General features: G+C 39.8%; 4 protein-coding genes and 1 pseudogene across 19 annotated transcripts; 3 read left to right on the forward strand and 2 right to left on the reverse strand.

The window, feature by feature from the left end:
* The first annotated feature begins 17766 nt into the window (after positions 1 to 17766).
* On the forward strand, positions 17767 to 19611 carry LOC109219359 (annotated as a pseudogene).
* A 4293-nt stretch (positions 19612 to 23904) lies between these two features.
* LOC109219362 (protein ROOT PRIMORDIUM DEFECTIVE 1) lies at positions 23905 to 35585 on the forward strand. Of its 13 annotated transcripts, none has more exons than XR_002066926.1 (8): positions 23905 to 24088; positions 24405 to 24642; positions 27998 to 28168; positions 30135 to 30229; positions 30781 to 32455; positions 32981 to 33247; positions 33595 to 33783; positions 35299 to 35585. XR_002066926.1 is itself a non-coding variant. In XM_019383803.1 (5 exons), exon 4 carries the CDS (start codon positions 31078 to 31080, stop codon positions 32416 to 32418), a length of 1341 nt encoding a protein of 446 aa, XP_019239348.1. In that variant the 5' UTR covers positions 23905 to 24088; positions 24405 to 24642; positions 27998 to 28168; positions 30781 to 31077; the 3' UTR covers positions 32419 to 32455; positions 32558 to 32974. The 13 variants fall into 13 exon arrangements, 1 of the variants encoding a protein (XP_019239348.1); XR_002066923.1 differs by lacking the exon at positions 30135 to 30229 and having other exon boundaries at positions 24405 to 24469; positions 24570 to 24642; XR_002066928.1 differs by lacking the exon at positions 30135 to 30229 and having other exon boundaries at positions 24405 to 24469; positions 24570 to 24642; positions 28078 to 28168.
* LOC109219363 lies at positions 34327 to 38603 on the reverse strand. 4 transcript variants are annotated; one of them, XM_019383805.1, is made up of 4 exons: positions 38259 to 38603; positions 36374 to 36519; positions 35831 to 36027; positions 34327 to 35099 (listed from the first exon to the last, which is right to left on the reverse strand). In XM_019383805.1, exons 3-4 carry the CDS (start codon positions 36023 to 36025, stop codon positions 34500 to 34502), a joined length of 795 nt encoding a protein of 264 aa, XP_019239350.1. In that variant the 5' UTR covers positions 36026 to 36027; positions 36374 to 36519; positions 38259 to 38603; the 3' UTR covers positions 34327 to 34499. The 4 variants fall into 4 exon arrangements, 3 of the variants coding, with proteins under 3 accessions (XP_019239350.1, XP_019239351.1, XP_019239349.1); XR_002066934.1 differs by lacking the exon at positions 36374 to 36519 and having other exon boundaries at positions 34327 to 35118; XM_019383806.1 differs by lacking the exon at positions 36374 to 36519 and having other exon boundaries at positions 35831 to 35961.
* Positions 38604 to 41429: 2826 nt separating this feature from the next.
* LOC109219360 (SPX domain-containing protein 2-like) lies at positions 41430 to 41932 on the reverse strand. Its single transcript, XM_019383801.1, has 2 exons — positions 41812 to 41932; positions 41430 to 41713 (listed from the first exon to the last, which is right to left on the reverse strand). The coding sequence occupies exons 1-2, from the start codon at positions 41930 to 41932 to the stop codon at positions 41430 to 41432; spliced, it is 405 nt and encodes a 134-aa protein (XP_019239346.1).
* Positions 41933 to 42130: 198 nt separating this feature from the next.
* Positions 42131 to 43924, forward strand: LOC109219361. Its single transcript, XM_019383802.1, has 5 exons — positions 42131 to 42154; positions 42251 to 42380; positions 42992 to 43008; positions 43306 to 43413; positions 43496 to 43924. Exons 1-5 carry the CDS (start codon positions 42131 to 42133, stop codon positions 43922 to 43924), a joined length of 708 nt encoding a protein of 235 aa, XP_019239347.1.
* Positions 43925 to 67423: the final 23499 nt, after the last annotated feature.

Below are 67423 nucleotides of genomic sequence, written 5' to 3' on the forward strand. Positions count from 1 at the left end.
ATAAAGACATTAAATAAAAGCAATAAAGAAGCAATAAAGTCACGAATAACATGTAATGGTAAAATCCTAAAGAAGTCCCCAGCAGAGTCGCCATGCTGTCGACGCCCCCTTTTTCTCGCGAAATTGGGTCTACGACATTTAAGAAGACAACTCTATTCCCGTGTGGGAATTGGGTTTTTGGAATTGAAGAGTCGCCACCTAATGATTAAGTGCATTAGGACACTGAGAGTTTTGAGTTTGAAAACAAGAGTTCGGGTAAGGGCTAGAAATTATCTCGAGGGGAAGGTGTTAGGCACCCCTCAAGATCCACTAGTGTGATTCCCGGTCATGCTATATTGTGACTTTAATGCAAATAAGTTATACAAATAACTTCACACATAAGGGTTACAAATAGATACGTAACAATTATGTTGGAATGAAGGTCTAGATGACCTACAATTTGTTTGAGGGAGGGTCTAAATGCTAAAAATTAATCAAGACATTGAATAAACAAGGAAGAAAAATTTAGGGGAAAAAGGAATAATGCAGTAAAATTAAAGAGGGGTTTTGGGTAGTTGAAAAGACAAAATTTTATTGATATTAAACAAAGTCACATAAAGGAAAGGGGGTCCTAGGTTTGTAAAACACATGGATCATCCACACAACACCGGTAATCAATCGTACGCATAGCGTTATCATGTGATCATCATCTCCATGTCTACCCTTCCCACCCTGTTAAGGTATTTAAGCGCGGAATGGTATCGTTACCTACTGCATGCTATTACCCGTCCCACCTATCAGTCCCGGAGGCGTTTAGGACTACTAATCCTAAAAGGGAGGGAGCTTGGCTTTTCAGGGGTTTTAAAAGGATAAAATTCTAGGGCGACAAACAAAACATATAAAGCAGTTAATGGGGAAATAAGAATAATTAAAGGCTCAAGTAGGCCTCCTCACTTAAAGAAATGAATTTTTTAGCATGTCTTACACATACTGTTTAGGTCATTAATTAAAATTAGCATAGGAAGAATTGATTTACCACATATTTCCCGGATAGGGAGTCCAAATTAGTCCTGCTTAGATGTAGTTGTCGAAAACTGATAGTTGATTAATTATCTAACTATTTGTATGTTAAACAGGGCCTATAGGCATGATATCTATTAATCCAGGGACGGAGGAATAACTGATTGCAAAAAGTCATTAGTTATAAGCTCTACGGGTGTTAAACAAATTGCCACTGATTTTAAGCTTAGGAACGAGTGGCGATTCTGATTAAGTTGATAGTTCCTATAGGCATGCTTTCTAGGTGTAACTGATTTTGAGCAGAGATCCTATAGGCAGGTTATCTATATGTAATGAGTTATTTTAACTCCTATCAGCAGGCTTGCCTAATGACAAATGTATATGCAAAGTGCAGGAAGTCCTATAGGTATATTATCTATACAATATGCAAAGCTTCATTATCGATTTATTGCCATGGTATTATTACAAAGTGCAGAAAACCTATGGGCATGGTATCTATGTGAAAAATGCAGGCTTTGAAAGTGATAACCCTATGAACATGGTTTCTTGGCGAGATGCAGAATTTTAAAGAGTAAATATCCTATAGACATGGTATCTACGTGAAAATGTAGAGTTTGAAAGTAATGATCCTATGAACATGATTTCTATGTGAGATGCAGAATTTTAAAGAGTAAATATCCTATAGACATGATTTCTATGTGAAAATGCAGAATTTTAAAGAGTAAATATCTTATAGACATGATTTCTACCCCTTTGGCATGCATTCAGTCCCATCCCCTTTCACTATACCCCAGTAGTTATTATAAAGTTATTTACAAAGCTTATTACAGACCAGAATCCGAAGGAATAAAAAAATTACATCAGTGATTACATCTACATCTAATCAGCCTAATGGAGACTCAAAGTCTAATAATATGAGATAAACCAACTTCCAGGATTTTCAAAGCCTGTCTCTTATTTGGGATGTGTCAAAGTTCCAAGGAACTTCAAGAATTCCAAGCAATGCTTACACCCCAAATATCATTGCAGAGTTAAGAACATAGTGCAGTGTGGAAGGGTCGGCCTCAAATGTCCATGTTCAGAGGGAACTCAAGGTCCCAAGGCAAGGCTCATAGGAGGGGGGCAGAACTTAGAGACTAGGAGTAAGTGTAAGTGCAATGAAAGGGAATTAGGGGGAGCCAAGGCAGGCTGGTGGACATGCCCAGCAACTGGAATGCTGGCACACCCCTGACCAGCCGGTCAGCTTAAAAATTAAAGAGTTAGGACCTTTTGAAGGTCAGGTTCAGCCCTGGACAGCAACTTGGATGCTGCCAGGCTATACCTTAACTCAATACACATAAGGGAATGGGGTATGGGAAATTGAAAGAGGCTAGGATCCAAAGGACCCAGTTTTAATCCATGACAATAACTTTGTATATTGCCATGTCTTAAACTACAGCCCAAGCACATAAAAGGGGGGTGGGGATAGGGATTCATTGCAGCAACAGATAGCAAGACATAAGTATTACTTTAAAGTTGAACTCTACAAAGCAGTAAAGTAGGCATGGGTATAAAAGCTTGTAAATAAACACATTGGAGTTGATGATAGAATCAAAAGTAGGACATACCAGTTTCAGAAAAATAAATGAAAAGCAGAAGCTTTGGTAAGCCAAATTGCGAGCAAGCAATGCAAAAGATCTCAGAAGAGAGTAAAGAGTGCAAGAGAGTTTGTGATTCGAAAATCAGTGAATGAGGATTGTTGAAAGTATAAAAGGGAAGGCCCTTTTTATAGTGCAGCAAGTAAGTAAGAAAAGGTAAGGAAAATAACCTTGAAAATCAATTTCCCTTCAATTAAGGGATTCTGATTTCCAACGGGTAAAGATAATTAAGGAAAGGGTCGATCAGAATATTTTCCCAAGCAGTATAATAAAGGGTAAATACATAAAATTATTTAAGGTAAAAGTCTAGTGGAACTTGATTTGTGAAAAACAAGGAAAGGGAATCAGTAAAACAGCCAGTAAAAGAACCAAGTTGAAAGCTTTGTTCGATTGAACCGAGTCAGAAAAGTGGTAAAGGAAAGTTTAATTTAGGGAAAAATCAGTAACAATCAAGTAAGCAACATTAAAGGGATTCAGAATCAATTAACAGTTGGCAAAACCTTTAAAAGAGAAGCTCTCATATATAAAACACATAGACATGTCAAGCAAGAAGGATGTCATGCTAATTACGAAAGACTAGCAAGAAAGTTTCAAAATCACAAACGCAGAAAAAGTTCAAATTCAGTTCATAAACTCGGAGTGAGTCTGAGAGTTCAAGGTTTCAAAGTAGAACCCCTGTCCAAACACAAAATCAAACTTGCCAAAGAAACCCCCAAATCTTAGGGTTTTTAAACTCGAATTCGACACAGAAATGAGAAGGAAAGCTATTGAAACAGACTCAGAGACCTCTTTCATAGTCTCATGAGAAAACATACAAGCACAATAGCAGGTCCAAGGCAAATAGAACATAGAAACTAATTTGAAGTACAGGGAACAAGTTTCAAGAAAAGCTTGGAATTTCAACGAGTTCAGGAGATAAAGGGGTAGTGTAAACTTAAGGAAATAGTAGATGAAACACATCTAGAAAGAACAAAGTCTGGTAAAGGCAAACAAAGGACTAAAACTCAGTAGGAAAACACAGTAAAGGAACACATAAGATAGGCATGTGAGAGCATGATATTGAAACCAGTAGGAGACAGAACGGAGCACAACAGAAAACTTCATAATACAGCAAATATAAGAACACACGAAAAAGCATGCGAGTCAGAAAAGAGCAAATAAGAACATAGCAGGGATCGATTCACACCAAGAAAAGAAGAAGAAGAAGAAGAAGAAGAAGAAGAGTCAGAAACATTTTCAAGAACCTTTTCCAGAAACCCTAATCGAAAAGAAGTAACTTTTTGAAAGAAAATCGGAGAAAACGTTTAAGAAACTTAAGCAATATTGCAAACATATAACAGATCTAAAAAAATCGGAGAGAACCTCGATAGTTAGGGTTTCAGATGAACCCTAGAATGAGAAAGGCTTCGAAAATGTCCGATCTAAGTCGGATGAGGGAGAATCAGGCTCTTGAGGATTAAATATGCCGGAGCAAAGGCCGGAGAGGCCATGGAACCAAAGATCTGAGAAGATCTGAAAGAGAACCATCGGAGTCATACTTTGAAACCTCGAACATCCAAGGTTTAATGGTGGAGGGGGTGAGTATAGACCATCCATGGCCTGAAAAGCCATGGATTCTGGTGGAGTGGTGGTTGGAAAGGGCGGGAGACGATTAGGGTTTCGACGAACCGTTGAGAGAGTTTGAGAGACGAAAGGATTTCAAAGACGGCTATCAGAATGAAATGAGGGATTAGGGTAGGTCGTTTGGGGTTAAAATGGTAAGGGGGAATTATGGCCGTTGATCAAAATGATCAACGGCCTGGATTAATAACAGGAACTGGGCGGATTTTTAAATTGGGTTCGGGCCGGGTAAAATGAAATTGGGTTGGTCTAATTAGGCCTGAGTTAATTAGGGTTAAAATTGAAATGCAAAGTAGGATACAATTGAAATGAAATGGGGCTAAATGTTAAATAGCCAGTTTTCCCTTTTTATCTATATTATATTAAAAGCACGAAGGCCCTTAGCGAAATGTCGTTTGCCTTTTTTACCCTTCATAAGTGTATTTAAAGTTGGCTAAAGTTGTAAATACAAGTGTACTTTTTTTTTGGAGAAAAAAATATCCGTATAACAAAAAAGGAAAAAGAAGAAGAGAACAAGTGGAGAACACCTTCTTCAATTAATATCTGCAACAAAGAGTAATTGTCTTAGGTTAAAAAAGGGAAGAAAAAGGAAGCATTAATAGGAGAATAAATAAGAAATATTTAATGTCCTTAAGAGAGGTCAAAATTTCGTTAGTTCAAAAGAAAAAAATAACAAGAGAATAAGTAAGAAACGTGTTATTAATTAATATCCCTATTAAAAAGAGCAAAATGTTGTTCGTCTTTTTTACACTCTTAAAATAGAGTTCACATTGGACAAAATAGTTATTTGAGTATTTTCTTAATATTTAGGACTTTAAAAATAGATAAAATATTTTTCATCAAATTATTCCTTATTTAAACTAGCTATAAAATCTCATAATATTTAGGACTTTAAAATCACGTAAACTTTTACCTTATATAAATTATAAGACAGAAAGAAAAAACATCCAACAACCCAAAATGAGCAACTAAACCCCAAAATCTATACCACTTTATTTTCCCCCATTCTTTCATTAATCAAGATACCGTACTCATTATTTTTCAATTTTAACACAATCCAATAGAATATTATTAATGAGTTAATGTTCAGCTATAATTAATAAAAGACTAGAATAAACTTTGGAAAATATTATTTGAAAACAGAAATATATTCTAACAAAAGAAAATGTAAACTGAGACTTAACGTTCTGAATTCTAATATCTTACACGTTAGTCTATATCCCTATGCAAATCCCATTAAATTTTAATTTGTTGTAAAATTTGAAATATATGCATTTGTTTTTAGATTCTTGTTTGCTTCTTTCGCGCGTAGAAAAAAAAGTTCACAAGGAAGTAAATAGCAGATTATGATTGGCAGAACACTGTTTATGAACTGAAATTATGCAATTTTATACGTGAAAAAATAGGCAAAAAAGTCTAAGAGTATGTGTAGACAATTAAATTTTACTAAATCTAAATCCATTAGAAATTTGGATTCACCGAGTTTTTTTTGTGAGACACTAGGGTTTAGTTCCCTGATTGGTTAATGAATTCATCAACCTAATATGTTTGTTGATAGACATCTTAAATACCAAAACCATAGAATAAAGAGGAGCTGAAACAATAATAAAATTTAGAATACCCAATCAAGATGTTTATTCAGAAGAACTTTTATCTCTTGCATGTTTATATTTTCTGGTGGCACTAGCATCCTTTGGTGGGAACCATTGAAAATATTATTATTTCTTTTAAGAGTTAAATTTCATGTCTTTTTACTTTGTGGTGCATTCGTTATTCATGGTCGATCCTTGCTTTAATCTGGAACGATTTTTGTTTTGAAGTATTCTTTTATGTTCTTTTTTACTCTGTCTTATCAATAGTTTGATATTTTGTTAGGGTTGGTGAAGTCTTAACCATTGATTGTTTTCAGTGTTTTTGCTTCTATTTATCATCTCTTTTTATTTTCTTAACTTGATATTGTTTGATCCATATGTTTTCTTTCTCCCAATTTTAGGTTGCGGATTCTAGATGATAGAAGCTTTTGGATGCTTTGAAACTAGCACAACAAAGTACATTGAGGTAAATTCTTTTTTTTTTTTAATGTTCCTCACCATCCACCTTTGTAATTATGTGGCTAATATTTAAGAATTTAAAGTGACATAAGATTTTATTTATATAAATCTTTTCGTTAGATTTTATATATATAATTTTTTTAACTATTTAAATTATATAAATAACAATATATCCTTAATCTAATTGCTGCACAATAATAAAAAGTAAATATTTATTTCTAATCTACTATTTATCAAGATACAATGAATAAATTGTATGAATTTTTTTAAATTAGCAAATAATTAAATAAAAATATATTAATTCTTACCCGAAGGAAAACTACCAAAAAAAAAATGAAAAATGGGAGTAAAACTAAAGCTGGTACTAAAAGTCCCGAATGGCTAAAGAGCACCTATAGAAGATCCAGTCAATTGCCCTCCGTATTCATTCTTACTCCTCTTTTGTGTAACACTCTTTCTTTTATTTTTATTTGGTCCTCCTATTTTAATGATATTTAGTGCTTTTAATTTATTATTATACAATTTACAAGATCAAATTAGCAATCACTCTCACAAAATTTTCTCATGAGTTCTATCTATTAATTATTTAGTAGTTTTTTGGTTCACCTTTGGACTATATGCAAATTGGAGGATGCAAAGCTTTGCATTAAAGTCAAATAGTGGTGTATATATTTGTTTGTACAGTTTTAAAAGTATATACTATTATGGTTTAAAATCATATGATAATTTAGTAATTTTACTGTAAAATTACTATAGACGTGCAACATTGACATCAAAAGCAAAGCATCCAACTGATTATTTTGTTTTTAGTACAAAGGTCTATGACTAAAATATGACAATGTTTTTCATTACATTGTCTTCTCGATTTCTCTGCTATTATTTTTATTATTTGCGTATGAATATGTTTAATATTTTATATCATAAAATTTGTGATTATTTATTTATTTATTTGTACAAATAGAAAAAAGACAATAACATATATAACACGTACGAAAAAAAAATGCATGAAACTATTAAAATTTCTCCCATTATGCGAATCTTTTTTTATAATTTAGTTTTGGTTACATATGTATACTAAACATGAGATTATGATTTAGAGAAAAATGCATGAAGCTATTAAAATTTCTCCCATTATGCGAATCTTTTTTTAAAATTTAGTTTTGGTTACATATGTATAACAAACATGAGATTATGATTTAGAGCGAAAAGTTAAAAACTTTGATCAACTAAACATCAAAAACCCAAAATAAAGATTAGAGTTAAAAATTATTTTTTATTATTTTTATGAACATTTATGTTATATTTTTAATTTTTATTTTATAACTCAAGTACATTACTATTACTTATGTTATTTTTAGAAAAATATATTTATAATATAGGGTACACGCGCAACGCGCGTAACCTAAGACTAGTTTATAAAAAATAGTAAAGATGATTTTAAAAGCAAATTAAAAGTACTGAGCCAGTAAATAATATATAAATATTAACTTAAAAATACTGAAACCAATTTTATAATTATGAAATGCTATCAATCTTAAAATAGGCTAAAATTGCAATTATAGGCAATTTAGTCTTTTAAATACCAAACAAATTTGCAAAAAATATACAAAAAATTACCTCAACTATATTTTGGTATAAATATGAGAATAAAATAAATTATTCACCAAAATTGATATTTTTTTTGGGAATAATTACTGATTTTTGTACTGCTAAAGTGGACAATAAATTGATTTTTAAAATCTTTAAAAATTAGGAAAAGTACCAAAATACTTGGGCATGCTTATATATGCATATACATGTTATTTTGAAAGTATTTTGTATATAAAAAATACATAGGGAAAAATTGGGTATCAACATTTCCAATATAAAAGTGCAGGGGGATCTCCCGGAATACAAATCCATAGTCCCAAGTAAACATACAGGGGATCTCCCGGGATACCGTCCCGTAGTCCCAAAGTAAATACACAGCAGCAACACGAAGAGTACTCAATTCAATTCAAATTTCATACCAAGGTAAAACAGGTATTTCTAATCTAGCATGTTGCACATAATGCATATAAGGCAGTTGAGCAAATATACAATTAAGTCAATTAGGCATGCTTCCTAAGCTAACAGCAGGCTTAAATTGCAAGTAGTATAAACAGGAAAGGGAACTCAATTTTGTTACTTAATGAAAATTGGATTTTCAACAATTAGCACAAGTACACACTCGTCACCTCGCGTACAAGGCATTTCTATTATCAACAATACCAAATCCTAAGGGGAGTTCCCCACACAAGGTTAGGCAAGCCACTTACCTCGAACCGGCTCAAAATTAGCCCGAAACCACGCTCTTGCCACGAGTACTCGACTCCAAATGGTCCAAATCTAGTCAATTCAATTGCATAATGTAAATATAAATTCAAGTAACAAATTCCACTAATTAAATTCTAAGCTAATACGCGAAATTAGGAAAAATGACCAAAACGCCCCCCGAGCCCACGTCTCGGAATCGGGTAAAATTTACAAATTCAGAATCCTCACACTCTCATGAGTTCATACATACCAAAATTATCCAAATCCGATGTCAAATCCTGAGTCAAAACTCGAAACATAGGCTTAAGAACTTTTCCAAAATTTTCTCCAATTTCTCACCCCAAATCCGAAACTAAATGATTAAACTAACAATAGATTAATGGAATACAACTAGAAGGGATAAGGAATTGTTACCCAATGATCTTCTCTTCAAGAACCCCACAGAATCGCCCTACCCCGGGCTCCAAGTTTGATTTTCCAAGTTATGAACTCAAACTCGAAATTTAATATTTCTGCCAGCGATTACCGCATCAGCGGTCATGGGAGCGCACCTGCGGAATAGGCATCGCAGGTGCGAAATTCACTGATCGGACTGGGTCCGATCTGCGGCGCTTGGCCACATCTGCGGCTCCGCATTTGCGATCACCCAGCCGCACCTGCGGTTCCTGAAGCCTTGGCCTAAACTCGCTTCTGCGATCACCAAGCCGTTTCTGCGACGCCGCACCTAGCGGTCCCACACACGCAGGTGCGGATATGACAGGTACAGCAACCTCAAATTCTTCCTAAGTCCAATTCAACTTCCGTTAAGCACCCGAAACTCACCCGAGGCCCCCGGGACCTCAACCAAACATGCCAACCAATCCTAAAATAACATTCAAACTTGTTCCAACCTTCGGAACGCTCAAAACAACATCAAAACACCAATTTAACATCGGATTCAAGCCTAAGAACTCCAAAAACTCTCAAATTACGCTTTCGATCAAAAAGTCTATCAAACCTTGTCCGAAGTACCTGAAATTTTGCAAGCACGTCACATTCAACACTACGGAGCTACTCCCACTTCCGGAATTCCATTCCGACCCTTAGATCAACATCTCACTATCGAACCGGAAACTTAAAAAATTCAACTTTCGGCATTTCAAGCCTAAATAAGCTTCGGACCTCCAAATCACAATCCGAATACGCTCCTAAACCCGAAATCACTCAACGGAGCTAACGGAACCAACTGAATTCCATTCCGAGGCCGTCTTCACGCTATTCCGACTACGGTCCAAATTCTAAAACTTAAACTCTCATTTAGGGACTAAGTGTCCCAAAACTCTCCGAAACTCCAAATAAATCCTCCTGCCAACTCACAATAGCAGAAATAAATACGGGGAATGCAGTTAATAGGGGATCGGGGCGTAAATTCTTAAAACGACCAGCCGGGTCGTTACATCCATCCACGGTTAAACATTCGTTCGTCCTCGAACGAGCATAGAGACAAACCTGTAGTAGTGAAAAGATGAGGGTAACGGCTACGCATATCCTGCTCGGTCTCCCAAGTCGCCTCCTCGACCGGCTGACCCCGCCACCGAACCTTCACTGATGCAATGTTCTTTGACCACAACTTTCGAATCTGCCTGTCCAATATTTCCACTGGCTCCTCAACATAAGATAGATCCTTGTCCAACTGGACTGAACTGAAATCCAACATGTGCGACGGATCACCGTGATACCTCCGGAGCATCAAACGTGAAATACCGGATGAACTCCTGCCAAGCTGGTAGGTAAGGCAAGCTCATAAGCAACCTCCCCAACACGCCTCAATATCTAAAAAGCGCCAATAAACCTTGGACTCAACTTCCCTTTCTTCCCAAATCTCATAATGCCCTTCATAGGCGAAACCCGAAGCAGAACGCGCTCTCCAACCATGTAGGAAACATCACGAACCTTCCGGTCCGCGTAACTCTTCTGTCTGGACTGGGCTGTGCGAAGTCTATCCTAAATCACCTTAACCCTCTCCAAAGCATCATGTACCAAGTCTATGCCCAATAATCTAGCCTCACCCAGCTCGAACCAACCCACCGGAGTTCTATACCGCTTACCTTATAAAGCTTCGTACGGTGCCATCTGAATGCTAGACTGATAACTGTTGTTGTAGGCAAACTCCGCCAATGGCAAGAACTGATCCCATGACCCTCCAAACTCAATCACATACGCACAGAGCATATCCTCAAGAATCTGAATAGTGCGCTCGGACTATCCGTCCGTCTGAGGATGAAATGTTGTACTCAACTCCACCCGAGTACCCAGCTCATGCTATACGGCTCTCCAGAACCGTGATGTGAACTGAGTACCTCTATCTGAAATGATTGAAACTGGAATACCATGCAGACGAACAATCTCCCGGATATAAATCTCTGCCAGCCGCTCCAAAGAATAGGTAGTACACATAGGAATGAAATGCGCGAACTTGATCAACCGATCCACAATCACCCAAATGGCATCGAACTTACTCAAAGTCCGTGGGAGCCCAATTACGAAGTCCATGGTGATCCGCTCCCACTTCCACTCCAGAATCTCTATCTGCTGAAGCAATCCACTCGGCCTCTGGTGCTCATACTTTACCTGCTGACAATTGAGGCACCGAGCTACAAACCCAACTATATCTTTCTTCATCCACCTCCACCAATAGTGCTGCCTCAAATCCTGATACATCTTCGTGGCACCCGGATGGATGGAATACCGCGAACTGTGGGCCTCCTCTAGAATCAACTCTCGAACCCCATCAACATTGGGTACACAAACTCGACCCTGCATCCTTAATACCCCGTCATCACCAATGGTCACATCTCTGGCATCGCCATGCAAAACCTTTTCCTTGAGGACAAGCAAATGAAAGTCATCAAACTGACGCTCTCGGATACGATCATCTCTGGCATCGCCATGCAAAACCTTTTCCTTGCTTCCACTTTCTTCGAATCCACCTGAATACCCTTACTCGATACCACGTGGCCTAAGAATGCCATGGAATCCAACAAAAACTCACGTTTGGAGAACTTTGCATATAACTGTTTTTCCCTCAAAGTCTGAAGCATTATCCTCAGGTGCTGCTCATGATCTTCTCGACTCCGGGAATATACCAGAATGTCGTCAATAAAGACAATGACGAATGAGTCAAGATATGGCCAGAATACACTGTGCACCAAATGCATGAAGGCTACTGGGGCATTGGTCAGCCCAAATGACATAACAAGGAACTCGTAATGACCACAGCGAGTCCTGAAGGCAGTCTTCGGGATATCTATCTCCCGAATCTTCAACTGATGATAGCCTGAATGCAAGTCAATCTTAGAAAACACACAAGCACCCTGTAACTGATCAAACAGGTCATCAATACGAGGCAAAGGATAGCGGTTCTTCACTGTAACCTTGTTCAACTGGCTATAATCAATACACATACGCAAAGAACCATCCTTTTTCTTCACAAACAAAATAGGAGCACCCCAAGGTGATACACTGGGCCGAATGAAACCCTTATCAAGCAATTCCTGTAACTGCTCCTTCAACTCCTTCAACTTAGGAGGAGCCATACGGTACGGAGGAATAGAAATGGGTTGAGTGCCGACAACAGATCAATGCCAAAATCAATATCTCTATCGGGCGACATGCCCGGATGGTCAGCTGGAAACACATCAGAGAAATCCCGTACTACTGGGACTGAATCAACTGTAGAGGTATCAATACTGACATCTCTCACATAAGCTATACACCTCTTCTCAACCATACGCTGAGCCTTAAGGAATGAAATAACTCTACTGGAAGTATGATCTAAGTACCCCTCCACTCACTCGCGGTACACCTGGCATAGCCAGCGTCACGGTTTTCACGTGACAATCAAGAATAGCATAATGGGGCAACAACCAGTCCATGCCCAGAATAACATCAAAGTCTGCCATGCTGAGCAATAACAAATCGGCTCTGGTCTCAAAACCACTAAGAGCAATCAAACATCACCGATAAATGCGGTCCACAATAAGATAATCTCCAACATGAGTAGAAACATAAACAGGAGAACTCAAAGAATCCCGAGATACGCCCAAATACGGGGCAAAATAGGAGGACACATAAGAATAAGTGGAGCCTGGATCGAATAGAACCGATGCATCTCTATGACAGACCAGGATAGTACGTATGATGACAGAATCGGAGGTGACAGCCTCAGTACGGGCAGGAAGGGCATAGTATCGGCCCGGCCTCCCCCTCGAGGTCGACCTCTACATCCCCGACCTCCACCTCTAGCTGGCTGAGCAGGTGGGGTAGCAACTGGTGCTGTGATCATAGCCTGAGAACTTTGGGGGGCACACTATGGCTGAGAAGTCCGTGGAGGTGCAGCCCTCCCAAGTCTGGGGCAATCCCTCACCATATGGCGTGTGTCACCACACTCAAAACAAGCTCTAGGAAGATGTGGCGGCTGTGACTGGCTCGGTCCAGGTCTGCTGGACTGACCACTGGAAGCACCCCGTGCAGGAGGCGCACTAGATACTAGAGGTGCATAACAAGGCTCCTAAGGTCTGGGAGGAGCTGGAATACCACTGGCTGCTGGAAGAGCTGAATGAACGGGGCGACTCATATAACCCCTACCATGACGAGCTGAAGCTGGGGCACGGGCACCAGAATAGTGACCCGACTCTCGAGACCTCTTGGCCTCCCTCTCCTCTCTGTCCCGAGCATGCATACCCTCTACTCTCCTAGCAATGCTCATCACCTGCTAATAAGAAATATCCATCTCCAACTCACGAGCCATACTAGACCTGATGCTGGGAATGAGCCCCTCAATAAACCGATGAAACTTCCCGCGAACAGTAGAAACCAAAGCTAGTGCATGTCTAGCCAAGTCGGTGAAACATACAGCATACTCCGAGACAGTCATAGTACCCTAGCGCAAATGCTCAAACTCTGCGCACCAAGCGTCCCTAAGACTCTGGGGAACATACTCTCTCATGAACATATCTGAAAACTAAGCCCAAGTTAGGGAAGCTGCCTCATCCGGACTGTCTAACTCATAAGCACGCCACCACTGATAGGCGGCTCCTCGAAGCTGGAAGGTAGTGAAGGAATCCCCACTCGATCCTGATATACCCATGGTACGGAGGATGCGGTAGCACTCCTCTAGAAATCCAAGAGCATCATCTTAGGCTAGTCCACTGAATGTAGGAGGCCGATACTTCTTGAACCTCTCAAGCCTCTTCTGCTCCTCCTCTGAAGCTACGGCCCTCTCTTCGAGATGAGCTGCGGCTACCGGCTGTACAGGAATAATCTCTAGGACCTGATCAACATGCAATCGTTGCTCAGGAGTGTGGGCAGCGGGAGTCTGTGCTCCTCCCCCGACCTGGGATGTAGCAGAAGCAAGGGAAAGCAACCCTACTTGAGCTAGAGTGGTGTACATAGTCATAAACTGCGCTAGAGTCACCTGGAGTGCTAGAGTGGTAGTAGTAGTGGGCATATCAGGTGTCTGGACTCTTGCTGGAACTGCTGGTGGCACCTCGGTGGAAGCTCGCGCGGGTGCTCTGACTGCACCACGTGCTCGTCCTCGGCCTCTACCCTGGCCCCGCCCTCTGACGGCTCCAGTAGGGGGCGCAGGTGCCTGATCATCTCGGGTAGCACGTGTCCTCACCATCTGTGAGAGAATAGAAGACAGAAGTTTAGAATTGTGATATCAAAATCTCGCACGACAAGGAAATCAAATGAAGTGGAATTTTCCTAACATTTACATAGCCTCTCGTAGATAAGTACAGACGTCTCCGTACTGATCCGCGAAACTCTAATAAACCGGCTTGTGATTGATGACTCCTATGAACCTAGAGCTTTGATACCAACTTGTCACGACCCCAGTTCGCCCTCCGTGAACTATCATGACGGCACCTAGTCTCTACGACTAGGTAAGCCTAACAAATTGCGGAAAAAGAAACAACAGAATAAAACAAATAAAAACTTGCGGAATAAACATAGTGAAGGTTTAAAGATGCCGCTCGGCATATACCAATACAAGATCTCAAAAACTGAATAATTCCCAACACCCGGAATCTCATGAAATCACAAGCTATGAATACTACATTGTGCTCTAACTCCAGAATGTCTAAACAAAAGTAAATACAGAAGGGCTATTACTATAAGAGAGAATGGAAAGAGACTCCTCGGTCTGCGGACGCGGCATATATACCTCGAAGTCTCTGGTGAATCACCTTGCCTCAAGAGTAGTAGGGCTGAGTCGGAATACCTGGATCTGCACATGAAAAACATGCGCAGAAAGGGCATGAGTACACCACAACGGAACTCAGTAAGTGCCAAGCCTAACCTCGGTCGAGCAGTGACGAGGAAGGTCAGGGCCCTACTGATTATAGCTGAAAAATGAGATAAAACAGTATAGAATACGACAATATAATTAAATGCTAGCAGTATGAACTAACACATGATAATAAGAATAACAACAACTAATATAGAGGCAGAAGTAATCACGGAAAGGACACAGCTCAGCATAGAGATAACAACCGGGAATCTCCCAGGATACCGTCCTGTAGTCCCAAATATAAATATCCAGTGGATCTCCCGGGATACTGTCCCGTAGTCCAACTCATAGTGCGGGGGATCTACCAGAATCCCTATCCGTAGTCCCAATGTAAATACCCAGTACTGGGGAAATCTACCGGGTGCAGTCCCGTAGTTCCAATATAAAAATGCAGGGGGATCTCCCGGAATACAAATCCGTAGTCCCAAAGTAAACATACAGGGGATCTCCCGGGATACCGTCCCGTAGTCCCGAAGTAAATACACAGCAGCAACACGAAGAGTACTCAATTCAATTCAAATTTCATACCAAGGTAAAACAGGTATTTGTAACCTAGCATGCTGCACATAATCCATATAAGGCAGTTGAGCAAATAAACATTTAAGTCAATTAGACATGCTTCCTAAGCTAACAGTAGGCTTAAATTGCAAGTAGTATAAATAGGAAAGGGAACAAAATTTTTGTTACTTAATGAAAACCAGATTTTCAACAATTAGCACAAGTACGCACTCATCACCTCACGTACAAGGCATTTCAATTATCAACAATACCAAATCCTATGGGGAGTTCCCCCACACAAGGTTAGGTAAGCCACTTACTTTGAACCGGCTCAAAATCAGCCCGAAACCACGCTCTTGCCAAGAGTACTCGACTTCAAATGGTCCAAATCTATTCAATTCAATTGCATAATGTAAATATAAATTCAAGTAACTGATTCCACTAATTAAATTCTAAGCTAATACGCGAAATTAGGAAAAATGACCAAAACGCTCCCCGGGCCCCGTCTCGGAATCGAGTAAAATTTACAAATTCAGAATCCTCACACTCTCACGAGTTCATACATACCAAAATTATCCAAATCCGATGTCAAATCCCCAGTCAAAACTCGAAACTTAGGCCTAAGAACTTTTCCAAAATTTTCTCCAATTTCTCACCCCAAATCCGAAATTAAATGATTAAACTAACAATAGATTAATGGAATATAACTAGAAAGGGATAAGGAATTGTTACCCAATGATCTTCTCTTCAAAAACCCCACAGAATCGCCCTACCCCGGGCTCCAAATTTGATTTTCCAAGTTATGAACTCAACCCTTGAAATTTCATATTTCTGCCCAGTGATTACTGCATCTGCGGTAATGGAAGCGCACCTGGTGTCCCGCACCTGCGGAAAAGACATCGCAGGTGCAAAATTCACTTAATGGGCTGGGTCCGCATCTGCGGTCGCTTGGCCGCATCTGCGGCTCCACATTTGCGGTCACCAGCCGCACCTGCAGTTCCTGGAGCCTTGGCCTAAACTCGCTTCTGCGATCACCAAGCCGTTTCTGCGGCGCCGCACTTGTCGTCCCACACATGCAGGTGCGATTATGACAGGTTCAGCAACCTCAAATTCTTCCTAATTCCAATTCAACTTCCGTTAAGCACCCGAAATTCACCCAAGGCCCCCGGTACCTCAACTAAACATGGAAACCAATCCTAAAACAACATTCAAACTTGTTCCAACCTTCGGAACGCTTAAAACAACATCAAAACACCAATTTAACATCGGATTCAAGTCTAAGAACTCCAAAAACTCTCAAATTACTCTTTCGATCAAAAAGTGTATCAAACCTCGTCCGAATTACCTGAAATTTTGCAAGCACATCACATTCAACACTACATAGCTACTCCAACTTTCGAAATTCCATTCCGACCCTTAGATCAAAATCTCACTATCGAAACGGAAACTTCAAAAATTCAACTTTCGGTATTTCAAGCCTAAATAAGCTGCGGACCTCCAAAACACAATCCGAACACGCTCCTAAACTCGAAATCACCCAACGGAGCTAACGGAATTCTATTTTGAGGCCGTCTTCACACTGTTCCGACTACGGTCCAAATTCTAAAACTTAAACTCTCATTTAGGGACTAAGTGTCCCAAAACTCTCCGAAACTCCAAATAAATTCTCCCGGCAACTCACAATAGCAGAAACAAATATGGGGAATGCAGTTAATAGGGGATCGGGGCGTAAATTTTTAAAACGACCGGCCGGGTCGTTACAACTTATATAAAATTAGAGTTCCATCCTAGTACAAACCAAGATACAGGACAAGGAAGGGAGAGATAGCAACTAATGTATTGGGAGTTTGTGATAGAAACCTCAATTTCACTTGTGTGTTACCTGGTTGGGAAGGTTCAGCTGCCGACAGCCGTGTATTACGAGATGCTGTAGCAAGAAGGAATGGTTTAAAAATCCACGAGGGTATGCCATGTCAATGCTTTCAAGTTACATAACAGAAAGAATTAGATATAAAAGTAACTAAATTGTATCTCTATATTATAGGTAATTATTATTTATGCGATGGAGGATATACGAACGGAAAAGGTTTTCTTTCACCTTATCGAGGATATAGATATTGGTTAAAGGATTGGCGAGGTGACAATCCATTGCCTCGATGTAAAGAAGAGTTTTTCAATATGAGGCATGCTTAGGGCTCGTAATGTTATTGAAAGGGCATATGGTCTGCTGAAAGGACGTTGGGAAATTCTTAGAAGCTCTTCGTGGTACTCAGTTAAGGTTCATAACAGGATCATTAGTGCTTGTTGCTTGATTCACAACTTTATCCGCAGAGAGATGGAAGTGGATCCCTTAGACATTGATATGGAAGAACAAATGGAGTATCAACACGAAAACATTGATGTTGTTGAATTGTCCCAGGAGTGGACCACTTGGAGGGATGAGTTGGCTCAATCAATGTGGAATTCAAGATCTAACAATTGATCAATTGTCACAAAAAAAATTATCTGTTTCAAATGGAAGTTGAGAGCATTGGGCATGTGCTACTTCACTGTATAGTGCTTATTGGTCTAAAATACAACCTGTTAGCTATATAAAACTTTTTCGACTTCATTAGCTCTTTTGAATTGGGCTAGTATAAATTGTATAGCTGCTAGACATGTCTAATTTTTATGAGCTTAACTGCACATCCTTATGTACTTTCTATATCTCTTGATGTTGTATGTATTAATCTATAATGAAGACTAGTTGAATCAGTTGATGTTTGTGAGCTTAATTGCTCATTCTTCTATCGTTGTAAAGTGTATTAGTATGAATTCATCTCCGATATATTGAAATCTTTCTAAAGCTATTATAATATTTTGTTCTTCTTCCTGATTTTCTTGGTAATGTATTTCACAAGATTTTACAGGCAAAATGAATAGTCAAACATCTTCAAAAAGGGTGTCAAAAAAATCAAGCAACTCAACACCTTCAACGCGAAGGATGTGGAATCCAGAAGAAGAACACACTCTTTTAGATGGGTTGAAAGAGTTGTGTGTTAAGGGTTGGAGAGCTGATAATGGAACCTTTAGGCCGGGGCACTTGATGGAGTTAGAGCGCTACATACGCAAACAACATCCTAAAAGCGGATTGAAAGGTGATCCACATATCAAAAATAAAATAAGATATTGGAAGAGATGTTATGGAAGTATAGCTTCGCTAAAAAATCGAAGTGGTTTGGGATTTCAATATAGTGATGGAGCTATAATAGTAGACGATCCAAAATTTTGGTATGACTTTATAAAGGTAACTAATACTTTGCTTTAAATTATTACAATTTTGTTACGTCATATATGTATTTTTCTAATATGACATTGCTATATTTTTTTAATTATTTTCTAGATTGATCCACTAGCCAAAAATATGATACCAAGAAATGGCCGATGTTTGAGGATTGGGAAGAAATTTTTGGCAAGGATAGAGCAACCGGAAAGTTCGCAGAAGGGCCGCTAGATGCTTCTGAGGAAATTCAAAAGAGTCAAGCTCCAAAAGTTTGTAATGATATGAGTTTGGGATTTCCTATCGATTTTTGTGAAGATGAAGAAGCTGACGCTTATCATAGCCCTAAAGTATTTACTGGAGAAGCTGAAAATGCCACTGGATATAGTGCATTTACTGAAGCTGAAAATGCCACTGAACCTAGTTCATTTCCTGGAGCTGAAAATGGCACTGGACCTAGCGCATTTACTAGAGCTGAAAATGCAACTGGACCTAGTGCCGGAGCATCTGAAAATGAATATCCTGGATCCCAACAAACTCATAAACAAGGTGCGTATGATAAAAGGTCCTCTTCTAATTTAAACGAAAAAGAGAAAAGCAAGAAAAGAAAAAAAAATAGTAGAGGATGATAATGAGACATTTCTCAAAGGTATGATGGAAATTATGAAAAACTTTACTGAAAGTCAAGACAAAAGAATGGGTGCCTTGATTGAAAAGATTGGGGATCATGATCGATCCAATGTTCGTGGCCAGATATATTCTATCCTTGAATCTCCCGTATTTGAGTTGTGCACTATAGAGCAACGTATCAATGCTTCAATGATTCTCTGTGATGATGACAAAAAGATGGAATTGTTTTTACGTATGGGGGAATTTGAGCGCCATACAATGATGTCGATGCTCGTCAATGATAAACTTTAAAAGTATGGTAAACTTGTGGATATAAGTGGTGGCACTAGTTTGATAGTTTTTTGCTTGGCTAACAACTTCAAAGTTTGACGATAGTACCATTTTTTGATACCTCTGGTTATTGGTGTGGGCAGGAGGATGCTAGATTTTTTGTGTAACTGATGTTTATAAATAGCTCAACTCCAGTGTAAATGTTAAATGCATATGTAATTATATAGCTGCTATGGTAGTTCTTCAAGCTCTTTGTAGTCGTTTAACTTTTGAAATTCTATGATGTAATTATGTAAAGCTGTTATGACAGTTCTTTAATTTCTTTTTTGTTTCTTTCCAATCTTACTTTTCATTGGTAACTTTCTATAATTTGATAAGTTGTTTGTGACGGAAGAAGTGATGAATTTCTCTCCACAACTTGGCCACCGCCAAGAATAATCACTGAAAACAACATGATTCTCAATTTGTTGATGCAGATTGCTCCATTTTAGAGCTATATATTCTTGTTTGCTTGAGGAGGTTGGAAGTCAAAGAGCAAGAGGCCACCAACTTCAATTCAGTAATGAAAAGTTTTACTATTACATGATCTGTGTAAATAATGGGAATTCCATGTGAAAGGCCATGTTATCGTTCCAAACAAGTGATTATTATGCACAAAATGTAGCCCAAGAGTGTGAAACATCTAATTTTGAATTAACGTCGCAACTTTACCTAAATTCACTTCATTGAGCAACATACTGTGAAAAGAGAGCATCAAAAGCAAACTTGTTATGTGGACATTTTGGAAGGAAGGGTGTTGCTATCAACTTTGTCACAAAGGATGACGAAAGGATGTTTTTTGACATTCAGAAGTTTTACAATGTTGTAATCGAGGAGTTGCCAGCCAATGTGGCCGATCTCCTTTTAGGTTGTTTTGGTTATGTGAGCTGAATTCTTCCTTACATGAAGTAATTTAATATCTTATTCTTAGGTTAGATAGAATGCTATCAGGCTTGGACTTGGGAAATGCAGGTGCCATGATTCACCATGGAACCTGTAAATCTTCAATTTTGGTTGGACTATCGACTATCAATTTTATCGACTTGCCTTTTGTAAAAAAAAAGAGTAAACTTGTTATAGCTTGATTCTTTGATAGTACTAATTTATTTTTTTTGGTACTGATCCATATAGGTTAATGGATCACTTGAAAGAGCCTCAACCTTTCTTGTTCTGTTATCTATAAAGTTAATTTTTATAGCTAAAGTTAAAAATTATGGAGGGTACTTTTGTAAACACCCAATTTTTAAAAAATTATGCAATAATTTAATACACCAAATCATATAGTGGTTAAAAAATAATCTCAGCATAACTAATGCCAGCATAATTAATGCCAACATTACTTATTCCAGCATTACTAATACACTCTATTCAGCACTATTCTTATACCTCCTACCAAACGACCCCTTAGACTCTTCTTGAGAAAGAGAGACGAAGTCTATAAAATTCAGGCTAACAAGGAATTGGGGTGCATTCAAGAGATTGATAGCCCCAATTAAAGGGGCTATCTCCATACCTAGAGATAGTAATACCCGACTTGAGCCAATTTTGCTTGCATTGTTTGAACACCCAATTGGGCTTGAGAAAGCCAATTAGGGCAAAGCCACTCAAACTACCGAGAGGTATGGAGTGAGTAATTATGTGCAATGGTTATATCATGATCCCAATTATAACAAGTTTGTCCTAAGTTTTAGACCCGTTAGATACTCACCTAGGTGTAAGTCACTTCCCTAGTGCTTTTTATTAATTAAGAAAACCCTTACAAAAGCATTGCATTTAGATTATTTACTGCATTCAGTAGTATTACAAGTAGATTAGAAACAAAACAAAGCATGGTTAGAAGTGCAATTAAGAACAACACGCATAGCTAGATTGGATAGAAACCCAAATCCCAACCAATATTCGCTCCTTGTGGATATCGATCTCGACCTTTCGGGTAAAAGCTGCACCGACCACTCTTTGCCATTTTATAGTGGTATAGGGTTGGAGCCGATCAACCACCCGAATCTAGCCAAATATCATTCAAACAATTCAAAATAAGCTTTAGAAACTACCCATGAATGAAAAAGATTCAATCTTTAGCTAAATTAAAAAAGTCAACAAAAGTCCCGGGCTCACTTGGTCAAAATTCGAGATTCGGATCAAAACCCGATTACCCATTCACCCGCGAGCCCGGATATATGATTTGTTTCGAAATTCGACCTTAAATCGAGGTCTAAATCTCAATTTAACAAAATCCGTAAATTCTATCCAAAACCCCTAATTTCTACCATGAAATTCCTAGATTTGATGTTAAAAACTCACGATAAATAGCGGGAATTAATTAAAAAGTCATTAGAGATGCTTACCAATGAATTTGGGAAGAAACAATTCTTCAAAAATCGCCTCTAGAGAGCTTAGGGTTGAAAAATAGTTTAAAATGAGCCAAGTCTCGATTTTTTCCTCTTTACCCAACTATAGGTATCATATTTGCGAACACTTGTTCATAAATGCGACACACTGATCGCATTCATCAGGCCTAGTGAAGTCGCAAATGCGACATTTTGTTCGCAAATATGGAATTCCCCCCATTGCAAATGCGCTTCAAAGCTTCGCAAATGCGAAGCTGACAAATGTTACCAGTGTTTGCAAAAGCGGAGAATTATTCGCAAATACGGACCTCACCCAATCCGCAAATGCGAAGTTCCCTTCGCAAATGCGATGCCCAATCCCCAGCTTCCATTTTGCCAATGTGATCATTTGACCGCAAATGCGAGCCTAACCTCGTAAATGCGAGATCTGCAATTGGGCACCAGCAGTTGCAAATCATCCCAAACTTATCCGTTACTTACCTGAAACTCATCCGAGCCCCTCGGGCTCCAAACCGAACATGCGCACAAGTGTAATAACATCCTACAAACTTGCTCGCTATCTCAAATCTTCAAAATAACATCAAATAACACGAATCGATCATCAAAACTCAAGAATTTCAATTTTAAAACTCATTTTCACAATGTTTCACATAACGTGTTGAAATGCGCTCGTGTCACCCCGGACCCCAATCAAACATGCGTACAAGTCCAAAATATCATACGAACTTATCGGAATCGTTAAAATACCGACTCAGAAAGGAGATTTTGTTGCACTGATTTTCGTTCATGTGGTTTGGATGAAAGAAAAAGAAAATTTAAAATGAGAAGCGTAACTCTTCTTTTCGTCCAATTCCCTTCTAACTTGTAATAAAGTCTTCCCTCTTCGGGAAGGTTTTAAATCTTTTTATTTTTCACGATTTTCTTGCAAACAAATACTCCCTTCGTTTCAATTTATGTGAACCCAATTGACTGGGCACACAGCTTAAGAAAAGAGAGAAGAACTTGTGATGTAAAATGAGGCACTTATATTTTGTGTGGCTATAAATCATTGCATAAAGATAAATTATTTTCAAATAAGGAAAGAGGTCATTCTTTTTGGCACAGACAAAAAATAAAATAGGTTCATATAAATTAAAACAAAGGGAGTATAACCTAATGTTTTCGGAAAAAAGAGTAAATTATTTTTGGAAAAATTAGAACATCTTCATTTTCATTCCTGACAATGAAAGTGACTAGTTACAATTTTAGCTCGATTTTAGAGTTCTTTTTATTCTCCTTGTAATTAAAACTTTTTTTGATACCAACTTAACGAACAACTTTCAAAAAGTAGCAGCTTGATAATCACCTTATTTATTTTCTAACTCTGCACGGACCCAATGTGACTGATAATACACGTACAATAAGTTGTTTTAGCAGTAGCATATGCAAGTGATATATGAAATATTTTCTCCAATACATGTGATGGGACCTTTGAGGATAAAGAGAGTGAATCTTTTTGTTTGGATACACAAAAAGGATCCCAGCTGAAATATTAGTAACTAACTAAGTCAACACATGTTCTCATCGATTTCTCTTAACCAAGAAAATCTTTGCACATTCAAGCAGAGGTGGACCTACCTTAGGGTTACGGGGGTCACCGGAACCCGTAAGCTTCGGGAAAAATACTCTAAATATATTTTATATATATTTACATATACACTGGGGACCCGTTAAATAATTTATCTGCCCCCCTTAGTAAACAAAAGTAAGGCAGACGTGTTGGTTTTGTAGCATGCTCAAGCACTTCAGTTACTCGAAGGATTCGGGTTCCAAACCTGCCTCCTGCTTTTTAAAATTATTTTAGTCAAGTGGTTTTTTATTTTATTTTTTTGAATTCTTTAATACTTGTACACAATAGTTAACCTAAAGTCTTTAACTTTTATCCTTTTCCAAACTAAAAAACAAAACCAACGCCTCCTCTCTTCTCCAAACTGACGCCTAAACTCTTTAGCTAATAAACAAAACCCTTATTTCAATTAACCCTTTTCCGCTTCTGCTCGAGCGCAAATCCGGCGACCGGCAGTCCGAATCGCCGGCGGCTACTGGATTGAAGCTCTACTGCAACTGATATTGTAAGTTTCTTCTTGATTTTACTTGAGTAGGTTTTTTCTTTCTTTCGAAAATATTAACTTAGCAAAGTAAGTTTGTATCAAAATTTTGCTTTTCCTTCCGAGGCGGACCTAACTTAGGGTTAGGAGGTCACCGGAACCCGTTAGCCTCGGGAAAAAGACGGACCTACCTTTGAAAATTTTGCATGTTTAAGACAATGGTGCCCCGTCATGCTCAAATCCTGGGTCCGCCTCTGCTTTCAAGTGTTTGTCTACCATCTCCTTAGCTTATTCCCTCTTCTAATATGGCTCCCACCTTGTCCATGTTTTTGTTTTGCAGCAACATAGCTCTGTAGTACAACATTCCTCAGCAATTTATATATTACCATGCTGCTCTTCAAACCTGTAATGCAATGCCTAAAAATTTTAAACCTGGTGCAACAATGAACATCACGTTAGACACATGACTAACTTCCTCTTATTCCAAATAACTTTCTGACTGCAGCAATAACATGTCACTATTGGGCATTCATGCGGGACTTTAGTCAAGAAACCGTAGATTCTTCCTCTTTGCCATGGTAAGCACTCATCTTTCTTCCAGATTAGAAAAAGACACCTACAGTGGAAGACAATGTTTTAGGCCAAATTCATACAGATATCCTATGCCTTGTAAAAATTATCAAGAATAAAAACTTCTAACATCACAACCAATCAGTTATTATTTTCCTAGAAATAGAAATAGAGTAGTAAGATCCTTAAGTTTTCTCTTAAGCAATGACAAATAAAGCCATACATGATCAAATGAGTCCTGCATCACATCCTCCAAAATTATCCCACACTTTTCAAAATTTTAAATTGAAAATTATCCTTGAAGGTTCGAGGAGACTCTAGATTTGAGCAGAGCAGCTTTGATGTAAGCATCATCATACACATGACAACACAAAATTGTTGGTTTAGGTAACCAAAATGCCTGGTCATCATTCTTCTTCTTCTTTCAATAGATTAAAGTATGTCAGTCATTCACACCCTTTGACATGGCCATCAATTTTCAACACAACATAGGCCACTATGTTGTTTTAATAAATAGTAAATATTGTAAGAGGTTGTCAAGAAGTGGGTGTTAGGTTATCTACTACCTAGCCTCAAGCAAATTCAGTTATAATATCTTTCAGCTTGGCTAATACCACCAGAAACAGTTATCTTAAGCGCCATTTGGAGCTTAAAATGACCTTACGTTGAAAGAAATTATTTAATTTGATACAAACACAGTTTATATGTGTATAACTATACACCTAAACCAAAAAATATTATACAATTAATGCATATAAATATACGAACACTGCTATGTGTCATTGTACTAAACTCAATGTCAATAGTACCATGTACTGGGCCATTTCATTAAATGAATACATGGTTATTTGTCGAGTTTTTGACCAATATTGTCCTTTATATTTGAGGGTAGGTCTATTTTGGTCCCTCAAATATAACCCTGAGCATATTTAGTCCCTTAAGTATGCTAAAGTGGAGCACCTTTAGTCTCACTGCTCACAATGTGTTCAAAAACTAACAGTGTTACCGAACTCTGATTCATGAAGCAAATCTTCTGCTGAAGCAAAACGTTTCCTCTCCTTTTATTGGATAACGTAAATTATCACTTTAATTCCTCATTTTTAGATAATGTCTACTAAAATTTTGACCTTGAAAATATCCCCTTCAGTGCCAGTTTTCAATAAGAAAATGACATTGTATAGCCGTTGTAAAAATAATAGCCCAAAAAAATGTATAAAATTTATATTTTTTTTGTATATATATACATTTTGTATGTTAATATACAAAAATTATACATAATTTATATATTTTTTCGGCTACCAGATGTAAATAGTTTATTGCACAGGCTAAAAGTGATAATACAACTGGTTATTCGTTTGCTTCAACAATATACCTAGAAGTGATCCTAGTAGCTCTATTTTTTTTTCTTTCAAATTTTAACGTCTCTTTTTGGAAAATCAACCGAAATTTTTAAATGTATATATATACAAAAAAATATCCATAAAGGCAAAATCGATCGTAGCTAGAAACCCAAAAGTATATTACCGTATACTCGAAAGAAAAGAGAAACCCAGGGGAAAGAAATGAAATAAGTAGATAAAAACTGAAATCTTGTCAAGGATGACAGAATTTCAAATAAGAAGTTCCTCTTCAAAATACATATTCATTTGTGTGTCAAAGTCCGATCATCTGGATTTGAGCTCTTTGTTTTTCTACACCTTAGCGCAATACTTTTAATATCAAATCTACCCAGTAAAATCAGTCATCTAAGTACTACTATCAGCTATTTTTTGGTTGAGTGAGATGTAAAACTCTATTTTGACTCATTCATACTTTACCTTTAGTTAAAACATCTAAGTTACAACTAAGAGACTACTTTGTGAAAAACTATTTGTTCGTTGTATACTCGTTAATTAGTTGCACCTTGTTAGGAATGGCCACTTTACTCTTCTTATTTTTTTTCCTGAGCATATTGTTGAATGCATAAAGAATAATGCAAGACGGTCATGCCTTTCCCCTTTTATTATTTTCTCTTATTTTTTCGAATAAAGCAAACAAAATAATCCATAACAGTAGAAAATAAGAAGGACAATCAGCATAAAAATCCAAAATTAGCACTAAAAATACATGATGCACATGCATGTGATATAAGAAATTAATCACATACCTATCTATATCTATGTATACTAGCGAAATGTCGTTCGTCTTTTTTACCCTTTAAAAAAAATTTTCATACTGGACAAAATTCATTTTAATTATCCCCCTAATATTTAGGAATAGACATTTAATTATTTTCTTAATTTAGGACTTCAAAATCAACTAGATTTTGTGTCCAAAAACCTTCCCTATTTAACATGTGTAATATAACAAATCTTCAAAAGGAAAAAATAATAACAAGTTTAAAAGAAAAGAAAGAGTAAGATAAGTTTCGTTTTTTGTTTCGCATTTTGGCTTTTTAATGTTTTTATAGATAAAAAGTTACTTCTTTTGTTCATTTTTTGCCACGTCATATTGATTGAGGTTTATGTTTTTTATTTGCTAAGACTTAATACTTTTACTAAATACTTTTAATTATAGAAATTTTATTTTCCTAATACCTATAATTTATAATGTATAAAATTATCAAACTGACATAATAAGATGGGAATTAAACAGTTTGACTTTCGTATTGAGAAGTTGATTGAAAAGTACAATAGATGTATTTCAACTTTGATCTATTTAATCAATATAAATTTCTAAATCTGCAGAGTCTTTTGATTTTGAACTATATCTATCTGAACTATTTTCAAATGTATTAGCTCAGTATTATTCATTTTAGAGACTTTGTATTAATCATTTTCATGAGCTCATTTTAATTTTATTTATATCTCAAACATATTATTTAAATTTTTTATCTAATTTTTATAATCTTATACTTATTATCATAGGTTCACGCGCAACACGCGGAACCTAATGCTAGTAAATCTAATATTGTGTAAGACTCCAAGAAAATTAAGGAAATAAATATACTGAAAATCAAACAAACAAAAAGAAGTAAAGAAACCCATGATAAACCAAATAACAATATCAATTAGATAACCGATGGAGCAGTATTTGTATCCTTCTTTAGTACAGTTTTCACAACTTTTTGTACAATGCATATAGCTATGTTGGTCCCCTAACTCCCACTTATATATATTACTCCTTCGTTCTAGTTTATGTGAATCTATTTTTTTTTGGTCCGTTAAAAAAAAATAATCCTTTTCTAAATTTGGAAATAATTTAGCTTAAACTTTCAATTCTACCCTTAATGAGAAGCTTTTATAACCATAATTTGGGCCACTTTTTGACTTGTTTAGGACCACAAATTCCAAATGTTTTATTTTTTCTTACACTCCATGCCAGTAAAATAGTTTTGCATAAATTGGAACGGAGGGAGTAGTAAAGTAACAGATATCGTATCCGTTCCAAACCTACCGCCCCAGGAACAAGTCTTACATGGTGACAAACCTGAATGCCCGAGAAGATCAAAACTCGATACTGATTTGCCTTGTTTTTTAGCAATCCAATAAAAAGGTACTTTTTTCTCTTCATTTGATTTTACTTACTAAATTTACAAGCATTTACTTGTCTATTTTTGGAGTATTTCAAGGATACCCACTGGTTTCATTATCTGCCTTCTAGGTGTTCGACCTTTTGCATCAATTGGATTTGCTCACTATGTTTCTTTCTTTTGTGGCATAACCTTTGTTTCTCATTCCATTTCACATATGTAAGAACTAAACAGAAGATTTTAGAATATTGTGCTCTTTTATTTGTTAGAAAAAAAGAGAGAGACTGACTATTTTTCCTTTAAGAAAATCGGAACTTCAATTAATAAAAGTAGATAGGAGACAGTTCCTATCGACTAATAGAATGATAAGTACAATAATAATGTTGTATCCAGTTTGTTTGCTTCTTTCTTTTATTTTTTTTATATTCTTTTGTGCTCAATATTTGTCATTTTTCATGTTTAGGTGTTGCTTGGTACTTAAGCGTTTTTTTTTTGTGGTTAGTTGGTACTTTCTGTGAAATTAGATTGATTTTCTGAAAACGCATTCCATTAGCATTAGAGTATTTGGTTACGTTTTTGCTTCCAGAAGTTTTTTAGGCAATAATTTCAACAACATAGCAACAACGACGACGACGACCCAGTAAAGTCCCACAAGTGGGGTCCGGGGAGGGTAGTGTGTATGGAGACCTTACCTCTACCCGGGGGAGAGGGGGTAGAGAGACTATTTCCAGTAGACCCTCGGCTCAAGAAGATGAAAAGAGACAATATATCAGTACCGTCAACATAAACCATAGAAATAATAACAATATCACAAGAACCGGTTAATAGATGGAAAGCAAACAATAACCAGTAAATAAGGCCCGATACTATGAAAATGGAAGAGTAGTGTGAAAACAACATTGACCACTAGCAGTCTAAGACAAAATCCTATCAGACTAGCCTCACACTGGTACGAGTTAGAAATGTGCTCAACTACCTCCTAACCTACAACCTTAATGCTCGGCCTCCACAACTTCCTATCGAGGGCCATGTCCTCGGAGATCTGAAGCCTCGCCGTATCCCGCATGATCACCTCTCCCCAATACTTCTTAAGCTGTCCTCTACCTCTCCTTATACCCATCAACGCCAACCGCTTGTACCTCCTTATCGGGGCATTTGGGCTTCTCCTCCGTACATGCCCGAAACATCTGAGCCTCGCTTCTCGCATCTTGTCATCCATGGGAGCCACATCCACCTTCTGCCGAATATATTCATTTCTAATCTTATCCATCCTAGTATGCCTGCACATCCACCTCAACATCCTCATTTTTTCTACTTTCATCTTCTGGATATGTAAGTTCTTAACTGGCCAACACTCAGCCCCATACAACATGACCGGTTTAACCACCGCTCTATAAAACTTACCTTTGAGTAGAGGTGGCACTTTTTTGTCACACAGGACTCCAGATGCTATCCTCCATTTCATCCACCCCACCCCTTTACGGTGTGTGACACTCTTGTCAATCTCCCCATCCCCTGGATAACCGACCCAAGGTACTTGAAACTGCCTCTCTTTGGAATGATCTGCGATCCAAGCCTCACGTCCATGCCCGCTTCCCTCGGCTCGGCACTGAACATAGAGTAAAATTTTGTTGTGTGTTGTTTACTCATTTTCATTTCCCACCAAGAATAATTAAAGAAAGTGAAATAATTGGTTTGGTTTTGTGGTAAACTAATTCCCAATACCCGATCTTTCAGTGTGTATAATTTTAAGAGTCTTCGGCATTTTCGTTTATCAGGCTCCATTTACCATAGAACTGTTTCATCTGACCTGTATCTTCTCCTGCTTTATTAAATCTAACCTCAAGAAACTTTTTGTTCTTTCTTTTGGTTTTGTTAGAGAGTGACACTAGTTTACACTCAAGATCTCTCTTTTACTTCCTTAATGGTTCAACTTTTGAACAGTTGCCCAATAGATACTGACACCTGGTAGCTTACTGTAATTGATAGGGTTTTCAGAGCTTGAAATTTCAACATCATGCTTTCTCAAAAAAAAAAAAGGTTTCAACTTCATCTGCTGTGTTTGTTGGTGTGAAATGGCATTGGTGAGCTTCAATTTCACGTGTTTTGCTTCCTGTAGTCTTCTTAACTTGAACCAATCACACTTCTAAATTATCTCATGATACATGTCGTTTTTAACAAAGTTAATCATCCATTTACCACTTGAGTCTGCAAAGTGTTTTGCACGCTTAGTCCACTTGACATCTAATGCTTATTATCAAAAAGAATAAATGTTAATTTTCCCTTTGTTTTCTCATCTAAGTTAATTCAAATTTTAAAGGAGTGAAAAAAGTTTGATGACGACTTGGCAAATACGCATTTAAGTTTCGCTGCAGGAGTTAGAAACCTTTTATTTCATAATCATGATAACTTACCTCAATGAATAATCTATTCTTGGTGTCATCTTATGGCAATAAGATCGACTTGCAATAGTTACTTGTGGTCGTTGGTATTTGGTAATTATTCTTCATTTGCTTTAATCAATATTATGTCTTGTCAGGCACTAGAGCAATGCCATTTAATTTACGTAATCAATATTATGTAATGTAGGTTTCACAACTACCAGTCTGTTAATTTTTTTTTACATTCCCTCAAGGTACTTTGCCTGAGAACTCACTGACCAAATTGGTTCCACTTGGGAGGCCTATTTTCACAAATCTTAGGCTTCCGCAATGGATTAAACTTGCCATGCCGCATCATGTTGTCTCTGGCCATTTTCAATTTGTGGCAAAGCATTGATCAGGGAACAGAAGGTGTATGATCAGGGAACAGTAGGTGCATGACAAGCGAGTACATCCATTACTCAGTGCTCTGTTTAGTATTTGGACTAAGAGCTGCAATACCCTCCGTGTCTTGAGGGAGAATCCCCTACTGATTATTTTGGTTTGGCACAATGCTCAACCTTATTGGTAGACGTGGATGTTTTTCTGCTGAACTAAATGCATCAATTGCATTCTTGTTCATAGATTCTTCATCAATCTTGCAATGGCACCGATCAATGACCACCAGTAAAAGAGTCCAAGACAGAAGCAAGAAGAAGAGGGTGCATGACCTTGAAATAGCCACAGAAAAGCACAAGATCCTCTCCAAAGTCCTATTAATATTTGAAGTCCTCAAACAGGAACCTCAAAAAATTATATCAATTAGGGAACTTGATCAGTATAGGAGGCAAATAAACCTCCCAAAGCCCCATAAAATCTCTGCTTTTCTGCGGAAGTCCCCCAAGCTCTTTGAACTGTACAAGGATCATAGAGGGATTTTATGGTGTGGTATGACCAAGGAGGCTGAAGATTTAGTCCAAGAAGAGGAGGCTATTATTGAACAGCAGAGTGATAAAGCTGCAGAGCTTGTAACTAGGATGCTGATGATGTCCGTGGACAAGCGCCTTGCCTTAGATAAGATTGTTCATTTCAGAAGAGATTTGGGGTTGCCAGTGGATTTTAGGAACCATTGGGTGCACAGATTTCCTGATTACTTTAGAGTTGTTTATCCATTTAAACCTTATGATGAAAGTGAGTATTTAGAGCTTGTGAATTGGAGATCGAGTTGGGCTATGACAGAGTTAGAAAGGAAGGCTCTGGGTGGTATGCAGGTCCCAGATGATCACGTAGCTGGTCTTCTTTCCTTGTCTTTCCCAATGAAATTCCCACCTGATTATAAACAAATTTTGTCTAGATATAAGGGGAAGATAGAGAATTTTCAGAAGCGGGAATACTTGTCGCCTTATGCAGATGCCAGGGAACTAAAGGCTGGAACACTGGAGTTCAATAAGAGGGCGGTTGCAGTGATGCATGAGCTGCTGAGCTTTACAATCGAAAAGAGGTTGGTGACAGATTATCTGACACATTTTAGGATGGAGTTCGTAATGCCTCAGAAGCTGATGAGGCTGTTGCTTAAACATTTTGGTATCTTTTATGTTTCAGAAAGGGGTAAGAGGTTTCATGTATTTCTTAATAGTGCTTATGAAGGTTCTGAGTTGATTGAGAAGCACCCTTTGACTGTTTGGAGAGAACAGGTTCTAAGCTTTGTTGGATACAGAAAGAAGAAGGAAACAATGGATACTATTGAAGATTTGCAGGAATTCGTGGATGATGATTTGCTTGAGAATGAGTCAGAAGATGAACGTGTTCAAGTGGAAAATAACGAGCATAATATGGGTAGTTTGGAGGGAGATCTTCTGGAAGATGAATCCGAGATGGAGATTGAAGATGTTTATAGTGCATACAGGGAATGAGAAGTTAGAAGTGCATACTAGCATGAAGAATTTTGAGGTCAGGAATCTTCTTTCATTGCATACAGTAGTCACAATTTGATTCTAATTGACATGTATTTATCTGCATTACATTGATTGCTTAACTTGTTAAGTGCTTTAGTTTCTTAAGGCAGATATTGTGAGTGGAAAGCGCAAACTCAGACAACCACTTTTTGGAATTTGGGTTTGAGAACCAGGAACTATCATTTTAAAAGATATGGGCCTCCACTACTCGATTGACCATGCTAAGCGGTCAGATAATCTTGTACTAGAAATGAATTTGCATTGATTTGTAAGAAAAATTTATTGTGAGTTGTATATGCTTTATGAATGATGGAGGTGTCTGTTTTGATTCATTTATTCGCTCTAGTGGGTTGGGTTTGTGTAAGTCTTCTATGAACGATTTCGTAGTAGTAGAGATTTGATATGCCCTAGTTTAGTTTAATTCAAAAGTTCGTTTTATTTTATGGGTAGAATTGATTCTGTGCTTGTACTTTTGACAATTTACTTATGAAGATGATTTCATTCTTCTTTTCTTTTGCAGTCTGGTTTATTCGTGAAAAATAAACTAGTAGTGTCAGGTATGATGTAGATTTTAACCCCAAAAGAGAGAGTTTCTGGCCCCCTATTTGGGTTGGTTACCAAGATGATGACCATATTGGTTTATATGAATGCTCTGAACTCTGAAGTTAATAGTTGCTCCTGTTGTCGTGCATTGTCCGTGGATGGTTCTACAACCGTTTAATCACACATTCTCACTAAAGTTATGGCTGAAGTTGATCTGCTAGCAGATTTCTTAGAACAAGTTTTGGTAGGTGTTCAATCATCTTTGGATCTTGAAAAAATCTGACTATTGGCAGCCAATTGAATGTCATATGATTTCAAAGTATTGTTATCGAATTATTTGAACTGCTTCATATAAAAGTTTAAACTATTAAAGAGGAAATATATTTTCTTTAAAGTCTTCAACATGCCCATGTTGTCTCAGCTGATACATTTTCTTTTACTGGACCTATAATGTGAAATATTTTGTTGATGCATAATGGTGAGAGTCAAGCCTAGGACCTCTAATTGCTCTAGTATCATGTAAAATTGTGTGGATTACCTCATCCTAAGGCTAAGCTATTAAAGAGATGACACTTCTATTCATGTTTTTAGGTCTTCAAGATGTTATCATCAAGGACATGATGAAGGTGAATGATGTGAAGCTATACAATTGAACTCATATGGAATTGCTTCTCCAGGAGAACAACAAAGCTGTTCGATATATCTTTGACAAGATGACAATAGACACATGACCTTAGAACAGTGCTGAATGAAAGATGTGGCACGGTGGAATCATGGCAGGTGAATTTTTAAAATGTTTTTAAGGTCAAAATGATTTGTTATGTTGTTCATAGTAGTGAAGATGGTAATTATGATGCCAACCTACCATGCAATCAACCATGCAAATATCCCAAATATTTCCTGCAAATCCTGTTGCTACTATGTTATGTTCTTCTGTCAATATTGATAATTGGAACAAGAGAGGGGACTATTTGCACAAGTAGGGACTCAAGAGCATGTATATTGTGAATTGTAGACATGCAAGCCACTGTTTAGTTGCTATTATAGACAGTCAAGGTGCACATATATGAAATGTGAGGAGGTTAGTATCTAACTAAATTTGGATCATCGTGTGGATACTTTTGACATGGATAATTTTAATGAAAATATTACTTAATAGCAGACTAACGAGATTCGCAACCAATTACTTATAGGGACTATGTCGTGGATCTTTTAGTGTCTTTTAAAAACCCCTCAAGGTAAAAGACCAGGTAGAAATGAAATCCTAGATATGGCAAAAGACCAGTCTAACGAGATTCGCAGACTATCTATTCTATGCATGTCTGTAAAAAGAGAATGCTTCTTTCCTCTATTCTATTCCTACGGGTTGTAGGTTGATAAAATATACAAGTATTAAAGAAAGCTAGTCAAGTACGCACATTGAAGCATTTAAAAGGAAACAACTAGGCTTCCATAAATTAATTACAAAGAATTAAAAAGAAGGAAGTTAATATAGGCTATCTTCTGTTTAAACTAAGATCTTGGAAAAACCAATAAGCTTGAGAGGCACTTTCTTGTTTGAATGTAGCACTTGAACTGCTCCTAGCTGGGCTACCATCAGCACACTCTTCTCCTCTTTCTAACTTGGCTGAAGTAGAAAATTTTATCTTCTTTTCTTTATGCGTATGGCTTTTTAACCTCTTTTTATTATTGCTGGGTCCAATACTTAGTGTTAGCTCCACATCTGCTTCCTCATCAATATTTCTCATCTTGGCATGGTCATAACTAGCACAAATAGTACTAGTTGAAGTTCCTTCTTGATGATCAGAAGGCAATTCAAGATTGAATCCTCTAACTGGCATTAATATTCTTGAGTTCTCCCCTGAGCAACTACCACTTCTTTCCCCTTGTTGATCATCTGTTAAACCATAAAGATGAACACTGTTAAACCCTATTTCTCTTGTAGGTTGTTGTTGCCAAGTGGACAAGTTTTGAGAGGTGGTGTTGATCATAGACTTGTCTAATAATAATCTTGGATCCTCTATCTTGGACATCTCATTCTTCAACTCTAGCATCAGTTTCCTTTGAAGATTGTATAGTCGGTGGAGCTCTTTTACCTGTTATTAGTTACATTTACTGACAGTATAAATACATAATCAAAGTTACTAAAAAGGCATGATAGCAGATAACTTCCTATAAAAAGCTGTAAATGGTGACGTGATGAAATTATATATAACCTGCTATAAGAAGTAAAATTACATTGATATAATGATAATGTGCAGATTCTTTATACTGTCAATCCTTTTTTTTCCGCAGGTCAACATCAGGTTCAAATACTGAGAAAGAAGACTTTTTTTTTTTTTTTTTTTTTTTTCTGATTAAAAAAAGAAGTGAAATTTAATAGTGTCATTGACGAAGCAGATTGTGAAGCATGTGATTCTGATCTGTGACAAACTGGATGATAATAAAATACTGTAAGCCACCATTTATCTCCTCAATTTTAGGGGTGCAAATGGGCCAATTAATTAGCATGTGGTTTTTTACTAGTGAATGATTATAAAAAAAAAGTACGCCAGTTTAAATAAAAGCATTTTTTCCATCTACCTTATTTCTAGTGTAACTGATCCGAAATTCCGAATAGCCTACTGTATCATAATGAAGTTAAACCCCAAAACCTCTGACTACTCGCCTTTTATTTTATATTATAAGAGAAAATTTGAAAGAAATTATTTTTGGATAAAATAGTTCTCAGAATAGGAAAAGTAATTACGGCAAGAAAAAAAGCTTTCAAAATACACAAAAGTTCAGAGATTATACCCTGCAAATATCAATTAAGATGGAAGAGTACCTGCTGTTTGAAAATGTTTTCATGCATGAGCATTGTCCTCTTGATGGATTCTATACTCTTCAATTCAGCAATCCTTTCCATTGAATATCCAACTTTGTATAAAGTATCCCACAAGTAGAACAATTGTTTCACTGCGAAATAGTAGTTTGGAGAATTAGCTATTGCATTTTTGGCATATAAGAGCTTTGTTCCCATTCCTGCAATATCGATGCAAAGATAGGAATGTCAATAGCGATATCCACCTTCCAAAGAGTTAAACAAAAGACTTGGCAACCATTTTGCATGCAGTAGCTCTAGCCTCTAAATTGTCAAAATAGAGAAGACGGATATTGGGATGCCTATTGAGTTTTCCTTCTAACATTATATTCTAACAAGGCTAAGAGCAGCGGATATGGATAGGAGATCAAGAGCGCTTATGTATAATCTCCTGCCGAAAAGCAAAAAAATCCCTTCTTCTATACGAGACCTAGCGGAAGGCGTTAATAAAAATATTCAAGTAAAATAGCCATCAAATGCGAATTGATGTTGAGATGGAGTCCTTACGGAGGTACTTCTATTATCAGATGAGGCAGAATCAGAACGTGGAGATCAACTCCAAGGACTGACTGCCGGAGCAAGGGTTGGATTTCTGACTGCATGACTTGATCCCTCTTCTTCCACAATACTAGCAGATATCTGAAACTATTCGTCTTTTCATTGCAAAATTGAAATATCATTAAAATCGAAACTATTCTCCAGGTAAATGAGTCGCTCTGATAGGTGAGAAACAAAACACACACAAAAAGAAAGGATAAAAAGATAATATTGCATTCCCCTAAACTCCTGTGACAATTTCTCATCGAAGACCCCAAGGTTCAGAGTCCTAATTCTCTCTACCCACACAAAAAGAGTGAGTGTCCAATTTTCGAGATAAGCTAGTCTTTAGTAATTGCTTAAGGGGTTGATTATGACTTAATTTTTAAGTATCTGTATGCTTTAACGCATGCAAATTATAATCTAATCACATGTTAAACGATAAATGTGATAGTATCGGCGGATGCTAGGCAAACAGAGGCGAAAGTAAGATTTAAAGTGGGTTTAATAAATGAAATCTTATAATATGTGTATGTATTTTAAATTTGTGATATATATATATATATATATATATATATATATATAGGTTCAGTTAAATCTACAGGACTTTCTAAGAGGCCTCTGATTATAAAGAGTGTTTTACCGTTAATATTGCGATGAGACATTCTATTTAGGACCAGTTATAATATATTGCTTGATCATTCCTTATATCTATCTAATAAGAAAAACTATCACGTATCTACTAGTTGTATCGCAACAATCCCATTGGGGCGAATATACATTGTTCCACCATTGTGAATTCTCATTTTTAATTATTGCAAATTGTTTACTTCCACTTCGACACTTACAAACAAAGATCCTTATCATGAAATTTATACCATAATAAGCGTTTCAGTCACTATTATTCAAAGATTAATTATGGTATATGTAAACTATATATGTCTTTCATAATGGAAAAGTCAAAAAATACTGCAAGGAATCTCATCTAAAGGAACACCAATTTGATGAAATTAATTGAATATTATTAATCATCTTTTTTCTAGTGCTAAGATGCCTATCGTATAATACTTGTTTTATCTTTGTCCCTTTTCCCTTAATTGGCATCAATCACGTTATAAACTTAAAATAAGGGACTATTGATATATACTCAAAGTTCTTAGCCACCCCCAAAAGTCAAAATAACGGCAATGGATAAAACTTACGTATGACGCAAAAGATACCAAAATATATTAAAAAGTTAAAAAAACCGTTTTCATAGAAAAAGAAAATGGAACAAAAGAACACATACACTCTGCCATCCCATCCAAAAGCAAAAAGTCTAGGTTTATTTTATTTTTAGCTTTAAGTTAAAAAAAGTTATAAGCCTTTAATCTTCATAGTAAAATTTGAATTGCATGATAATTATAATTATTTCAAATCAAACGCTAAAAAGTTTGTCTTCATTAACCTGTCACCCATATACATATTGAAAAAAAAAAAACAATGGCTTCAACTAGCTTGTTGCCAGTAATTAAACGGAATTGGAGTTTAAAATGCTCAACATATTGAAAATAAATTCACAAGGATTTTTTTTATTCACCAGGATTTACCCAACAGAATAAAATAAAAAAAGAAAGTAGAAACAAATAACAGTTCCCCCAAGAGAAAAAGAAAACCAAAATCATGAAACATAGAAATAATTGAGCTTAATTATACCGATGAAGATAGAACAAATTACGATTCTCATTGCAAGACTATATAGAGTTTAACGTCAAAAATAAAAATAGAAACTAAGACAGTTGTTATCATCTTAAGATCAAGATAATCTTCTGATATAGTACATGCATTCTCGGAAAAAAGAAGAAGAGGAAGTTACCTGAAAATTGAAGTAATGGGATACGAGGAAGAGGTTCATTGAGAGACCATTTTTCTTCTTAATTAATTGTTTCTGTGACAGAACGGAGAGGAGAATAGAAGAGAAGAGGAGGCAAACAAAGAATTGGGAAACAGCAAATCACCAGTTCACCATCTTAATATCATGAGAGATGACACCTTTTCCTTGGAGAAACAACAAAGCAATCTTCCACTAATTAATTACAAAAATTAATAATTCATCTTGACAGCCTGTACTGTGTATCTGCATGTGTGTGATTATATATGTGACACAAAGAAGGAGTACCACAAAATGTTAATTACTCTCTTTAAGGTTGCGAGATTAGAGGCTGACCTAGAATTTCAGCTCCAACTATTTATGTATGCATATAAATAAAATATACTACTTATTTCGAACTCATTGATTCCGAATTTTTAACTCACCTTTGTCTGACATGTCTATAAGTAATATAATGTTTGATCAAAGACGGATTCATAATTTGAAGGTTATGAGTCTGCAGTTTATTATATGTACATATTAATTCAGTGAATTTCTATATAGAGTTTAGACCAAAATTAATGAATTCTGCCGAGCTTTGTCCCTGTGTTTAATTCTCGTTGAGGTTGAGTTGCAAGTATTCTTCTCTTCAATTGATCTTAAAGAAAACGCAGGAAATTCAACCTGTGTAAACACGATTTTTAAAATATATATTCCAAAAACTTTCTGAACAAGTTTTTCAGAGAAAAATTCAAAATTCAAAAAAAAAATGTAAACTTATTGGACTATATCCTATTTAAGAAAATGTATATATCAGAAAAAGAATGGAGCCCACTGAGAATCAGATGAATAAAGAATGGTCTAAGATTAGAAACAGATCGATGTAGACATGATCCAACGTAGGACTGTTAACATTCCAGACAGCTCTTTGTTAAACACCTACATTTGTACAAATCTCCTACCAACTGGGAAAATTAGATTTTTGAGTCATTCAAAATCTTACATGTTAGACGTCCTTGTATTGTACACATTATTTTTACCCTCTAGTTTTAATATATCTAGCTATCAATTTGTGGAAAAGTAATTTAATCTTTTTGCAAGAAAAGTTTATAAAATTGAAGGATGCCATTGGTTCTCTCTCTAAAAGCTGGGATGGTGTCGGCATGGCGGATTCTACGGTTCTACTTACGGGTGATAAAATTCAATAACTTTGGCTTAAACCTTATAATAAAGAAGTTAAAACTCATAAACTAAGAATTTTAGTTCCGGCTTTAGATGTGAGCTGACCATGTCAATAGCGCGAGAAGGGAACGTAAAAGAAGTTAGAGTTGTTGGTGGAATCGAAACCTTACTCCGAAATGGAGTACAAATAAGTTATAATCTATCCATATAGAATAGGAGAAGCAATTCAATGTGCTGATGTCAAGTGTCACAACAAAAAATCAATAAGTGTCAAAATTTAGGACAAAGTTAGTTCGGTTAGTTAATAATTAGTTACTCTTTTTAAGTTTCAATTTAAAATATATATATATATATATATATATATATATATATATATATAAATATATATATATATATATGTTGACTAGAGTTACACTATTAAAAAAACAGCGTTTAACGACGGAATTTAGCGACAAACGATATTCCGTAGCTAAATAACGAAGGATTAGCGACGAAATTTGTATTTTGTCGCCAAATAAGCTAGAAGATAATTTGTACCAAATATAGCGACGGATTAGCGACAAAAACTTAAATTCCTCGCCAAAATTGGCGCTAAATATTAGCGCCTTTATTTTAGCTACAAAATTAGCGACAAATTCTGGGCGACAAAAAATATTGAAACTTAGCGACGGATTTAACGTCCAATAATCAATCGCAGAATTTATTTTACTTATCAAGGCATTCGAAAGTTATCGGCGACAAAATATTCCGTCACTAATTTCCTAAAATATAATTTCATTAATTACTATTAGCGACAGAATTTCGGTCCGTCGCTATTCCGTCGTTAAATTTTCGTCCCCAAAATTAAATTACCCTAGCTAGGTAAAAGACCTTCCCAAGGGCACAAACACCCTAATTTCTCCACTGTTCTTCCTATTTCTTCTCTTCCTCTTGAACGAAGGCACAAACGCAGACTTCAGTACCTCCATTTTTTCAGTCGACGGTCAGCAGCGTAGGTTTTCAGTCCTGTGATATGTTAAACTATGCTCTCTATGTATGTTAAACTATTTTATTTATTTTGGCAGATTGACTTCCTAAGACTTGCTGTGGTGTTCCATCAATCTAAGAATACTTTGACCACATCAATCTAACAAAGGCTGAGACCTCAGCAGCGTAGGTTTTCAGTCGACGGTTTCCTATTTTTGCAAAGGGGTTTTGTTCTCAGAGGTATGGGCTTGCTTTCTTCTGATATTTGACAAATTAAGTGTCAAATCTTTGACAATTTCGTTACTTTTCTTGTGTTAAAAAGTGATTTTTTTTATACCTATCTGAAAAATAGAAGAAAACCTTTGAAATTACAATTTTTTGCTGCGGATCTCTGAAATTTGAAGTCATGTGTTTGTAGAATTCTGAAACTCGAAGTTGTGCGTTGATTTTAGGGATTGCATGTCCTTGATAAGGTAAGCTTCTTTGTGCAGTACTTACTACCTTGTTCCTGTTCTTCTGTAAACCAAGCTGCCCGATGTTTGCATCCATAACCTCTTTTGAATTGTACATTGGTAGCCATTGTTGATTTTGTACTGCCTCGCTAAATGGTTTGGCATCAAGTGTAAGTTTTGATCTGAATTTTTTGTGTATTGATTACTTTTTCTATTCCTGTTGACATTTCCCGACCCCAAAATTTCTGAATCTGCTACTTATCTGTAGACTGTAGTTAAGGTTGTGGCTGAAGAGGCAACTATTAAAATTTGTTTGGTAGGGAGATAAATTACCTACATTTAGCAGAATTTAAGTCAATTTATTAAAAAGAGATGGTCTTGGAAAACAGACTCAGTTATATATAATTTCTGATGTTGAGTTTTTCTGTTGGTCAATTCCGGGATATCAAAAGATAGCAATTTTTGTTAACCTTACTTTTCAAGCAAAATATTAAGGCAAAGACATTAACAAAATTAGTGCTACTTGTTGGTCAAATAAATATGGATTAATTGTCCTTGAGAAAAAAGCTATAGATTGTTATTTCCAAGAGTGGAATTGAAAACTGCGATCTGCATATTCAAATTGGTTGCATACTTCTCCTACTACTGTTATAATTCCTTCTCCTTCTCCCCCTAATTGACTCACTGATTTTCCTTCATCACATGTTGGAAACACTGAATTTATGGTGCTTTCACACTCTTTGACAAGCTTTGAGATGAGATCAGTTATGTAGAATGGCTGTTGAAGCACCTTTTGTATATAGGGCAAGCGCAGTAATCCACCAGTTTTCTTGTCATACTTTTTCAATATCTTAGCCAAACCTATAAAATCGAATCATGTTTTTATTAAAAAGAGTACAAGTTCCTTATTAAGGGTATCAAATGGACGGATTGAGATAATAAATGGGCGAGTCATTGACCTGCCCAAAAATGTCGAACTTCTGCTGCCCTGTAACTAATGATGTATGTCCAGTTTGATCTGTTATTTCTTGAATTTGAGTTGATATCTCTTGAGTCACATGTTGTAAAATGTAATACCATGATACTTTCCAGAGTGCTGTACTGTTTGCTAGTAATATAAGAGTATCTTACTCAAAGATTTGCTAAGATTTGGGAGCTGTGGTTCTCTGTCCAGCTGATTTTGAGTTAGTTTCAAATTTTTCATAACCTTAAGAGTAAGGAAATGCTTAACAGGAATGCTGAAAAATTGAGAATATATATTTTTCCATGATAGAACCAATGCAGTTTTTTAAGGATTATCATGTATGTTATGAAAAAGTGTTGAAAAGGAAAGAAATATACTTCAAGTATTTTTAACTCTTTAACATTTAAGTGCCACAGTCATAGCAATTGCTGCAGTTGGATCCTGAATTGGCAGCAGTTGCTGCGGCAGTCATAGCAGCAGCAGCTGCACCTACTTTTATACCTCCTGCAGCTTTAACAAGCTTTAACAAGCTTTATACTGGTTCATCAACCAAGCTCTTTGCTTGTGAATGGATTTCTGCTATTTTTTCCTTTTTCTCCATTATGTTCTTTGCGATTTGAAGCTTGAAGAGGATTTCAAGTTCTAAAGCTCATGAATGCTTTCCTATGGACTATGCTATGACAGTAGAGATATTCCTCTCTTGTTGAGGAAGATATCAGTTTGGTAAAATATCTAACGTCTTGTTACAAAAGTCAATATTTCTTATTTTCAAGAACATTTCTTTGTTGTGGGCAAGTTATATTGAACTATATATGGTTTAATACTTTTCTTTCTTTTATGTATCCTTTTATTTGCACTATGGTATATTTCATGTCTGGACTGTTTAGTAGTTTGGCTAGGGAATTTACTGCCCTATTAATGTGCTTGAAGCTTCCCTATCCCCCTACAAAGTCTGCATGCTTTTGATGCTAGAGATCGATCAGGGCCAACCCAATATCAGTAATAGCCTTTCACAACTCAAAAGACGATGGACATTCAACAAACAAATGTTGGATTTCCCTATCCTGAACTATTTCCTTTTTTGGCAATTATATTGCTGGTTTTCTATTTTTGGTGTCAAATATCATGGACTTCGTTTCTGCTTTTCCTTTGTGCCCTTAATTCTTCCTTTTCAGGCAATCATAATTTNCAGGCAATCGATTTGTTTATTGAGTCATGCTCCTCTTTTTACTGTATCCAATTTCCAGGAAAGAATTCGGGCTGCTTTTGTGGCTGGTGGCATAGCCAGGAATTTATGCAACAGGATTCGAAAAAATACTAGAAAGTCACACTAGGGGATTTGAACCCCCTATGATACTATATTTCATTGTAGATACTGACTTTAGTCTAAATTGGAAAATAGAACTAAGAGTTTGAATAATTGAATATATAGATACTGACTTTAGTTTCTATGTTTCTCTATCTTCTTAATTGAATAATTTTTGTATAGGCTGTTAAAAAGGGTCGAGATCCAACACCAAATGAGTTGCATTTGCACGTCCATACACATGGTAATGATGGAAAATCTTTTGTTGCTGAGAAATCCCGAATCGTAAATGTAAGATAACTTTTTAATTGACTTTACTTTCATATATTTTTTTTATTTTATAAATTGAATGTTCTTATTAATTCTTCTACAGGAAAAATATCAGGAGATATTACAACAACAAATGCAAACTCAATCTGATATTGATCAGTGTAAAGCATATTATCAAGCCGCGGGAGGAGAAAAGAAAAGAAGAGTATATGGTCTTGGATCGCAAGCAAAATGCTACTACGGGCCAAATCTTCATGGCTCTCTTGGATCTGATGCTACATCGTCAACAACACCTCCAAATTCTCAATCAACATCGACAGGGAATCTGGATGAGTTAGTGATGCGATTGATTCCTGCACTGACAGATCATATAGTTCCTGTAATCGTTGAGCGGGTACGCGAATTAGTTTCCTTACCCTCGCATCAGCCAAATACTGATATGGCACCTACAATTCCAACATCTTCTACTGCTGCTAACATTGATGAGGTTCATGCATTGGGTTCTGATGATGACCGTAACTCTCCAGCCTAGCGTAGTTAGCTTACTTTGTTTGGACATTATTGTTGGTCCTTGTGGATTTTTTGTACTTAATGATACTGTTATATGCATTATGCTATATATTTTGGACCTTGTTGAATTTATATTAATATCAGTGACTTTTTATTAAGTGTATTTAATAGTTTATGTAATACGTTTGAACAGAGTACATTTAAAATAATAAATGAAAAGAATTTTAAAAAATCAGCAATATAGTAAAAATAAATCAGCGACGGATACGTTCCGTAGCTAAAATTATCGCGTAAAATTAAATCTTGCGACGAATTGGCGACAAAAGGTTTTTGTTGCAAAAAGCAGGGACAATTAGCTATAACACGGCTAGCGACGGACAATTTCGTCGCTATAAGAACAAACGACGAATTTTATTATGTATTGCAGCGACGAAAGGCATCAAAATAGCGACAGAAACAAGCTCTATAGCGACAGATATTTCCCTCGCTAAACTTTGCTACAAAAATATATCGTCGCTATTCCGTCGCTAATTCTGCGACAGATTGGTATTTTTCATCGCTATAAGCCTAGAAACGAGGATTTTAGGGACCAACTTGAATCCGTCGCTATTCCGTCGCTAAACAACTTTAGCGACGGAAAACATTGATTTAGCGACGGAATGCGGCCATCGCTGAACGCTATTTTTTTTGTAGTGTTAGTTAATCAAGTTGATAAGTTAATTATGTAACTACAGTTAGTTAGTTAGTACAATTGAAGTTAGTTATACTGTAGATATAAGAATGTACTGCAGACTCTGAAAATACACGCCTGTATCATTTTGCTTTCTTCTTCTAAGAACAGAACTCTGTTTCTCTCAAGTGTGGGTACATTTGCATGTCTTCTTCGTTGAGCTTGATCTCTAGATCCATGGCAGCTAACATGGTATCAGAGCTACTTGAGTGAATCGAAGACGTCTCTCAAGCTGGTTCTTCCTCTCGCTACCTCAATTTCACAATTCTGTGGGAAATTGTTCAATTGTAGCGTGTAGCTAAAAACCTAGGGTTTACTCTTGAAGAAGCTGCTGAAAATGGCGATTGGAGAAGAAACAACTACTGATAATGTCAATAATGCAGCAGGTGCAACTGGTACAACTGTGTTTCCGTCAATTGATCAGTATCATCCACTCTACCTTCAACCAACAGACACTCCAGATAGCATTCTGATCTCTCTTCAACTTACTGGTTCAGATAACTACGCAATATGGAGTAGATCTATGAGGATTGGTTTGTTAGGGAAGAGTAAGTTAGGCTTTGTAGACGGCCGATTTCCTAAGTCTAAGTTTGAGCCTGAACTTCATGATCAATGGGAGAAAGTGAATGCTGTAGTTCTCTCATGGATAATGAATGCAGTAAAGCCAGGGTTACTTAGCAGTGTAGTATATGCCTCTAATGCTCATAAGGTTTGGGAAGACCTAAAGGAGAGATTTGACAAAGTGAATGGATCTAGGGTTCTGTATCTCAGTAGAGAAATTCATAATCTCACTCAAGGCACTATGTCTGTTGCTGATTACTTTTCCAAGCTGAGAGACCTTTGGGATGAGTTTGATGCAATAATGCCCTGTCCTGGTTGTCCCTGTCCTGAATCAAAGAAATATGCTCAACATTTTGAGTACCACAAGCTATTACACTTTCTGATTGGATTGAATAAGTCCTACTCACAGTCAAGGAGTCAGATTATGATGATGTATCCAATTCCTAGTATTAACAAAGCTTACTCACCATTGATTGATCAAGAAAGCCAAAGGAGTCTGGCTAATTTCACTCAGATTAAGCAACCTACTGAAGGCATAGAAGGAGCAGTGTTCTATAGTAATAAAAACTCAACAAGTGCAGGTGGAAATTTCAAGTTCAGAAAGAACCAAGTGCAGTGTGACTACTGTCATTATAAGGGGCACACAAAGGAGAATTGCTACAAACTTCATGGCTATCCCTCAGACTTCAAGGGAAAGAAGAAAGGGCAGAACACTGGAGTGTATGCAAATAATGTGAGTGGTGTGGTGTTTCCAAGTGCCACTGAAATTGGGAACCAACAAGGTGCTTATGGAACTCAGTCAAGAATGCAGCAGGGCCAGAATGCTTACATGCCTCAGTTTGCCCAGCCTACACCTAATAATAGTCCTGCTACTCCTTTCTTCACCAAGGAGCAGTATCAACAGATACTTCAAATGCTAGCCAAAGGGAATGAAGAGGGTCCAGAATCATCCAGCAAGTTAGCAACTGCAGGTACTCTAATCACTCTAATGTCCAATTTTCTCAAGCAAAATTGGATTATAGACACAGGAGCCTCAAATCATATGACTTCTCAACTTGATGCCCTTACTTCTTGTCAGTCCATCCCCAGTTCAGAGAAGTGCAAAGTTCAATTACCTACTGGAAATGTAGTTTCTGTATCACATAAAGGAACTTCCTCAGTACTTAGAAATAACAACATTTCAAATGTGCTCTACATTCCATAATTTAAATACATCCTGCTCTTAGTGTCTCAACTCACCAAAGAACTTCAATGCATGGTTGCATTCTTCCCTGACTTCTGTATTTTCCAGGATCTCTACAGTGGTCAGGTGAAGGGGATTGGTAAGGAGGAGCATGGCTTGTACATACTTCAAGGAAGACTTTCACGGGATTCTACAGCAACATCAATCAATAAGTATGCTCACTCAGTCAGCTTAACTGATTCTATAGAAGTATGGCATATGAGACTAGGACATGCTCCTATTGATGTACTAAGAAAGTTAGATGCTCTTAGTACTCTAAGGAAAGGATCTCAACACTGTCCTGTGTGTCCAGTTGCTAAACAGTCCAAACTGCCTTTTCCTTTAAGTACCTCAGTGTCTAAGGCTGCATTTGACTTAGTGCATTGTGATATCTGGGGGCCATATAGAGTTCCCTCACATAATGGTAAGAGGTATTTTGTTACAGTAGTTGATGACTACACCAGGTTTACTTGGATTTTTTTGCTCGACTTCAAGTCAGAAGTCATAGTTGTACTAAGAGATTTTCTAACTCAAATAAAGAATATGTTTTCAGCTTCCATAAAAGTCTTAAGGACTGATAATGGTAGTGAGTTCTTCAGTAATGAGTTCAAACAATTGCTGTCTAATCTTGGCATATTTCATCAAAGTTCATGTGTTTACACACCTCAACAAAATGGAATTTGTACGCGGTGAAATCAGAGGACCTGATTCCCCGCCATTAAGCCATCTCGGGGGAGGTACCTCGAGACCCAGAGGACATGACGCCACCTCGGAAAGATATCTCGAGACCCCGAGGATATGAAGTCACAACTTAGTCCTCTCCTTCGAGTCTTGTCAAGGTCCGATTCGAGGCCGAGATAAAGACAAAGGGGGGAAGCCCCCAAAGCACGCAGTTGAGTCTGACAGGGCCGGCCTATCCCTAGCCTATACTGGGGTGTCGAGTCAAGCCATAACATCTTCATATTTTGTAAATTAGATATACATGTATTCGTTACTAAGTTGCCTCTCCTATATAATCGCCCTACCTTGTAAGGGACTAATGTTGCTCCCACAATTTTACAAAGTGCAATAATATCTCTCTCTCTCTATCTCTCTTCTTACTAATACTTATTGGCTCTCCTTGATACTAAGGATACTTCGATATCCTTTGCCTCTATATGTGTTCTTCATCGTACAACTCAATTTCAGTTATAAATAGCTTCGTTTGATTATATCTCTAGCTGTTATACTGCTCCCGAGTGTCCCCCACAACCCGAGCTCGACCTCGAGGTCGACCTCGAAGTCCCAATCGACCAAGCTTACGCTCGGGTAGCAGGCCCTTTGGTTTAGTCGTTACCTCGTTTATCTCCCCCCCATCGTTAAAATTCATAATACTAGCACCATCTGCTCTAACAAACTAGCTTGGGAATAGATCACGTATTTTTAGAGTCCCATTTCATAAATTTAATTGTCGTTACTATTTTGACGGTAAACAGTTTGGCGCCCACCGTGGGGCTAAAAATAATTGTGATTATTTTCTTGCTAGTTTCATCACACAAACGCATATCATTTTTCACACTTTTTCTTGTCCAAGATCCTTTGATTTCAGGTAAAAATGTTCGGCTCGGTGAACAGAGCTGAGAACGACCGCCTCGAAGATCACGGGGAAAATGGTGTAGCTATCCCGGCTGCCGGAGCACCACTACAGGATCCCGATAACGCACCCGGACCAATACTAGCGGACGTGGACTCATAAGACGCACAACAAGTCAACGAAACTTCTCACGCCGACAGAAGCATGCGACACAACGACCGACAGGAAGTTCAAAAAACCCCGGCCCGGGAAGAATAAGAAGTTAGTCTTCACGATATTTTTGAAATGTTGCAGGCATAACAGCTGGCCATTGCTCAGTTGCAAAGCCATCCGAGGACCCCCAGCGTAGCAACACCGGAGACAGCTTCCCCCGACGAGCGCACCACCGCTCACGCATGCACGAAGAAAAACAGCGACTTTCAAGATGACCCCGCCACAGAAACATACGCCGATGTCATCAAAGCAGCAGCGGCAGAAACCAACAAGTCGGAGGCCGAACAAAGAAAGGAAGAAACACCACAAGAAGTCGCATCCTGCTCCCTGATAGGACGAATGAGATCGCGTCCGGCTTTGGATGAACAGACAACCCTAGCCTTTGCTCGAGGTTTAAATAGAGTATACCCGCCGACCTCAGGTCATTTCAAACGACGTTTAGCCAGATACCCGGCCGAGAGTTGGCCACGCGTCCGTACCCAGCACCGGCCACTAATCAGGGCCATGGGCGGCCGTCCAGAATCCTCTGCAGAAACATCACACCCAAGCAGGCCTTCCACGAAGAAACTAATGCCAAACGGATGGAGATACCATCCATGCGCCGCTAATGGGATGAACGCCCCAAGATCCAACATACCTCGCAACGGTAGGGGAGTAGTTCGAGGGCGACGCCCCCGGGGAACCTCCAGTGGAACCAGATCCGGTGAGGCACAGCCGGCAGACGAACCTCGTCCAGCAGACTGTGGGCTCAACATTGTTATGCCAAATATCGTAGTCACCATAAGCGAAAGCAGGAACGCTGAGCGACTCAGGCCTACTCGACCAAGGCCCCTTCGAAGGAACCACAACCTGACGCGGAATCCGCAGGACGCAAGCGGCAGCGGGGCCACGAATGACTCCCATCCCGAAAATATGACAGCCGTGCTACTCAGTCAAATTTGCCGACGAGTACTATCGAACGGTCAAGCTCAAATCTAGCCCCGAGGAAAGAAGACGACCGGGAAGGATGAAGTAAACAAGCCGCGACGTATCACCACGACAATGGAGGAGCGGCAACGCCCTCCGAGAACTCATGACACGGGAAGCAAAAATACCTGCCATCGGGACAAAAATAGATCCAGGGAAATGTTTCCAAGGATACTCTCGCATCCAGGGAAAGGGGCACCACGACTCCACCCCAGCGTCACATCGGCACATTGGTAAACCTCTCTCTCATCTGCTTAATCTTAAAATAAGTCATGTGTTCATAGATTCAGGAAGTTCGGTCACCCGCAACTACGGTATCAGACCAAAGGTCAACAGGGCGGTCCGCATTAACGAACCAAATCGCCCCTACATCTCGAATCCTTGGTGAACTCCAAATAACTAGTCGCCGAAAAGACCATTCTCTCAATATAGCCCGCTTGAATCCGAGCTGGGACCTCGGGCTTTACACCATCAAAGGAAGCGCAAAGTATAAATGTTTTATTCGGGCGACCACCGACGCTCTGCTCAAAGCCGTCGACGGTCCCATCTCGACAAAGGAGCGAGATTCCTCGCAAAGGGTAGAACTAGAATAAGCCGACGGGGACGTACCGAGTCCCGGAACATCGCCTACACACCCCGTGGTAAGAAAGAACTGCTTTCGCTCCTTTGTTTTCCTTTTACTAACCTGAACGCAGATAGCTGGCTAGGATGTTCGGAGGTTCTCAAGACTCTACCCGGAGATTCCTAGACCGCATATAGGCGACCGCCGTATTTTCTCCCTTCAGCCGGCCTTTCGCCCTGAAAGGAACCTTGTCAGCAAGATTACTGGCAGAACAGCATACCACAAGAAGGTTCGATGATGCCACGGGCTTTATTCCGATAGCCCAGCAACGAACGATGGTTTGCCTCTAAGAGCATCCCCCCTTGGAAGGACCCAGATACGGCGGACTAAACCCTCGTCGGGAATTATATGATGGGCCAGAATGGCACGCATGGATCGAGTTCACAATGGCGAAACAATGTGCACCTGTACCAAGCAATAAAGGATATTTTCTCGGCATTTTATTCTCCGGACGAAGAAATCTCAAGTATATCTCCGGCAGGGGGCCCCCTCCACCGACTACATTTCGAAATATTCGGGGACTCAATGCCTACAACTAGGCACTCGCGCGATCTCAGGATCGAAACTCCAGGCTCATAAAGCCCCTACAAGGCAACTCCGAGCTCACATGAAGCGGTCTTCACGCTTAAACAACTTGATGACTCGGAGACTGTCGTCAATCACAATATGCTGGAAAATCCGAAACTGTAAGACCCTTAACGGGCAGACTCGGCATAACTAGGTCCATTCTACATCACCCAAGAACTGTAAGACCTCAAAAGGCATGACAAACTTTAAGACCTCAACAGGAATGACAAACTGTAAGACCTCAACAGGCATGAAAATCCCGAAGTTTAGGCTATACATCCCATTTGTAAGAATCCCGAAAGGGCATACCCTCGATGTGGACGCCTAAACTATCACTTGGGATCAACAATGGCTATGGCCAAACGCACATGACTACGATCAAAATGGATGATACAGCTAAAATAACGCGACTCGGGGACACCCGACCATCACTAAACAAAAAAATTGCAGGCCACTCTTCGAATATACTTCGGAAAGAACCGGTTACAACATGCTTCCCTCAACAGGCAAATAACGGGCTATGAACCTTCCGAGGTGCTCGAAATATCGCCGATTACGACTTGAAATCGAGGTTCTTTTTGAACCGATGATGGGTCAGGCAAAAATCTTTTCAAAAAGACCTTAACGAGCGGAAAAAAGCCTACAAAAAACCCACGGGCAAAAACAGCGTAAGAGCCATTGTCGCCAGCTAAGCAAGCCTACGGTACGACCAAAAAGCGTAAGAGCCATTGTCGCCAGCCAAATTTAACTTGAGGATTAAAGTGAGCTCGGATCGCAACTCGATTCGGAGACCGGATCCAAAATAGTTAACTAAACAAGCCTACGGGCCATATATCAAAAGGTCTCAACGACCAAAAATCACGTGCAAAGCACTACCCCATTCGGGAAATCGAAAGGCGCGTAAAGGTCAATTACAGCCCGAATCGCAAGGCGACTCGGAGACTGGACCCGCAATAAGCACAGAACTACAGCATGCCTAAGGGCACAACACAAACGCCACGATCGCCAGCCGAGTGAGCCCCCCGGTCACCCGCTTATAATGTCATTTCGACCCGAGGCAAAGAAGGCCACCGTCACCCGCCCGTGCGGACAAGGAAGAGCTTAAAGGCCCGTAGCAGCTCGACTTGCAAAACGACTCGGAGACTGGATCCAAAACGGCCGGACAAAGCGCAGGGACCGCAACGCTCGCTCACATCAAGAACCACACCTAGGAGCCCTAGGCTGGCCCGGTTGATCCCAAACCTGTGAGGATCCAGCCAAACATCGAAACCGGCCTGGTCGAAGACAATAACAGAAAGAGAGGCGGAAGAGGTAAGGCTTCAAAGTATCTTCTTATTTCACGCACACAGAGGAAAAAGGAGGGAGGAGACACACTCTCCGTAAACATACATGTTCTACATATATCAAAAACAAAGCAACAAAACGACACGATCTATGATCCGTTCCGAAGAGCTACAGCTCGCCGGGTTCACTCCCCGCCCTGTCAGCAGGAAATGACCACGCGTCACGCTCATCCGCCCTTGCTCGGTCCAAATTCATCGGAAAGAATAAAGCCCCTCGTGCCAATCTCCTCGAGTACTTCCCTTCGAGATCTGCAATGGATGTATTCCTAGATCTTTTTCTCCCGGTCGAGGGCTTGCTTCAGCTCGGCCTGAGCGTCCGCAGCATCCTTCATACGGACTACCATCTCCTGATCAGCGTTGGCTCAGCTTTGCATCGCCCTAGCTCGGGCATCAATTACCTCGGCCCTGGTCTTCGAAAGTTCGGATTCTAATTTCTCGGTCACATCTGCCTGGATTTTGGCATTATCTCGAGCCAAGCATAGTTTAACTTCTAAGGCAGGAACCTTGGCCGAGGCACTTGCCTCCTCTAAAATATGAGCTTTCACCTGAGCCCTTAGCTCGCCACAAGCATTTCTGGCGCGATCAATATCGCCCTTAAGGTACTCCATGGCCTCCGCTTTTTTCTATGGCTGATATAACAAAGAAGGGCGTTAACCTAAAATGGCCGAAGAAAGCGAAGCTTGAGCTGCATAAAGTTACCTGCTCCATCAAATAACTCTCGTAATTCGAGCACCGGTACGCTTCGCATTGCCAATGCAGCAACTCGCCCTCCTTCCCCTCGCTAAGCTGCCCAAGAGATTCTCCCTCATCCCGAACTCTCTAAAACTTGGCCCCTTGACGGACCAGCTCAGACATCAGCCTGTCACCGGCCTGCACGAGGAAAACTCAATGACAAACGAAGGACGCGGAATATAGGGAAACTATGCCTAAAACTCACCACGAAGTGAAGCCGGCGGACTTCCTCGAAGTCGGAGCATACTCCTGTTGATCCTGTTCCTTCGCCCGCGGGAGAGCCGGCCTCGGGCAAAGCATATCCGCTCGAAGGCATCGACGACCTAGAATCAGGTACTCTGGAGGCAGCGGACTCAGACAATGCCTTCTCCTTGGAGATACTGGCCTGGTCAGCACCACTAGAAACTCCATCGCCTTGAAGGGCGGGAAGAGAGGTCAACGACTCCTTCCCCTCTTCGGAAGAACACTGTCTCATCCCAAAGAACTGCTCGATACCAGCAAGCGACAGATCCAATGCAAGTAGAAAAGGGGAAAATATTACCTCAAATACACAAGGGCCGAGGCAAAGGCAGCACGCACACATACCTTGGTATTTCGCTCCCCACTTGACGCGGAACACAGCTCGCCACCGACGCTCATCGCAGGACAAATGGGTCACCAGCCTCCGGACCCAGCCGGGAAGATCAGAGACTTTGCCTGGCGTCCATGAAATTGCTACAACAAGGTAAAAGCACCATTATTTAACTAACTTCCGCTACAGGTACAACCTAAAAAAAGCACTGGACGCTTGATCGCAGCGGACTCAACCTTAGGAAGAGTGGGCGCTAATACTTTTACCCAATAGCAGTATCGGGGTCAATTTCCACATGGATCTAGAAAGGGAGTTGGATATTTGCTTAGCCTAGCAATGCGAATTTTGCTTCTAATTGATCTTCTAACATTTTTTGGATTTTTATGATTATCAACTACAATTTAACAACTACTAATTATAACTAAATTATGATAAGATATTAATTCTAGGTTGTATGCAATATAGAGAAAGACACTAGGGTCGTGGCATTTACCTAGGTAGTCAACTAACGGGTAGAGATTCCTAATACAAGAATGATGATTATGGGGCTTATGCTATAACCGTTGCACGATTACACTCACTCTCACACCTCTCGGTAGAGAGAGTGATTTTGCCCAATTGACTCTCTCGAGACCAATTGGGTAGGCCAATATGCCCAAGCAACTTAGGGTTCAAGTTGGGTAATTACTCTCTCGAGGTTTAACCCGTTAATTGGGACTACCATTCTCATGGGTCCATCCCAATTCCTTGTTGGGTCAATTTTGGAGTCATAAACCCTCTTCCTCAGGAAGAATCAAGACCCACTAAGCTAGACTTAGTGTTTGCAACCATCAAATCCTAATTAAACATAAGATTGACCCAAATAGCAAACACCCAACATCATTCAAGCATTAAACAATTACACCCATTAATTACCCACACTAGGGTTGAGCCACAACCCTAGCTAATGGGTTTAGCTAGACATAATAACAACAGAAATTGAAGAAATAGAAGATAAAATTGACATATTAATTAACTACAATATTAATCTACAAGAATCTATGATAGAACAAGATGAATTCGCCCAAAATAGGCCAAAACTTGAGTCTCACGAATGCAACAGCTATATCTGATACGAAGCTTGACCTAACAATAATAAAATATTCTATTTATACTAGGCTAGAAAAACTGGACAAAAATGCCCCTGCGGGACTGGCGCGGACCGCGCAGAAATGTTGCGCGGCCGCGGAGATCATTTGGTCTTCAATTCTGCTCCTGGAACTGGGGAACGCGGACCGCACAATTATATCACGCGGCCGCGTTGGCTAATTGACGCGGACCGCACAGGAATGGTACGCGGCCGCGTAGCAGGGCATCATCAAAATCACAGCTCTCTGAACTTTACCCACGCGGACCGCACTGATTTGGTATGCGGCCGCGTGGGCTCTTGCCTTGAATAATTGGGTCTCAGGACCTTCATTAGCGCGGACCGCGTGGAAAGGAGCGCGGACCGCGTAGCTTGACATTAATTTTGCATGGTCTCTGGACTTTCCTGCGCGGCCGCGTGGCAAAGCAGTGCGGACCGCGCAGGGTGATCTTGAGCTGCCTTAGCCTCTGAACTTCTTCTGCGCGGCCGCACATCATATTATTGCGGTCCGCGCAGGTGATCTTGTTCCCTCCTTCAGTTGTCTTTTGACACTTGGCAGATTTCACTCCTTCTTGAGCTGATATTTGATATTTGTTATCTTGTCCCTCAAACCTGCAATCAAGTGCAATTTTGTAAGCATTTTATGACTAATATATGGCAATTGATGCAAAGCTCAGGTAAGAATGGGTATAAAACATGTAGAAATCACAGTTATCAACTCCCCCAAACTTAAACCTTTGCTTGTCCTCAAGCAAATAAAATAAGACCTACCCCTCATTTGAAAACAACCAGTTAAATTCAGCCTATCCTAAAGTAACCTCAATCAAGCATCTATTGGGACTAACAATTGCCCTCAATGCGAATGCATCATTAACACATTTAAGCTTTTAAAACTTATGGATCAAGTGTGACACAAGAGCATCAAGGGTTGACACGTATTCATCAATGAACTTTTCTCAATTTACTTTGGTCATTGTGGAACCCAAACTCATACATCCTCAACTTTCCTAAGCTAACCTCACCTTTTAGAGTATTGGCACACAAAACGAGGTGGATGGAATTTCTCTCATCTCTCTCAAAGAAAAGGCCATAAGTCCGGCTCTAAGTACCATATGCTTGCCCCTCATGTAAGTATCCACTAATGAAGGCTTCTCTCAACTCAAGATCATGTAGGGCTTTTGAGGAGTCATTGTGAAGGCTTATGGGTAGAGGTAGGACATGTGATTGTACAATTAGGTTCAATCTTCCCTTAAGCACTTCTTTTGATTCATTTTGGCATACTTTCTTGACTCATTTGAGTATTTCTTTCTTCAAGGGGTTAGAGAGACACATTGTCACTCTTTCTTTTGTAATTCAAACCTTTCTCCTTTTTGTTCACCTTTTTCGCATCTTTTTTTCACTTTTTGTTGACCTTGAACCCTCTTTTTGGTTCTTATTCACTTTTGTCTTTCTTTTTGACTTTTTCTCTTTTTCATTGCCTTTCCTTTTCTTTTTTCTTTTGTGCCTTTTTACCATATTGATGCCTTTCTTGTCTCTCCCCCCAAACTCAGACATTTGCCACTACTCAAGGGAAGATTTGGGTGCCAAGAGAGGGTTTCCTTAAAAACGGGTATAGGCTTGTAGCTTTGGTTCATGAAAGAAAAAGGTTTAAGGCTCAAAAGGGGTGAACTAAGGATCATTTCATTGGTAGGTCATGGGAATTGTTCAACTTTGGCAGTTTGAATCAAGGAGAGCCTATAATCACTTCTCAAGTCAAGTTTCACCTGTGATTTCGCCTCAACAAACATTCGGGGCAAGTTCTAGACTATCGGCTCGGTACTTAGGCTCACAATTCAAATCCTCACCACACACTCAAGGATTGCTAAAGACGGAGTCGAGGGCCCACAACAACCTTAGTCACGATTCAAGCGCACAATGGCCCATATTGACCACGTGATGAAAGTTTGGTCAACACAAGAGTCTCAAGGCCACGACTTTCACCATCCTAAACACAACATCATGTCTTTGACCATGGGATCAAAGGCAAGTGTGTTAGGCCCAAGTGAAGCTTTGCCTGAGGTACCCTTAACTTCCAAATCTTGAAAACCAAAAAAAAAGAAGAAAAACCAAAAATGGACTCAAACCCTTAAGAAGGTTGTCACGCCATCTATCATTGCGAAGAGCCACCCGGTTCACACAACACTCTACCCTTGGAAAGAACCGTGGCATTAAGAAAACCAAGGGCTTATTGCAAACGTCAAAACAAAACAAAAAAAAAGGCTTCGAGCCTAACTTTGCAACTAAAAACGAATTTTTTTTAATAAAAACAGAAAACCAAACTGAAAACCGAATGAATATGTACAAAAGGGGAGTAGAATATACAACTAGGGGCGATGAATATATACATGAGGTTGAAAAGCATCTAGAGTGACCAGTTATATACAAACCATCTACAACTACGAGTGTACTGAAAGTAAAAGAATATATACAGTCATCCATAGTGTCAATCAAAATGGTAGGGCCACACCCCCACGAATAAAAGCTAGCATTGTCCCCAATGCTAACTATCAAAATAAAGCACCAAAAAGACAGTAAAGGATATAGAGCGGCCCCTCAAGCCTCATCAGTCACCCTGTGCTGCTCAGTAGCTCCCAAGTCCTCTGTACTGGCAGGGACCTCAGACTGGTCCCCAGCCTGCTGCTGCTGTGCTGCTGGGACTGGTGGAACTGTGGAAGGCTCAACATCTGGAGCACTGGAGGGAACCTCCTGGACCGGAGCCACCTCAATCACTATTCCCTCTGTTCTAGGGAGCTTCCTCTTCTTCTTTGGCCTGTGCTCCTCCGCCTGTGGCTGCATTGCTGCTGGCTCTCCAGTTGGATCTCCAAATAATAGCTCAAGGGGCATCTGATCCGCTAGCAGCTTGTCCACATCCTCTCTAATTTTCAACACGGACTCCTTTGAGGCCTTTGTCTTCCTCAGCTTCCTATGTTCCTTAGCCAATTTCCCCAATGCTTTGCTGTGGTCCCCAACTGCTTTGGCTAACTTATCCTGCTTCTCCATCATCTGCTCCTGGTTGGCCAGGATCTTCTTCAAAGTATCCTCAATGGAGGAAGGAATCTCAACAGTGACTGGTGCTCCCTGTGCCTGTATAGCAGTGGTCAAAGTGGACAACTTGGATGTCGCAGCCGACATCCAGTTGTTCAAACTGGCTAGTGAGTGTGTGAGCTGGTTGGAAGTGAACCGGTGAGTCTTTGATGAAGGAATCACCGGATTAGCTGCAACAGATGGGCCAGCTGTGGAGGAAGGACCTGGGGGCAGTGCCTCATCAGTAACAGGCTCAGTGGACTGCTCAGTAGCAACTGGCTCTTCAGACTGGCCAGGTGCGGAGGAGGTAGAAGCTAGAGTCTTTTTGCCTCTCTTTGGGTTGTCCGGACCCATATGATCATACCACAAATACGGAGCCACTGGAGGTACCAAAACATCATATTTCTTCTTCTTCACTTTCAATTCTCTGAAGTACAGGGAGAGTGTGTTCGGAAAGGGGTAGTTTGTCTTTGTCTCGTACCCGACTTGAGAAATCACTCTCGACATTATGTTACCCACATTTAGAGGAAATCCTGCCATGATAGAGGCAACCAAAAATAGCACGGGGAAGAGGAACTGTTTGATCATGTGTGGTCAGGTCAAGTCGACTACATACAAAAGTCAACCAACCTTTAGCTTCAAAATTCAGTGTGTTCCTATGGATCTTCTCCTGTGCTGTCAACCAAACGGGGACTGTACCAGGGATTGCTAAATGCTCGGCTAACCAAGGACGAACTTCTTCTTTAAGTGCCAGCTTTTCAAGATACTGAGAGTCGTCCTCTTCCTGAAACCCCAAGAAGTCATTCAGCGACTTCCCATCAAAGACCACTGTCTTATCCCTCACTTGTGTTGCTTTTGAGTCCCGAACTATATGGTGCACATTGCAGTAGAACTCCTTCACCATATGATCGCTTGCCAATCCAACTCGCTCTTTGAAGAATCCCCAACCCTCTCTAGTGCGGAATTGTGCTTGCACATGAGGGTTCAGAGGGACAAGATCAACATCTATGAATTGCCTCTCTGGAATCAGCTTCCTTTTGGGCCACCACTCCCGGAATTTGTGGAAGGCGACCTGACTGACAAACTTGTCTTCCCATACCTCCGGTTTCCTGGTCCTCTCTATACCTCCCACCTGTGGTTCACCTCCTTCAGCATATCCTCCACTCTCCCCTGATAGTGAAGCTGTGGGAGAAGTGGAGTATTGGTCATCACTATCCTTTTCTGCTCCAGACTCATCAGATGAGTCTGAGACCACATTCACTTGCCTCTTGGAAGTGGCAACATCTTCATGATTAGGAGAAGGGGAGTCATGGATTAGAATTGACACAGACATGTGGGTGGGGCAGACTCCGAAGTTAAACTCTTGGAAGGTGCATACTCACTCCCTGTGGAATGGGAGGCAGCCCTGTCGGCTTCTCGAATTATCTTCCGGGTTTTCTTTATGTTCTCTCTGGCCTCGGAAGTGAGTTTGACAACCCTCTTCCCTTTTCCCCCTCGGGAGGAGCCACCCCTCCCGGGTTGTTTTTCCTTGCCCCCACGTTGTGGTTGTACACCTCCATGTTTTTTAACCATTGCCTGTAAGAACACATGACTAACTTTGTTAGTAGAAGCACATGAGGCAATTTAGCAAGTTCAATTGACAGAAAAAAATTGCAGACACAGTGACACAGACTGAGGGGCGCGGACCGCACAAGAATGCACGCGGTCTGCGCAGTTCAAAACTCCAATTATTCACCTCTCTGAACATGACCTACGCGGATCGCACTGCTTTGGACCGCGGCCGCGTTGGTTCATCGCGGACCGCACTAAAATGGTACGCGGTCCGTTCAGGTCAAGCTCTCAAAATGCCACTTCTCTGAACTCCTCTCACGCGGTCCGCACTGTTTTGGACCGCGGCCGCACTGGACTTACGCGGACCGCGCACAAATGGCACGCGGACCGCGTTGAGAGGAGGCATCATCACATACACAAAGGGCCACGCGGACCGCGCACAAATGTTGCGCGGCCGCGTAGGGCAAATTTAACTAGGCAGGGACTTTTGTTCCATTAAGTCCAATTTTTGTTCACAATATGATTCCTAAGTGTCCCTACTCAATTAATTAACAAGAATTCATGCCTATTTGCTCAAAGTAACACAGATAACCGAATCTAACAGTGAAACTAAAAGAAAGAGAAGAAAATAAAAAGAAAATAAGAAGCTGTACTAGTATTAGCAAGTATAAGAATCAAAACCTAGACTATGAATTAAATGAATGAGAGTTGTTACCAGGGAGTAATGGGAATTCAACTATGTGCACAAATAAGCTTGATGAATAGTGAAATTTAGAGCACAGGATGAAATTTTGCGAAAAGGATAAAATGAGGCCCAAGGCCTCTATTTATAGAAAAGCCCTGGGACCCACTACTCACCTACCAGCGCGGTCGCACAAATAGGGACGCGGACCGCGCTGGGTTTACCATCCTTCACAAATTTTTGCTCAATCCACGCGGATCGCACTGTTTTGGTGCGCGGCCGCGTGGCAAAACTTCAGAGAGTTGCAAATTTTGAGTTTTCAAACGTGGGCCGCACACAAAAGGACGCGGACCGCGCTGATTCATCTGGGACTTAACACACAACTGCTCAAGCCCACGCGGACCACACTGTTTTGGTGCGCGGCCGCGTGGCCAAACTTCAGAGACTGCTCATTTTGCATTTTTTTGTCCTGCACTGGTTCAACATTATCCCTGCAACACTTCATAAACTATCAGCTCAAAAATCCTACTCTACAACCGAAAAAAGAAAGAGAAAAAAAAAGACATGGGTTGCCTCCCAAGAAGCGCCTGATTTAACGTCGCGGCACGACGCAAGTTACCATCATCTCACTTCAAATGAATAAGTGCCACCACGTGGCTGTCATCAACCTTGCCCAAGTAATGTTTGACACGATGCCCATTGACCCGGAATACTTCACCATTCTTGTTTTTGAGATCAAGGGCACCGAAAGGAGTTACAAAGACCACTTCAAACGGACCACTCCATTTGGATTTGAGCTTCCCCGGAAATAACCTTAGCCGAGAATTGAAAAGAAGAACCATGTCACCCACTTTGAATTCTTTACCCCGAGCATACTTATCATGGAGGTACTTCATCTTGTCCTTATGCAAGGACGAGCTGGAGTAAGCATGGAATCTAAACTCATCAATTTCATTCAATTGCTCCACTCGGAGGTTGGCCGCAACATCCCATTCAAAATTTAATCTTTTCAAAGCCCACATTGCCTTATGCTCTAGTTCCACCGGGAGATGACAAGCCTTACCAAACACCAATCGATATGGGGACATACCAATAGGAGTCTTATAAGCCGTCCGATAAGCCCAAAGAGCATCATCCAACTTCTTTGACCAATCGGTCCTATTTGCATTCACTGTTTTGGATAAAACACTCTTAATTTCCCGATTAGAAACCTCCACTTGGCCACTTGCTTGAGGATGGTATGGGGTAGTCACCTTGTGGTTAACTCCATATTTGGTGAGCAAAGAATCAAAGGCGTTGTTGCAAAAATGGGACCCCCCATCACTGATGATAGCACGAGGGGTTCCAAACCTAGTGAATATGTGCTTTTTCAAAAATGCCACGACACTCCGGGCTTCATTGTTGGGAAGAGCCACGGCTTCAACCCACTTGGAGACATAATCTACCGCCACGAGAATATACGTGTTCCCACAAGAGCTTACAAACGGGCCCATGAAATCAATGCCCCACACATAAAAAATATCGACCTCTAGAATGGTGTTAAGAGGCATCTCATCCCTTTTAGAAATCCCGCCAGCTCGTTGACATGCATCACACTTTTTTACCAAATCGCTTGCATCTTGAAACAAAGTAGGCCAATAGAAGCCACAACTTAGAACCTTTGATGCCGTCCTCACTCCCCCATGATGACCACCATAAGGAGAAGAGTGGCAAGCTTCCAATATGCTCTATTGTTCTTCTTCCGGGACACAACGACGAATTACACCATCCGTGCAAATTTTGAACAAGTAGGGCTCGTCCCAATAGTAATCCAAACTATCCCGCTTGAGCTTCTTCCTTTGGTTAGAAGAGAGCTCATACGGGACTATACCGGTCACAAGATAATTGGCCACATCGGCAAACCACGGCATATCATGTATAGACACCGCAAGGAGTTGTTCATCCGGGAAAGCATCATTGATCTCAACACCATTGCTCGGTCTTCCTTCTTCCTCTAGCCGGGACAAGTGATCCGCGACTTGATTTTCACTTCCTTTTCTATCCACAATTTCTATATCAAATTCTTGCAAGAGTAATACCCATCTCATCAACCTCACCTTTGAGTCTTTCTTTGTCATCAAATACCTAAGAGCGGCATGATCGGTATGGATAATCACCTTGGCCCCCATAAGGTATGGTCGGAACTTTTCCATGGCGAACACAATAGCTAGCAACTCCTTCTCGGTGACTGTATAGTTCTTTTGAGCCTCATTCATCGTCTTGCTTGCGTAGTACACCGGATGGAACATTTTGTTGATTCTTTGGCCAAGCACCGCACCAACCGCTACATCACTCGCGTCACACATAAGTTCAAAAGGCAATTCCCAGTTGGGTGCGGTGATGATGGGAGTAGTGGTCAATTTATGTTTCAACAATTCAAAGGACTCCATACACCTCTCATCAAAGACGAACTTCACATCTTTTTCCAACAGTTTACACAACGGGTTCACAATTTTTGAAAAATCCTTTATGAATCGCCGGTAAAACCCGGCGTGACCCAAGAAACTCCTCACCCCTTTGACAGAAGTAGGGGGAGGAAGCCTTGAGATGACCTCTATCTTCGCCTTATCGACTTCAATACCATGCCTTGAGATTTTGTGCCCCAATACAATACCCTCTTGCACCATGAAGTGACATTTCTCCCAATTTAGTACAAGATTGGTTTCCTCACATCTTCTTAACACCTTGTCCAAGTTCACTAGGCATTCTTCAAATGAGTCCCCCACCACGCTAAAATCGTCCATGAAGACCTCCAGAATATCCTCCACCATGTCGGTGAAGATTGCCATCATACATCTTTGGAAGGTCTCCGGAGCATTACAAAGTCCAAATGGCATTCTTGAGAAGGCGAATGTGTCATACGGACATGTAAAGTTTGTCTTTTCCTGATCCTCCGAGGCAATGAGAATTTGGTTGTACCCCGAGTAGCCATCAAGGAAGCAATAATAAGCTCGGCCCGCTAAACGATCAAGCATTTTGTCCAAGAATGGTAGAGGGAAATGATCTTTTCTAGTGACCTTGTTGAGCTTTCTATAATCCATGCACACCCTCCAACCCGTGACCGTGCGGGTCGGAATCAATTCATTGTTTGCATTTGTGACGACCGTGATACCCCCTTTCTTTGGAACATATTGGACCGGGGAGGTCCATGAGCTATCCGATATTGGGTGGACTACACCGGCATCCAACCACTTGATAACCTCCTTCTTGACTACCTCCTGCATAGCTTCATTTAGTCTTCTTTGGTGTTCAAGCGACGGCCTTGCATCTTCCTCCAAAATGATCTTATGCATGCAAAAGGCGGGGCTTATACCCCGAATATCCGCCAACGTCCATCCGATCGCCCGCTTGCGCTTTTGTAAAACCGCCAAAGTGGCGTCCACCTGCAAGTTAGGTAAGCAAGATGAAAGAATAACATGCAAAGTGAAATTAGGACCCAAGTATTCATACCTGAGGTGAGGAGGAAGTGGTTTCAACTCCAACACCGGCGGCTCCTCAATAGATGGCTTTGTTGGAGGGGTCTTACGATTTCAGGTCCATGATAACCTCCTAGGCTCATAAGAGTATGAGCCCATACCATGCAAAGCATTTACACATTCAATTCTCCCGGCATCATCATTAGCCTCCATGTTCAAAAGCACCGCCTCTAGTGGATCTTCAACATTAATCATTGCACTTGTGTCATCCACTATCACCGCCGTGACAATGTCAACAAACGAGCACACCTCGGTGCTATTTGGTTGCCTCATAGACTTGCACACATGGAACACCACCTTTTCATCACCAACTCGGAAGGTCAACTCTCCCGCCTCGACATCAACCAAAGCTTTCCCTGTTGCTAGGAAAGGCCTTCCAAGAATAATTGGGACTTCAAAGTCCACCTCACAATCAAGAATCACGAAGTCGGCCGGCAAGATGAACTTATCAACTCGAACAAGGACATCGTCGATTATACCCCAAAGGCCGCTTCATAGACCTATCCGCCATTTGGAGCCTCATTGAAGTCGAGCGAGGTTGCCCAATTCCCAACGTTTTGAACACTGAATATGGCATTAAGTTGATGCTTGCCCCCAAGTCACAAAGGGCTTTTGCAAAGTTGGCGCTTCCAATAGTGCATGGGCTAGTGAATGCACCGGGGTCCTCAAGTTTAGGAGCCATGGAGTGTACAATTGCGCTCACTTGATGGGTCATTTTGATCGTCTCACACTCCATTGATCTCTTCTTTGTGACCAAATCTTTCACGAATTTCGCATACCCTGGCATTTGCTCGAGTGCCTCCACCAAAGGCACATTGATAGTCAAACTCTTCATCATCTCAATGAATTTCTTAAATTGGTTATCACTCTTTTGTTTGGCCAAACGTTGAGGGTAGGGCGGAGGAGGCCTAGGTAAGGGTGCCTTGGCTTTGGGCATATCTATTACATGTTCCCTAGACGGGTTCACGTTCTCTTGAGTCTCCTCCTCAACCTCATGAATGTCAATTTTCACTTCATTTCTTGCACTTGGTTCCACAACATCATCAACCCCTAAAGGCATATCATCTTCACGCAACTCATCTTCATCAACCATGACTTGATTTTCTCTTGAGGCATGCACATCACCGCCTCTTCCGCTTCGCGTGGTCACCGCCATCACATGATTGTTGTGCCCACCCTTGGGGTTTACTACCTATCACTTGGTAGAGCACCCTTTGGGCGAGTGTTTAAAGATTGGGAAATTTGACCAAGTTGCGCCTCTAGGTTCCGGATAGATGTGTTGTGTGAAGCCAATTGAGCATCGGAATCTTGGTTCTTTTTCATCATTTGCTCAAACATCATCTGTATTCGCCCCATATCACTTCCGAAAGAGCTAGACCCTTGAGATTGAAATGGTGGCGGGTTGTTCGGTTGTTGAAACATCGGAGGCCTTTGAAAGCCTTGCCCCCAATTACCTTGACCACCATTGTTGTTTCACCCCCCTTGACCATGGTTATTATTCCAATTGTTGTTGTTGTTTCCATTCCAATTTCCACCATTGTTACCTTGATTCCCCCAATTGTTGTTTTGATTATTCCCATTCCAATTTCCACCACTTTGTTGATTGCCCCAATTTCCTTGGGGACGCCATTGTTGATTGCCTTGGTTTCCTCTATTTCCTTGGTAGTTGTTAACATATTGACATTCTTCACTTTGCTCATCATAGCACTCATTCGAATAACCGCTACCATCATCATAATTGTCACAATTTCCTTGAGATTGTTGTCCTCTTTGCCTTCTTTTCATCATATTCACTCCTTCCATGGCATTGACTTGGCACGGGTTTTGAACTTGTTGCAATTGCGCCTTTGCTAATTGATTCATTGTTGTTGTGAGTTCGGCAATGGCTTGGCCGTGGTCATGCAACTCCTTGTGCAAATGTATGACATTAGGATCACCTTGAGGAACGTTTGCCCGGCTTTGCCATGCCGAAGAAGTATCAACCATCTCATCTAACACATCACATGCCTCTTGATAGGAAAGTTTCATGAAGTTCCCTCCAGCTAGTTGGTTCACAATGCACTGATTCGTGGTGTTGATGCCCCTATAAAACGTTTGTTGGATCATTGCTTCGGTCATGTCATTGTTAGGGCACTCCTTCACGATGGTTCTATATCTTTCCCATATCTCGTGCAATGGTTCTGTTGGCTCTTGTTTAAAGGCTAGAATTTCATCCCGTAGAGCCGCCATATGAGTTGGAGAAAAGAACTTGGCAATGAACTTGTCCGCCAATTCGTCCCATGTGGTGATAGAATGATTTGGTAACCTTTCCAACCAATCAAGCGCTTTACCCCGAAGAGAAAACGAGAAAAGCCTCAATCTCAAAGCATCCTCTGACACATTGGTTTGTTTACTCCCCCAGCAAGTATCTACGAACCCCTTCAAGTGCTTGTATGCATTTTGGTTGGAGGCGCCCGTAAAATACCCTTTTTGCTCAAGAAGCGTCAACATAACATTGGTGATTTGAAAATTCCCCGTCCGGATTCGGGGAGGAACTATGGCACTTGCGTAACCCTGGTTTGGAAGAACTCTTGGGGACACTCTTGGCGGTGGCGGAGGAGGTTCTGGGATTTGGTCATTTGGATTGGCATTTGCATTTCTACCTCTCCGTGGTACTTGAGGTACCGGAAGCTCATCTTGCTCAACATCTTCAAACTCCTCCCCCCCCCCCCAAGGCATTGCCAAGAGGGTCATTTCCGTTTAGAGCCATATGTACCTGATAGATCGACACAAATAAAGTTAGTAAAAAGAAGGAAAGAGAAGCAAAACGCAAAACTAGCTATACAAATAGTCAACACCGTAAGCTCTCTGGCAACGGCGCCAAAAAGTGATCGCAGCGGACTCAACCTTAGGAAGAGTGGGCGCTAATACTTTTACCCAATAGCGGTACCGCGGTCAATTTCCACAGGGAGCTAGAAAGGGAGTTGGATATTTGCTTAGCCTAGCAATGCGAATTTTGCTTGTAATTGATCTCTAACATTTTTGGGTTTTTATGATTATCAACTACAATTTAACAACTACTAATTATAACTAAATTATGCTAAGATATTAATTCTAGGTTGTATGCAAGATAGAGAAAGACACTAGGGTCGTGGCATTTACCTAGGTGGTCAACTAACGGGTAGAGATTCCTAATACAAGAATGATGATTATGGGGCTTATGCTATAACCGTTGCACGATTACACTCACTCTCACACCTCTCGGTAGAGAGAGTGATTTTGCCCAATTGACTCTCTCGAGACCAATTGGGTAGGCCAATATGCCCAAGCAACTTAGGGTTCAAGTAGGGTAATTACTCTCTCGAGGTTTAACCCGTTAATTGGGACTACCATTCTCATGGGTCCATCCCAATTCCTTGTTGGGTCAATTTTGGAGTCATAGACACTCTTTCTCAAGAAGAGTCAAGACCCACTAAGCTAGACTTAGTGTTTGCAACCACCAAATCCTAATTAAACCATAAGATTGACCCAAATAGCAAACACCCAACATCATTCAAGCATTAAACAATTACACCCATTAATTACCCACACTAGGATTGAGCCACAACCCTAGCTAATGGGTTTAGCTAGACATAATAACAACAGAAATTGAAGAAATAGAAGATAAAATTGACATATTAATTAACTACAATATTAATCTACAAGAATCTATGATAGAACAAGATGAATTCGCCCAAAATAGGCCAAAACTTGAGTCTCACGAATGCAACAGCTATATCTGATACGAAGCTTGACCTAACAATAATAAAATATTCTATTTATACTAGGCTAGAAAAACTGGACAAAAATGCCCCTGCGGGACTGGCGCGAACCGCGCAGAAATGTTGCGCGGCCGCGGAGGTCATTTGGTCTTCAATTCTGCTCCTGGAACTGGGGAACGCGGACCGCACAATTATATCACGCGGCCGCGTTGGCTAATTGACGTGGACCGCACAGGAATGGTACGCGGCTGCGTAGCAGGGCATCATCAAAATCACAGCTCTCTGAACTTTACCCACGCGAACCGCACTGATTTGGTATGCGGCCGCGTGGGCTCTTGCCTTGAATAATTGGGTCTCAGGACCTTCATTAGCGCGGACCGCGTGGAAAGGAGCGCGGACCGCGTAGCTTGACATTAATTTTGCATGGTCTCTGGACTTTCCTGCGCGGCCGCGTGGCAAAGCAGTGCGGACCGCGCAGGGTGATCTTGAGCTGCCTTAGCCTCTGAACTTCTTCTGCGCGGCCGCACATCATATTATTGCGGTCCGCGCAGGTGATCTTGTTCCCTCCTTCAGTTGTCTTTTGACACTTGGCAGATTTCACTCCTTCTTGAGCTGATATTTGATATTTGTTATCTTGTCCCTCAAACCTGCAATCAAGTGCAATTTTGTAAGCATTTTATGACTAATATATGGCAATTGATGCAAAGCTCAGGTAAGAATGGGTATAAAACATGTAGAAATCAC

Source organism: Nicotiana attenuata, unplaced genomic scaffold (genome assembly GCF_001879085.1).
Source record: "Nicotiana attenuata strain UT unplaced genomic scaffold, NIATTr2, whole genome shotgun sequence".
NCBI classification, from domain to species: domain Eukaryota; kingdom Viridiplantae; phylum Streptophyta; class Magnoliopsida; order Solanales; family Solanaceae; genus Nicotiana; species Nicotiana attenuata.

Excerpts from the sequence above, each read along its gene's own strand:
- LOC109219362 (XM_019383803.1), top strand. The coding sequence starts at position 31,078 with ATGCTCAACCTTATTGGTAGACGTGGATGTTTTTCTGCTGAACTAAAT.
- LOC109219363 (XM_019383804.1), bottom strand. The coding sequence starts at position 36,025 with ATGGGAACAAAGCTCTTATATGCCAAAAATGCAATAGCTAATTCTCCA. Across the intron at positions 35,100-35,830 it reads AAAACATTTTCAAACAGCAG|GTAAAAGAGCTCCACCGACT; the intron begins GTACTCTTCCAT and ends AACTAATAACAG.
- LOC109219360 (XM_019383801.1), bottom strand. The coding sequence starts at position 41,932 with ATGGTATTACATTTTACAACATGTGACTCAAGAGATATCAACTCAAAT. Across the intron at positions 41,714-41,811 it reads AGTTCGACATTTTTGGGCAG|GTTTGGCTAAGATATTGAAA; the intron begins GTCAATGACTCG and ends TCGATTTTATAG.